The sequence below is a fragment of the Cannabis sativa genome, chromosome 9 (assembly GCF_029168945.1).
Source record: "Cannabis sativa cultivar Pink pepper isolate KNU-18-1 chromosome 9, ASM2916894v1, whole genome shotgun sequence".
NCBI classification, from domain to species: domain Eukaryota; kingdom Viridiplantae; phylum Streptophyta; class Magnoliopsida; order Rosales; family Cannabaceae; genus Cannabis; species Cannabis sativa.
In genome coordinates, this window is record NC_083609.1 from 11928430 (window position 1) to 12000518 (window position 72089).

Genomic DNA, 72089 nt, shown 5'->3' on the forward strand with positions numbered 1-72089 from the left:
TAGTTTCTAAAGTACCCTATAGGATGGCTCCAACATAACTTAAGGAACTAAAGTTACAATTTCAGGGAATGTTAGACATTGGGTTTACCTGATCCAGTGTATCGTCCTGGGAAGTTTCAGTACTATTTGTAAAGAAAAAGCAATGATGGAATGCTTTGAATGTGTATTGACTATCGAGAATTGAAAAATTCAACTATCAAGAATAAGTGTCACCCACCTAAAATGATGATTTATTTGATTAGCTCTAGGTGAAGACAATTTTCTCTAAGATTGATGTTTGCTTGGGTTATCATATGGTGAGGATCCGAGAGGACGACATTCCAAAGATTTCTTTTTGCACTAGATTTGGCCATTATGAATTCTTGGTTATGTTCTTCGGGTTAACCAATGCTCTTGTAGCTTTCATGGATCACATGAATCGAGTGTTCAATGATTTCCTTGAAAAATGTGTTATAGTGTTTATTGATGATATTCTTGTATACTTTCAATAAGAAGTAAAACATGAGCAATATTTATGAATGGTCTTACAAAGACTAAGGGGAGCATAAGAGTTATGCTTAATTCAAGAAGTGTGAGTTCCAATTATTGCAAGTGTATTTTCTAGGTGACATTGTCGGTCAAGATAGAATAATGGTTGCTTTGGAAAAATTAGAATCAGTTAGAGATTAGTCAAGACTGAAGACTGCTACAGAAGTCAAAATTTTTCCTAGTTTTGCTGGGTGTTATTGTCTTTTTGTAGAAGGGTTTTCCAAGATCTCCACACCTTTAACAAAGTTAACCAAGAAGAATCAACAGATTGTGTGGGCAGATAAGTGTGAAGCTAGTTTCCAAGAGTTGAAGCAGTGACTAATTACAACCTCAATTTTAGGTTTTCCATCAAATTGAGAAAATTTTGTTGTTTATTGTGATGACTCCAAATAGGGTCTGGAGTGTGTTCTGATGCAAGCTGGCAGGGTCATTGCTTATGCTTCTCATTAGTCAAAGGAGTATGAGCAACGTTACCCAACACATGACCTACAACTTGTCGCAATGGTGTTTGCAGTGAAGATATGGCGACATTACCTCTATGGATAGAAATGTGAAATCTAAACTGACCACAAGAGTCTCACATATTTATTTACTTAAAAATCCTTGAACATGAGACAAAGACAGTGGTTGGAGTTTTTCAAGTATTACAATATTGAGAATCTTTATCATCCCGAGAAAGCCAATGAAGTAGAGGATTCCATGAGTAGAAAAGGTCACATGCAAGTTTTTAGAACGAAGTTAATCCCTTTCTGCTAGCAGCCGAGATGGTTAGGACTAGAATTGAGTTTGTGGTTGGAAAACTAAGAAATTTTTAACACTTTAGTCTAATTTGTTAGAAAGGATTAGAAATGATCAAATGAAATACCTTGAGTTAGTTAAATCTCATGAAGAAGTTTTAGCTAGTTAGACTAAGGACTTCTCTATTTCAGCAGTGGAATACTACAGTACAAGAATTGGGTTTGTGTTCTAGATAGTATTGAGCTCAAGAATAAAAAGATACTAGGTGAAGCTCACGCCACTCATTATTTTTTACATCTAGGTACCACCAAGATGTACCAGGACATGAAGCACTACTATTGGTGGTACGATATGAAAAAGGATGTGTTCGATTATGTATCTAGATGTTTAACATGCTAGTAGATAAAGGCTGAACATTAGAGACCTACAGGTTTATTGCAGCCTATAGCCCTTCCCAAGTGAAGTGGGAGGACGTTAGCATGGATTTTGTGGTTGGGTTAGTTAGAACCAAAGTTTTGTATGATTTGTCTGAGAAATAGTAGATCGTTTCACTAAGTCAATGCCTTTTATACCAGTGAAAACAACCTATGTAGTGGATCAGTATGTAGAGTTATACGTGAAGTAGATAGTTCGTCTCCATGGGGCTCTGAAGTCCATTGTATCAGACAGAGATCCTAAATTTACTTCCATATTTTGGGAGAGTGTCTAGAAAGCCATGGGTATAAAGCTAAAGTTCAGTACAACTTTTCACCCCCAGACAGATCGTCAGTCCAAGAGGACAATTCAGATACTGGAGGATGTGTTACGAGTTTGTGTGATGGACTTTGAGGGTTCTTGGAATAAGTTTTTGCCAGTGATAGAATTCTCTTATAATAATAGTTATCAAGCTACAATAGGGATGGCTCCCTATGAGATGTTGTATGGTAGGAAGTGTCGTTCTCCGATTCACTGGGATGAAACCAGGGAAAGAAAGTATATAGGTCCAGAATCAAATTAGAGGACTAGCGATGCTATAGAAAAAATCAAGACTCAAATGCTTGCTTCCTAAAGTAGGCAGAAAAGTTATATAGATCCAAAGTGCAGAGATATAGAATTTTAGGTAGTAGATCATGTCTTCCTACGAGTCTCACCTATGAAAGGTGTGAAGCGCTTTGTTAAGGAGGGAAAGTTAAGACCTAGGTTTACAAGACTATTCGAAGTACTCAAAAAGGTTGGTCAAGTAGCATATCGTTTAGCCCTACCTCCAACATTATTAGTAGTTCACAATTTTTTCCATGTGTCAATGTTGAGGAAGTACGTATTAGATCCAACTCATGTCCTCAGTTATGAAAGAATAAAGTTCTCAAAAATAAGACCATAACTTTAGTTAAGATACTCTAGAAAAATAGCAAGGTGGAGGAAGCTACTTGAGAGTTAGAGTCTGATATGAGGGCTGAGTTGTTGGGATTTTATGCCCTAAATAAAACTTATTTCAATATAATCTTATTTTTTATCAATAGAAGATTAGGAGTCATTTAAGTTAACATATGGTTTTCATCATTATAGTTTAATATATAATTTCTGTTAAATCCAAAACATATTATTATTTACAATTACAGTGATGTCATCACAGTGGAAGGTAATTGTGATTATATGTTTCAAAGCTAATGTCCCATGATTCATCAGTGCATTGAATTTACACTGATGTGATAATCAGCGATAAAGTTTACTTACACCCTGGATAAGTGTTATGTCCTTTCCAGGGTATTGGTAAAGTATGCTAGTATCAGATGTATGGAGTATACATTAGAGTGGACCGATATTGAACTTGGTAAAGATATCATAAACTTACAGTTATATCTTTCTAAGTAAATATCACATAATTGATCTTAGATCAAAAGATCTTAATCATGATATGGTTAGGTTCAATCTCAACTATGTTATTTATGTTCTCAGAGTTGCTCGTTAAAGCTACCGATTAGTTCAGGTTAATACTTATATCTTGGGAACATGATAGTACAATTGAGTGGGAGCGATAATCATAAATATAGAATCTACAGCTTTTATCTAGACATAGAAGTGAAATGATGATTTTGTTTGAGCTTGGCTTAATAGAGATAAATGGAAGAGCTCTTATTTCAGTAATTATATTAGTTTATTGAAATATTATTTATAGGAAGCTAAGTGTTTTAAGGTTAAAATACATTGAGGGGTAGAACGGTAAATTTATCCTTACTCAATGTAAATCATCTATAGAGGTTCTTTGATTATTTCGGTTATAACGATGGATACTTAATAGCGTATCTATATCTTGGAACATATAGAGCGTTCTATATAGTTAAGAGTGTAATTTCGAATCTATAGTGGAGCAATGATGAATTAATAAGTTAGAGAATTTACCTAGAACTGCTTATTGGAAGCTTGATTATATAGGCTCATGGTCCCCACACTAGTTGACATAATACTGCTTGTAGACTCAGTTAATTGGTTTTAATTAATCAATTATAATTCTAAGATTAGACTATGTCTTATTTATGAATTTCCACTAAGCAAGGGCTTAATTATAAAGAAAAGAAGTTTTAGGATTTATTTGTTAATTAAGAGACTTTGTAAGGTCTAATTAATGAATAGGTTAAATGACAATTTTATTTGATAATTAGTTTTGATTATTAAATAAATAGTAATGACATTTAAAGGATTGAAATTAGAAAATATGGCATTAGTGAAAGAAAAGATAAATTATAGTATAAAATGACAAAATTGTAACTAGTATGGCCCATTGTATGGCCGACCACTTAAGTGTATTTTTAGCTTTTTTAACTCCACATAATTTAAATCTAACCCTAGGAGAAATCTCATATAAGGAATAAGATGACTCTCATTCTCATCCATCTTTGATAACCTAGTTTTCATTCTCTGTCAGACAACTAGAAATTGAGAGCCTCTTTCTATAGATTTCGAATTTTCTTTCTTTTTCTCTTCATAAATTTCGAACCCTTTAGTGATAGAGTACATGCCCACACATATCAAGTTAATTACTCAATCATAGTGTGGAAGATTATGAAGAATCCAACACCTGAAGGAGATTTAGGTTTAGATCTTGTTATTACTCTGCAACAGAATAGAACAAGGGTTAAAGATTCGAGTGAAAGGAGTCATATTATTCTCTTGCCACCGATGTAAGGTTTTATTAACTTTATATGTGTTTATTTTTATTATTTTAAGAATTCATATTTAGGGTGTTAGATTATAGAATATAATCAACAGCATGTTAGTAAATCTAGATCCTGGTACAACATCCAACATTAGTATCTAGAGTTGTTCAGGTTAGATTTTAAGGACAAAATCCTTTTAACAGGGAGATAATTGTAATGACCGCATTATTAGACATAGAAATTAATAGATTATTAGTATTATATTAATAATTAATTAGTAAATCATGATTATATGTGCATTTTTATGAAAATAAGTCTTATTTTTGAAAATATGCATTTGTAATATAATTTCTCAACTAAGGAGATTTTATTGAATTTTAGGTGTATGTTATTTGTGAAATTTGATAGTTTTTATTATTTTTACTCAACAATAGTAGAAACTCGACAGATTAACCAATAGTACATTTTAGTACTCTCGAAGTATTGCGGAGGACTATGGACAGTTGGAATTTTGATGATACACTCTTCATTATTTAACAAAAGCCAAGGAATAAACTAAAAATCAAAATTAGAAAATTACTCTCTCTCTCCCTTTGTAATTAAAGGGAAATTTGTATTCAAGCTCAAGGTAAGCTCTTAGACTCTTTTCCTCTTTGATTTTGATGAAGAACTTTAGTTTTTATGTGAATTTGGGAATTAGCAACTGTTTGGTTTTAATTGAGTTAGAGGTTGTTTAAATACTTGTTTTATGGTTTACAATAGTTAGATTTATGGTTAGTTAGCAGCTGTAGCTAATGGAGCCAAGCTTGAGTTTGAAAAGTCAAAGCTTGGTCTCTAATGGCGGGTTTCAATTTTGAGTAGTATTGTTATTTCTTAGCTGTGATATGTGTTTAGAATACCCTATTATGTTGTTCTGGAAAGTTTAATAGCAATTGGAGAAGTTTGAAGCAGGTTTTGGGGGTTTAAAACTTGCGGATTTTTGAGCAAAATCTACCCAAACAATCGAAATTCCTAATGGTACAAGGTTGTACCAACTAGAAGACCGGTTGGACAGTTTTGGGAAAAATGGATTTTTGTATTTTGGCCAAAACTGCTCACCTAGTTGTTCGTTTTAGACGTTCTATATATATCGTTAGAAAGCTCGTGAAAAACACTACAACATGGTACATAAATTAAAGCCAAAATATATGTTTTATTTTAGGTGTTTTCACCACGTAGTTCGGTAGAAAAACTCTAGATTTTATTTACAGGTATTAGAAAGTGTTTCAAAATAGACACTTACTAGTTTACTGCTAATGCGACTTAGATCCTTCTATCGTCGAGCAATTTTTCACTCAGGTTGATCGGCACATAAATAACATATCAGTAGTAGCAGTATTGGTGTACATAGAATTGTACCTGAATATCGATAATATATCTATTTGGCAATATAGAAAAGTACTAATTAACGCTACTAACACTAGTATGACTAGAGTACTGGGTACAATTTGATACTATGGTTAATTATACTAATAGTATGGACTGATGCTACCACATCAGTACGACTAGAGTGCTGAGTATAGACTGGTATTATGATCAGTTGTACTATAGTCAAAAATGTTCGAGACTCAATTATACGCGTTGGACGTAGGTAGTAGACTTATGGTAATTGGGTGCATGGGCGCCTAATTACAGGTCAAATATGTGTTGTATGTTTTATATTTTTTTTACTGAGTCTGTTGACTCACTGATACATTTCCATGTGTAGTAGATAAAGACAAAGTTAAAACAGAACGACAGTGAGTGATGACTTTATTGAAGAATGTACATATCCAAATAGTTAGATTTGAAGAGTTATGATCTTCGAGACATGACAAGCTTAATTATGTTTGTTGCTTGGCGACACTTTTGATAGTATAAACTTTATGTGTGTTTTGAAAAATAGATTTTGAATTGCTGAGTTTGTAAACACTTTGTAATTATAATATAGCCTTTCCCAAGTGAAGTGGAAGGACATTACCATGAGTTTTGTGGTTTGGTTATTTTGAACCATAAGTTTGTATGATTCGGTCTGTGTAATAGTAGATCGCTCCACTAAATCAGTGCATTTTCTACTAGTAAAAACAACTTATGCAATCTTTGTAAGTTATGATTTTCACCATCAAGTGCTTCATTGGAATCTGAAAATGAAGTTGTACATTTGGATCATTATACACATAAATATAAATTCTATTTTCTTATGTATATATAGAAGACATGCATAATAGCACTACTACTCCAATACTCAGCAGCCATAACCAAACCATTGATTGAGCTATTTTTCATAAATGAAACTCAACAGTTTCAAGTTCAACTGGAAGAGTCTCACTCTTGTTCTCTATAGCAACTAAACTGCTGCTATCACCTCCTAGATAAGCTTTCATGAAGGCAACCATAATTCCTCCAACAAACTTTCTCATGGGTTCTCTAGACTTGCCATTTTTACACAAACAGTGGGATAATTTGCCTCTAATTCCCTTAGTTTCATCATCCAACATATCAAGATGACCATAATCCTTAACCACAAAGTAACAAGCAGGTTCTTTGCATTCCTTAAAGAAGTCCACATGGTTAACACCCTTAGGAGCACAAGGAGGGAACAGAGGATTCCTTTTAACTTCACCTAAACCAGAACCAATGACCATTACAGGCATATCAAGATCAAAAGAATGAGGAACATAAGTAAGAACTGGTGGAGGGGTTTGTTTTCCTTTGTCCATTCCATCAACTGGGTCAACTCCTATTAGTGCAGAAAGCTTAAGGGTAGTGTTTATCTCCTTACTTAAAGCAAGTGCAAAAGAGGTTTTCCCACCACGACTATGGCCGGCTAATCCCACTTTGTTTAGATTTGCCTTAACATGTTGGGGAAGCAAGTTTTGTAGTCCTTCAGATAACCAATCTATTACTTGAGCTGTAGATTTGATTTCTTCGTTTGTGTCTGGTCCAGCCATAGTATATAACTGTTTGTTCGTCCATATTTAGCAAAAGAAAATGAGTATGTTTACATGACTTAGTAAGGAAACTACTAATAAATAAATACTTATTATGAATGCATGTCCTGAAAGCAGCCACGTTTGTTGAGGAAAAAGCCAAAGACCATTTACGGGGAAGAGACGACTTTTTCAGGAATAAAAACACAAAGTATTGAATTTTGGGTGAGAAGTGTTGCTGACAACTGACAAGGACGTCCACATGACCCATTTCAGTTCATACATTACTAATCAAATACATACCACTACCACACCAAAGTGTTCTCTTTAAAATAATTTGTCCTAGCTTAGGGAGTAAGGCAAGGCAAGCACGTAAAAATATTTGAAAAGAACTTTTTACAGATAATTTGTCCTCAAGAAAAGCGCAGTGACACTAGCTTAAAGCCAGAAAATTCAACTTTACTGAATCATTTTCTCAAAACCAAATAAATCAAATGTTACTAATTTTATTGTTTAGATAAAAAAAAATGTTACTAATTTCATTGGGTCATCACTAAGCGAGTACAACCATTTTAAGAGCTGCACACATGACAGCATAGAATGTTGAAAAATAGTACCTCAGAAAGTCAGAATCAACAGCAAAAATCACTATGGATTGTTTCAAAGCATAATTCTGACCAAATGAATCATATTCATAAACAAAACGAACCCAATAGATGAATTTCCACTGGCTAATCACCAAAACAAAAATATCTAGAGAAATTTATAGATAGATAGAAATACCTGAGGAGCAACAACTATGAAGCCATGAGAAGCAACATGTCGAAGGAGTTGAGAGTAGAAAGAGTTGTAGAGAAGGAAGCCATGGGAGAAAACTAGAAGTGGGAATTCTCCATCTTGAGATTGAGATGGCAAAGGCATAGGCATAGCAATCAAAAGTGGTTTGGGAGGTGGAATTGGAACCTCATGAAAGCTTGTTCCTGCTTCTACCATTTGGACCTTAGTTGCATAATCCCCACTCGAGAAAATGTTAGAGGTAGCAGTACTAGTAGTACATGAGGACATTTTCTTGAAGAATTTGTTAATTACCTTATCTTTATACAGCTCTAAGACTCACTGCAATTTGGCATTTGTTCTTGCTCTTATTGTATCATTTTCATCTATTAACTTTACTTCTCATATTCGATATTTATCTATGTTGAGATATGTTTGTTTGTGTGGTGCTATTTATAATCTTCCAACCAATGAAAGAAAGTTCTTGTTTTGTGTTTCAAATTGGGCCAATAGCCCAAAGGACCTTCCATTCCTATTATGATTTATACTATTATTATGTTCTTATTTGATTTATACCATTTTTATAATAAACCACACGATTATATCTTATGGTTATTTATTAAATAAGTTCACTGGGAGTCAAAAGTATACTGGTCTTGCTTAACAGTAAATATAAAATTATCAAAACCTTTATTTATAAATTAAGTTATATAGGTCATCACTATGAACTTAGAGTTGTCAAATTAAACATTCCTTTAGTATTATTTGGCCAACTTGTTGTAGTTGGGCCTATATGGAACACTAGAAAATTTACACGGTTTTAATTTTTTTTTTTGGAATAATTACATAAGGCACTATTTTTTTGTAAAATATTTACATTTTTACGTTCAAAGAATATTTTTTTAAATTTTTACGGTTTTCTAAAAAATAACACGAAAACAACATAAAATCAACAAGAAAATAACATAAAGGTAACATGAAAATAACATGAAAATAACAACAAAAAAATAACAAAAAATAACATACATATAACAAAAAATTTACAACAGATGAACAAAATTTCAACATAAAAAGAACGTATTTTATGTAAATAAAATCAAAAAAATCGTAAAAATATTTAAAATTCCGTGAAACCGTATTTTTGTTATTTTTTTGTTGTTTTTGTGCATTTGTAAAATTAACCCTTTTTTTTTATTTAAATATGATGAGCTACAAATTGGGCTATTTTTATGACAGAATATTTCTATTTTTTAGATTCCATGTATTATTTTTATTATGTACATAAAAGAAGAGTCGTATGAGATAAAAATCTCATGTACGATTCTAAAACGGAGATTCATTAAATCGAATAACGACCGTAACGAATGTTGGCTCAAGAGGAAATTATATATATATATTTATTTTTTATTTTCTATTTTATATTTTACCTTTATTTTATTACTTTTAACTCATACATAGTTATATAGGTCATATTTCGATTATGTGCGTTAGGAACTCTAATTTTAGTAAGTTATGTGAGATAATATTTGATACTCTGGTTATAAAAGAGGGTATTTATCAATTAAAATTATTTTACAATTGTATTTCGTTATTGTATAATAAAAAAAAAATAGTAGTTCTCAACTTATCTCTATTTTTTTTAAAACTATTTTATGATACTTGTTATGTCATATGTAAATTTAATTTTCAAAACACATCTAATTTTTATATAAATTGCTCACTAAAGATCCTTTATCAAGAAACTAGTTTTTTTTTTCTTTTTTTCCTAAGCCATTAAGGCTAGCTTAGTGGTGAGGGAGGGATGGGAAAAAAGGAGAGGTCATGGGTTCAAACCTAGGACCTTGAAGCTATTAAGCTATTAAATGATTGTAAAATACCATTACGCTAGGCTCAAAAAAAAGAAACAAAAAAAAACTAGTTTTTCTACAAAGAAACTAATTTTTTCACTAAGAAATTAGTTTCTTCATCAGAAAACTGGTTTTGATTATATTGTGAGGTTGCTCATCAAACCGCTTAAACCACCCGCACCGCAAAAAAAAAATGCGGTTTGAAATTCTATGCGGTGCGATCGCAATTTAAATTTTTTCTAAACTGCGTGGTGCGGTGCAATTTGCAGTTTTGAATTGTTAATATGCGGTTCAAACTGCAACGCACCGCATATTATAAAAACACTAATTTTTATATTTATTTAGGTCTAATATGTGAAGGCCCAGCCCAAAGCTCACTAATTATTGTATTATTGAAACTTGAAACTTTTTTTCATATTTATTTTCAAGCCTTACGGTATTTTTGACAGGCGTTGCTCAAGTTTTGTTGTATTTGTGATAGTTTAATTATTTGGTGATAGTCCAAACCGCAGAAACCGCACCGTACTATTTTTTGCGGTACGGTTTCTATAGTTTTAAGTTTCGCGGTGCGAGTGCAGTTTAGAAAATTGAAAAAATCGCATTTGCGAGTTGGTTTGAAAAATTGGTACGAAACCGCACCACCCACCGCGAACACCCCTATTTTATAGAAGTAAATATATGATTTTTAAAGTTTTTTATCCACCTAGCGACGATTGGTCACAGCAAAACTCAACAAAGATCCTTTATTAAGAAACTAGTTTTTTTTTTTATCAAAAAAATGATATTTTTTTTATTAAGAAACTAGTTTCTTCATTATGAAGTTAGTTTTGATTACATAAAAATAAAATTTATATACGAATTTTTAAGTTTTTTATAGTATTCCTTCTTATTTATGATAGTTTATAATTTTTAAGTTTCTCTTTTATAAAAATTATATTTAGTGTAATTAAATTTACATATTATATATATATATATCAAAAAAAAAATTTCTTCATATTTTTGTAAATGGTCTTTTTATCTACCAAATTGTACTTTTTTTAAAAAAAAAATTGTTATTTCTAGTACAAAATTATTTGTGTAAATAATTTTTTTTTTCTCCATTTTTTAAATGCTCATTATAGCTCTTATATGAACTTATATGAAAAAAAAAATCATAAATATAAAAATTGAGGGTTTAATTTACTTTTTAATGGCAGAAAAATTTAATTAAAAAAATATGAGAACATAAAATAATCAATGTTTAAAATGTGAGAAGCGCCCAAAAACTATATAAATAGACTTAACTTAAAAAAAAAAACCATACTTTTTCCAAACAATTAAACTCAGATTCTCTCTGATGAACAGAGCGCTTTCTTGCCGAATCGTCTTATTACTGATAATATCCTTGTGGCCTTTGAGCTGGTACACACCATCAAAAATAAAATGGCTGGTCGAAATGGTATTGCCACCTTCAAACTTGATATGAGCAAGGCGTTCGATCGGGTGGAGTGGTGTTTTATTGAAGCTGTTATGAGGAAAATGGGTTTTGCCGAGCGATGGATATCCTTAATCATGGGTTGCCTTACAACAAATACTTTCTCTTTTTTAATCAATGGAGAAGTCACTGGGACTCTAGCTCCTACTCAGGGGCTCAGACAAGGTTGCCCGCTATCGCCATATTTATTTTTGGTTTGTTCTGAGGGGCTTTCAAGATTACTTCATCATGAACAACTTACCGGTCATTTGAAAGGGTTCAAGTTAACAAGGAATGCTCCGCCAGTCTCTCATTTATTCTTTGCGGATGTCAGTTTGTTGTTTTGCCAAGCTGATGAAGGTTCTTGTTTAGCCATTAAACGAGTGTTGGATCTCTATCATAAAGCCTCAGGCCAATCCTTAAATTTGGATAAATCTGTGATGTCCTTTTCTCCCAACACAACCTTAGCTGCTCAGGTGTTCTTTCATCGTCATCTCTCCATGCCTATTTGCGAATGTCATGAAAAATATCATGGGTTGCCATCCTACTCTGGGCGGGATAAGAAGGAATTATTCAGTAATATCAAGGAGAAGATTTGGAAACTAATGAATTCATGGAATGAGAAAAAAATTTCAACTAGTGGTCGTGAAGTTCTCCTCAAAGCGGTAGTTCAGTAAATTCCGACATATGCTATGAGCTGCTTCCGCCTTCCTGTTTATTTTTGCAATCAAGTTGAGTCCATGATGGCCAATTTCTGGTGGGGTTCAAATGCAAATGGTTCAAAGATACATTGGCGTTCTTGGAATCTTCTATGTAAGTCCAAATCGGATGGTGGCATGTGTTTTCGGTCTTTTGTTCACTTCAACAAGCTTTATTGGCCAAACAAGCTTGGCGACTCCTTGAACAGCCTGACTCTCTTCTTGGTAGGCTACTCAAAAGTAGATATTTCTCTCAAAATGGTTCCCTTGATGCAACTTTGGGTCACTCACCTTCGTACACTTGGCAAGGGATCCATTGGGGTCGAGAGCTTCTTTTGAAGGGACTTCGTTGGAAGATTGGTGATGGTCGAACAGTACGCTCTGGCTTTGATCCATGGATACCAGGACATAACTCTTTCCTTCCTATTCACTACTCCGGTCCATTTAATGGTGTTGTTGCCAATCTAATAACTGATGAGAGGCAATGGAATGTCCCTGTTTTGCAGCAGTTTTTTTCTACTCTTGATGTGGATAGAATATTGACTATTCCCCTCAGCTTCTTCTCCAGCAGGGATCTCCTAATATGGCACCACCACCTTTCAGGCAACTACACCGTGAGTACAGGGTATCACCTAGCAGCTGCCATTGAAGATAAAGACCAAAGTTCCACTTCAACAAATGCTTCATCTTGGTGGAATTTTTTCTGGTCTATGCAACTCCCTCCAAAAGTTAAGATTTTTGCGTGGAAAGTGATACATGATGCACTCCCAGTTGCCACATCTTTGGTTAAAAGAAAGGTCATTACGGATGCAACCTGCTCGGTTTGCAAACAAGTGTGGGAATCGGTTGGACATGCTCTTTTCGGTTGTAGGTATGCTCGTGCAGTTTGGCGGCACTCTGGAATGTCATTTGATTGACGTCTCTCTTCTGCAATGTCCAAAGGTGATTACTTATGCCATCTTTCTACAATTTACTCTAAACATGAAATGGAACAGATTATGTGCACTCTTTGGGCTATTTGGACTGAGCGGAATCAAGTGGTTCATAATCACAAAGCCAAACCAGCACAGGTCACAGCTAGCTTCGCCATTACTTATTTGACCAACTTCAAATCTGCCCAGACTAAATATCACACGGCTGCAACTTCTGAAGCTTCAAACCAGCAGCCTCGCCTCCACCTGCTGCTCCACCGTGGCTGCCTCCTCTTGCTGGTGCCTTCAAACTCAATGTTGACGCAGCTGTCGACTGCTCAAATAACTTCACAGGTGTGGGGGCTGTCATTCGAACATCTACTGGTTCGGTTGTGGCTGCACTTTCCAAGCAATTAGTGGGCAATTTCAAGTCATATGAAATGGAAGCTTTGGCCATATTCCATAGTCTCAACTGGGCCATACAACAGCAACTACCATTGTCCAACGTTGAAACTGATGCTCTTATGGTGGCTAAAGCTTTGCAAGCTCCCTTCAATTCAAAGTCTGCTTTTAATGATATACTTGTAGACATCTCTTGTCTTTTATCCTTTTTCCCAAATGTAACTGTATCACATGTCAAACGCACTGCCAATCAGGCGGCTCATGGTTTGGCAAAATTTGCATTAGGAGTGGATGAGACTTGTTTTTGGTTTGAGGATATCCCTCAACCTATTTACTTTGTTATTGTAGATGAACTCTCTGTTTAATTTATAATAACAAGTATTTTCACTCAAACAAAAAAAAAAACTCAGATTCTCTCTCTAAAATTCTCTATGTTTTCCTCTCTTAGAATCGCGATCTTCTCCAGCGATTCACTATAGCAATTCAATCTCAAAACCAGCAAATTCATTTTTTTCTCAAGTGATTTCAATAATTGTCAACCTAGCAAAAATCACTATCGTCGATTGTCTTCTCTAGTTTCGGTGACTTTGTCAATTCCTTCTAATTGTTTTCTTCGGCAAAGGGAACCTGTAAATTGATGCATACATAATTGCTTAGCTAGAAAACACAAACTAGAATCAAAACAGATTATAAACCACAACAATCTCTCACAAGCATTCTCAAAAATTATCAAATCAAGTATATACACTCAACAATTAAAATTATATATAATAATAATGATTTATGAACTTAGGATATTTGAAAATATATATCATCTAAAGAAAAATGAAAATAAAAAATTTAAACTTCAATATAATAATGAACCTTGAAATTTTTTCTAAAAATATAAATAAAAAAAAAGTTAAATTAACAAATAGAATAAAAATAAAATATCTAAAGACATCCTTATATATAGACAAAAAAAACTTATGCATTCATATATAACACTATTAGAAAACCAGTTATAAATAATATAAATGAAATATGATATAAAAATTCATAAATATAATAAACAACTAGAAAAAAAAAAAAGATAACCATCTAACTAAAAAAGTGACAACCAAAACAACTAGTTCTAACGATAAAATAACAATGAGAATCAGATCAAAAACTGAAAAATAAAAAAAATTATACAGAAAATTTAAAAGAAACCAGTTCTAATTATCAACTTATACTCACATTCTAATATTACTCTTCCTTTTAAAATGCAAAAATAGAACAAATAATATTTGTGATCAAATATGGGGACTAACAAACTTTGTTAAGTTGATAAAAATCGAAATAAAATGCAACAATAATGACATAGACATATCATACCGAATTTCACTGGGAACAATGCCAATGAAACTACTGCGTGACAATTCATGTTCTACATTGAGCTTTGAAAGACACATGCTCGAGTAACTATGCAATGCCCTATTGCTTAGGAACACTACATTGATTTTCTACTTACTATGCAGTCCCTTATTAATCAAAGAGTTTCTGGAAAATCATGTCAAATTTAAACTTTTAAATTAAACTTTTATAAATATATATTCATACAAAAATTTGGGATCCGTCTTTAAAATTTATATTCATATTCAAAATACACTTATACACATGTCGCATTACGACTATAAAATATAGGCCCAAGTCATCCCGAGACTGAACTCTTCAAGTTTAACCATCTTTATATGTGCAATCATCACAATATCTTTGAGTTGAAAGACTCAACAAAAAAAGTATATAATATATAACATATTACCAACTTGTATTTAGGCGCCCATATACTTATTTATAACTTTTGGCCAACTATGATTGAAGATTCAAAGGCCTATGTAAAAAAGTGTGACAAGTGCCAAAGGTTCTCAAAGATTCTTCTTGCTCTGCCCAATGAGTTAATTCAGATGCAAAGTCCATGGCCATTTGCAATATGGAGAATTGACCTAATTGGACAACTTCCAAAAGGAAAAGTTAGTGTGCAGTATGTTGCTCACTATTTTACTAAGTGGACGGAAGCAAAACCACTAGTGATAATAACTTCTAAGAAAGTCTTAGATTTTTTGGTAAAAAGTACATTATATGTCATTACGACCTTCCTCATAATATTGTCTTAGATAATGAGAAATAGTTTGACATCCAGATGTTTACAGACTTCTATACGAAATATGGAATTGTAAAGAGCTTCTCAAAAGTGGTACACCCTCAAGCAAATGGGCAGGTCGAAATAGTGAAACTCAAGGACACTCTAAAAAAATGTCTTGTAGAAACTAAGGGTAATTGGCCTGAAGAACTACCTGAAGTACTCTGGTCTTATTGAACCACTGAATGGACAACTACTGGATAGACTCCTTTTGCATCAGCCTATGTCTATGAAATAATGCTACCGGTGGAGTTGGAACCTTTGTCCCATAGAAGACTATGCTATGATCAAGATGTCAACCATAACCTCCTAATAGCGTCATTAGATGAACTTGAAGAAAGAAGAGATCTAGCACGCTTAAAGCTTCAAGCCCATCCACAGAAAGTGGCTATATACTTCAACAAACAAGTAAAGGAAAGAAAGTTCTTTTTGGGAGATACGATACTCAGAAGATTTCTTTAATATGAAAGACAGCGTGGCTCTTGTGCTCGAACCAAATTAGGAGGGGACGTATAAAGTCACCGAAGTTACAAGTTTTGGAGTATACAAATTGGGGCGGATGATGAAAAATGGAACTCGTCTTAGTGCCTCAGTATTAGAGCGAAGAACATTTAAGAAAATTCTACCAATAAATGTAAAGGTCTGAAGACCACCTAATTGCATAGTGTTGTACAACACCATTCTTAAGTGGTTCCTTTTAGATGGACTGTTCATTCAGAAGTTTTTAAATTTTTAGTGCTAAGGTCTGAATGACCATATTTTTATAAAATATTACTTTTAAGTAATGTCCTCTGGATAGATTTCCCATTTAAAAGCTTTGAAGTTTATTTTTCTAAGATTTGTTTGATCGTGTAATAGTTTTTTATTTTTAATAAATGTAAGTTACAAAAACCACACATTCTTACTAATAAATAAAGGCTAATTAGGATTTTTGCTCCCTGAACTTTGACATGTACCAAATCATGCCCCCTAAACTTTTAAGGTCATTAAAAATGCCCCGTGAACTATTGAGATTGTTAGATTTAAGGACTTTTTTCTAATTTTAGTAAAAAAGTCTAATATGGATGAAAGTTCATGAGGGAGCATGGTTTAGTACATAAACAATCACTGAAATAGTAAAATTGAATGAAATTAGACAAAAGTCCTTAAATCCAACAATCTCAATAGTTTAGGGGGCATTTTTAACGACCTTAAAAGTTCAGGGGGCATAATTTGGTACATGTCAAACTTCAGGGGGCAAAAATCCTAATTAGCCATAAATGAATAAAGCGATTCATTATAATTCAAATTGTGTTAAGATTTGATATGATTCCTTGCAAAAATTAGTGATTTATTTTTAAAAGTCACTGAACTACCTAACATGTATACAAAAAGGTCCACCCAGTTATAAGGTCCGAACATGCTGCTATGGAATACTTTGGTTAATTTATAAGTGACGAAGAGTTTAAAGTCTGCTGAGTCACTTAGGGGACACCTACACCCTTACAACATAGGTAAGAAGCATGTGAAAATAATTAAGCAAAATCTAAGAATTAAATATATATATATATATATACAAAAATAAAAATGGCTTTATCAGATATAAAAAGGTTAAAGTCTAGGATTAAAAGTTGTCCGGCCAGCCATATGTCTGCATAAAAAGAAAAATAAAGCCATTAAAAACTGTTTAGTTGGCTAAATTTTCCAAAAAGTATGGCCTTTAGACCAAACAAAAAAGAAAGCCTTCAGAAGTCCATCAGGGTTGTAGGGTTGGGATAGTCATTCACCGAAGATCCGTCTTGTTGAGTAATCGAGAAGTTGGGATCAACCGCCTTAGTCTGCTCGGCGTTTCCACTAGCACCTCCGTTGGTATTCTCTCTGACCAATTTTTCTTCTTCAACTTCATTGGCATCCTCCTCGGCCTTTAGACTTTGGCACATCCCAATCAGAGCGTCGTGATCTTTTAGCTTGAGATACCCAAAGTTGCTTTCCCGATTGGCCTTCCCGAATTCATAGAAGATCTTTGCGCCAACTAATTCATAGGTCTCTTTATCCTTGGCACGGGCTTCCTTCTCTTCGGCCAGGTCCTTGGCTAGGGTCTTAATGTTCTCATCATGGCCTTTAAGTAGCTTCTGAAGACTTTCCCTCTCCTTAATTAGCTTATTCACCGTGCTCTATCATAACTGAAATTTTGTTCTTCCCATCAAAACACTTGATCTCAAATTTTATAGAACACACTATCTTTGACATTTTTCTGTGTTGATCTGAACCTTGGCTCTAATACCACTTGTTGAGAAAAATAATAACTTTAAGTGCAACGGAAAAATATAGAAGCAAAGCAAATAAATTTACTCGGTTTGGTAAATTACCAAACTCACAAAGAGAGATATATTTCACTTATAACTCAAAATTAAATACTCACTATCTCAATTTCTCCACCCAAATCCCAATACACCATTTACTTCTTCCTCACTCTCATCACACTACAAACTTATACTCACCTTTCTTTTTACAACTTACTTCCTCTCACACACACTCTCTCTCTCTCTCTCTCTCTCTCTCTCTCTCTCTCTCTCTCTCTCTCTCTCTCTCTCTCTCTCTCTCTCTCTCTCTCTCTCTCTCTCTCACACACACACACACATATAAAAGAGTCACGCGACAGAAAGTTTAAATTTTATTTTCGACATGTTTAATATTTCAATTTTTGTTAAAATTTTGCAGGATGTCTTAAATAACTTTAATGTACACGACCATGAAAAAAATAGACTAAAAAAGTCTCTCGAATGTTGAAACAGGTAGGAGTATATCAGTGCGCCACTTTTAAAAATGTGCATTGTTTTTCGGCGTATTAAATTTTTCTGAATTTTTCAAAATTTTGTAAATTAAATAACTATAATATACACGACTATATAAAAAAAAAGACTAAAAAAGTTTGTCGGGTGTCGAAATAAATAAGAGTACATTCGTACATCACTTTTAGAAATGTGCATTGTAGAATTTTTTAAAAATAAATTCTTAATTTTATAAATACAATATTTAGGGAAATTACCTCATATACTTATTTTTTAACTTTTGTTTTTTACATTTACGGTTTGAGTTTCTCCGGTAGTTTCTTATGTGGGTTGCTATGCGGATTTTTGTTGCAATTTAGATTGCTCCGTTAATTGCTATAAGGGTTTCTATGTAAAATTTCGTAAAAGTACAAAAAAAAAACTATTTTAAAGTGTGAAAATAAAACAATTCTTAATATAAATATTAATTAAATATATATAAAAAAAAATACCGTGACTACAGTACACAACATATATACCGTGCACTGTAAAAAAAAAAAAAACCTCAAAATAGTATATCGATTGGAGTCTCCTTAGAGCATTAACCACAGCATATATACATATATGCCGGTTGGAGATGCTCTAATAATTACCAAATATAGAAACAAAATTAATTTGAGTCAAAACTCTAACAAAAACTCTCATGAATACCAAAACTAATAAAAAAATCTACAAAAACAACTCTTTAAAGGGATCTACTACACAAATTTCCTACAATCTCACAATTTGAAAGTATAGCAAAACTGATTAAACTATATAATATACACACATATATAAAATATTAAAGACAAAAGCACTGCATATTTAGTTGGACTCATCCCTAGAAAAATCCCACTAATCAAGAAAACGCATAAAATGTTTTTGAGCTTTTGGGTGTCGTTTTTACATATTGAAACTTTATAATTTAACAAAATAGATTAGAACCCTAAACAGTTTCAAAAGAGTTCAGTTTATTCAGCTAAGCATATCAGAGTTTGTCTCATTCATGTTTACTAGAACTGTACCAAAGCATCTTAAGCAACAACAGCAGCACTTAGTTTCATAAGCACACTTTCTGACAATTAAGTAATTAAATAATTCTGAATAGGGACTTTATTATGTTAACCAAGCTGTCATTAGTAATAATAATCCACTGATACACTTTAATCCAAATGTATTCCATTCTATAAAGTGGAAAATAAAATTACATATAAAAAACAATCATCATATCTCTCTCTCCTTATCTCACCAAATCATCAAAAACCTTAAACTAAGTTCCAAAAACCAATTAAAGGACAAAAACTAAAACTCAACAAAAGAATAAACAAAACACAGAGAATCAGGGCCATGTCTTTATCTTAAATATATATGTATAGTTTTCTTTTCTTTAGTCTCAAATGGGGTATTCTCACTCTCTTTTGACTGCCTTCAGTCCAAGATACTTCTTTTCTTTCCACAAGGACAAGGACTTGGGATCACATGGTGTCACTAACTTTAGTAGCTCATCTATTTCACTTTATTATTCAAAAACAAAAAGCATAGTATATGTATTCCCACAAGATTAAAAGAGACCCAATTTGGATGAAGAAACTTATAAATATATATCCTTTTAATTTATCATCATCCTTCTTTACAAAAGGAAATCAAAAACCATCCCAAGAAAAACATTAAAAACACCTATGATGTTAAAGGGACTATTTATATTATATTATATAACAATAACAGTAATAATAACACAAAAGATCCTATTAGCCAAACTGCTATGCTTTGCTTTTCCTTCTAATTTTTGAAAAAGAACAATAGCAGTAGAATTGTGCTGTTGTTCAGTTCATGCTCTATGATGTCTATGGTTGTTCTTTTCTGCAGCAATGGAAAGCAGCCTTGAGACACCTTGAGTCCAAATATCATACTCTCTTTGGTTCCTACACTCAAAATCTACAACGCCACGCGTGATAGTTTTCAAACCGAAGTAACGCCGGTTCTCACCGCCTTCAAGCAAGTGGCGACCAGGCCAAGCCGGCATATCTTTAATCACTTCCACAACCACATCTGCAAAATTTTACAAAAGAAGAACCATGTTGAGTTTTTCTCTTTTTTGGTTTAAGCTTTAATGATCCACTTTAGAACTTTCACAAATCCCCAAATGGAACAAGACCCACCTCCATTTCTGCTTCATAAAAATTATTAGTGAAAGACAAAAGCAGTAAGAACTTACTCTTTTTCTTTTTTGTGATGGTCCCAGCAACGTGCCTACTCTTCATCTTCAACATAACCTGCACAAAAAGAAGTTCCAAAGTGTCTTAATGCTTTTGTTAAAGGGAAAAAGAAAAATCAAAATCAAAATTTAAAGACACAAAAACATCCAATTCCTTCAATCATACTCACACCCTCTTCTTTTCTTTTCTTTTTTATTTTCCTTTCTTTCTTGCATATGGAAACCTTTTCAAACAATCAAGTTCACACAAACCACTCAATCAACCCCAAAAGTCCCTACTGATGCTCAAATAATTTTGGCTAGAAATTTCAAATACAGTAAACCATGTGACTAGAAAAAAAAAATTACCTGGTTTGTTCTGTTGATGTAAACCGACACAACTTTCCAATGAAGACCACCTGTGTTCAGATTAAGATAATAAAAGACTGTCATTGAATGAATCAAAAAAACTTAAACATGCGAAATTCAAGATATGATTTGGGACACCAAAAAGACTTTAATTAATTAAGCTAAACCAAATTTACCTTTACGGGTTCGTTTGAGGAGTTCACAGCCTCTGGCTAGTAATTCTCTACTGCAAATACCAAGAAAGTTTTCCTCAGGAACAAGTTCACCGCTGAAACTACTGTTGGAATTACCGTTACTACCGTTACCACCGTTAACTCCTCCTCCTATCCCTTTCTCCACCGGAATAACAGCCGCTATATTCCACACTTCCTTTAATGCCCTCGCCTTTAAAGTAGCCGCGCCACGCAGAGCTGTATAAACCACAGGGCGATTTTAGTAAAATATAATTTTAAGAAAAGAATTTTCAATTCCAAAACTCAAAATATACGATCCTCACCAGTGGCCGCACCGGCGGTTAAAGTCATGATATCGCCGGCAGAACGTACGTTAACGGCTGAGCTAACGACCGAGGCAAGGTATTCCCGTTCGGCGCCCATGGCCTCGGCTGCCTCTACGCATTGAGCAGCGACTAAGGTAGCTGCAGAGGCCACGGCCATGTCTGTCTTAGCCCTCTGCTCATCTTTCCCGGACCCAGATGAGGCTGCGGTGGCTGCAGCTATGGCGGCCACTGCGGCGGCGACTCCAGCTACGGAAACGGCGGCATGGAGCTGGGCGTTCTGGGCTCTGGTTTCTTCTTTCTTTTTCTCCCTCCTGTCCTTGAGCCACCTACCGACTGTTTTCCCACCTCCGTTTGAAACTCCACCGCCAGCGGGACCGGTAGCCGGAGCTCTGTATTGGGTATTTAAATGATTGGTAGAACGATAAAACTGCATAAAGAACAAATAACTAATATAAATTGGACAAATAGAGAGAGGCCCAAGCTGGGCAAGCAGGATCGGGAAATGAGTTTCATGTAACAACCACACAAAAACAAAATATTGAAATATTAATATTATATTTGAACAATTTTAAAATGGAATGAAACGATGGGTTCTTTGCTATTTAATGATGAGCTATTAATAGAAGACTGAAGTAAGACCGAAGATGAGCATTCAGCGCAGGTAAGTTCTCGTGGCAGTGTCGTTTGGTAAAAAAAAATATAATTAAAAAAAAAAACACCAAAATGACAGAGAGGACAATATTTGGGGGTGGTCTACAGTCTACTGCGCGTTACTAAAACCAGCTCAGTTAGTGTTTATTGGTGTGGCCATGTGGTTGGAGGAGTGGAGGGGACCAATCTCATGATTCTACACACTACACGATTGGAAACTATGACTCTGGTTCTTCTCCTTCTTCTTCATAGTCTTCTGCCCATTAATAATTAAAATAAAACACATCCCAACAACAAATAAGACTAATTTATTACTTGTTAATGAAGGAACCCAGTTTGTTTTTATTGGTAAGGGAGTCTATGAAGATGTATTATTAATTAAAAAACTTAATCAAGTCATTAAGCCATTTGTACAGAGCTGTGAATTGGTTTTAATTAAAACCAATTATGTATGACGTTGTCCAGGTGTGTGCGTATTGGTTAGAGAGAAAGCTGTGATTTATGTTTCGACCGCTCTCTGAGCGCGTCAGAGACTTGGGTGTTTTATTTTCCTGCTTTTAAAGCTACACAGACTGAAACAACAAAAAAAAAAAAGAAGAAGAAAGAGACAATCATCATAGTCCGGCCACCGTTGAAAACCCAAAAAGAGAATGACACAACAAACCTTGGCATCGTCGATTTCGGAGGGTGAGACCGGTGGACTGTCTGTTAAGGAACCACAGCTTTGGGTTCCATTAAGAGGACCACTACTATGGGAGAGTCTGCCTGAAGTTCTAGGCGATACCTCTTGCTGCGAGAACAAAAAGGAAAAAGAGTGAACCGATTAAAATTATAAGAACGACCCAGAAATGGAAATTTGGAAAATGAACAAAAATTTGATGAAAATTTATTTTATTAGTATTATTATATAATTTGCAGAAAAAACCAAAACCCAGAAGAAAGCTAACAAAGACAAAAATAAACAACAACGATATAAATAGAGTTAAAAACAAAAACTAAAGATAAAATCCCACTTATTTGTCTTCTTATTCTTCATCACCATCTTCATCAATACTTACCGACTGTGACATTATACGGTCCAAAACCATCTGAGAAGTTTCCGAAGAAGCAAACGAAAACGGGTTCCCGGAAAAAGTAACACCACCTTCTTCTATCTCGCCGGCGATGTCCTCCGGTATTGCTCCGTTACCACCTCCTCCGCCGCCCATGGTCTTAGAAAGGACCATATGAGATGGAGCTATGGCTTTAGATACTTCCAGGGCGGAAACGCTCCAAGAGCGTGAGAGAAACTCCATAGGCTCTCGTGGAGTCTCCGGTGGCCGGAACAATGAGGATGTGTGAACCGGGTCAGGTCTCCAGGTTTCAGTACTGGCCTTTTCCATTTAAGTAGTACTTTGTTTAGGTAAAACTGGTTCCGGGTTTTAATGGTGGTGGTAGTGGGAGTGGTGGTGCGCAGGTTAAGTATGGTCTTGTAACTGTGAATGTTAAGGTCCGCGCTTTATAGAGGCGAGTGGGACTGTTGGAGAGAGAGAGAGAGAGAGGAGTGGAACTGACTCGAGTGACGGAATTAATGTCCCCAAAATGTCGTTTTATTTTATGTCCAACAAGAATAATTGTCGTTTTTATTTGATCTTGTAAAAGTTGCTTCGTTTTTGCTGGTAAATATTATTTTGGACCTTGTGTTTTGCAAAAGTGACTAATTGGACGCTCTATTTCATTAAATGATAAAATGATCTTGTATTTTCTAAAATAGTAAAAATAAGACCTTAAGCTTAATTTTCGACAATATTTTTTTTAATATGACTAACTTGAAGATAATTCTTAACACGAACAAATATAAAAAAATATAAGTACAGTTTTATTAAGGTTGAGCATCGGTCGGTTTGGTCGGTTTTATATAGATAAAAATCCAAAATTCAGTTTTCGGTCTGAATTGGTGCAATCCAAAAACCGATCAACCAATCCAGAACCTATTTTAAAACCGATCGTTTTGAACCTCGGTTTGGTCGGTTTAAATCGCCCAAACTGAACTTTTATTTTAAAAAAAATGATCCAAATTATTCTATAAATACATTATTCTACATTTTACAACTACAAACATACAAATTAATTGTTCAAAAACTAATTATCTTATTCTTTTAACTTTAATATTAATAAAAAAATTAGTATATTATTAGTAATTATAATGCATGCAAAAAAAAACTTAATAAATTAATATATATCTATATGTATAACGGTCAGTTTCAGTTTTTTCGGTCAGTTTATTACCAAAAAAAAAACCTACCGTTCAATGGCAGTTTTAACCGTTAGCGATTTTTCGGTTTTTAGTTTTGTCGATTTCGGTTCCAACGGTGTTCGGTAGGTCGGTTTGAACAGTTTTTTTAGTTCTCTGGATTTTATGCTCACCCCTAAGTTTTATCATGACACCTTTAGATCAGATTAATATTAAATTTTATTTTGACAAAAAAATCAGTTCAGGGTCCTATTTGTATAATTTTAGAAAATACTGGGTCTATTTTGTCATTTAACAAAACAGAAAGTCCAATTGGTAACTTTTACAAAATACAAGGTCCAAAATAGTATTTACCTTTGTTTTTTCTCTTTTATTTTTCATAATTAATGGTAAAAGTTTAAATTAAATTTACTTTAGTCTTTGCGACTTCTTTCAATCAATAGAGAATACTAGAAAATTGTAAAGACCGCTTAGCATTAATTTAAAAATTAGCAGATAATTAGGGTTTAATTATGAAAATTAATTATTAGTTTTAAATTACTAACTTATGATGATTTATTTGAATTTGGAATGCATTTTATATGTTATATATGGAATTTCATAATTTTGCATGTTTTGTGCCCGGCAATATTGGAACGTGGTGTTTGGCTACTAAAATCACATCCTAGTATTTTTAGTATAGCGGGGCATTGTAGTTAGACATTGGGAATGTCAGGATTAGTTGAGAATTTAGAATTGACCAAAATACCCCTAAGTGACCTTTTATGATTTATAGTGTGGGAAGGGCAAAATAGTCATTTTGCTTTTTGGTGTTTTATCCTTTAGTGGACATATGTTAAGTAAATAAATATGATTTTATATATGTTATCAATTAAATAAAACAATTTTTATAGTTATCTCATTTTACAAAAAAAAAAAAATCAAATATCATCAAAGATCACTTTTTCTCTCAAGCTCTCTCTCTCTCCTTCGAACCTCATAGAACCAGCTAGGGTTCTAATTTTTTCTTCAGCAATTCTAGTATTTTCAGCAAGCTTTGGGTGTTTCCAAACTCAAGGTAAATCTCTAGCAACTTCCTCCTTAGTTCTTGAGTTTTAAGTTTAGAGTTTTTGCATGATTTTGGTTTTTATGTTGCTGTAGTTGTTGTTATTGTTTATGGTTATTTTTTGGAGCTTGATTATGTTTACATATGTTGAATTAAGCTTGTTTTAGTGGCTGTTAGTAGGGTTAAGTAAGTTTGGAGTTTTAGAACTCAAACTTGAAGCTTTAATGGTGATTTCAGATTCTGAGCTTGGGTAGTTGTTTTATTGCTTGGAAATGGATTATTGGGGTATATTATGCAGGTATGGAAAGTTTGGTTAAGTTTGGAATCAATTTGGTTAGGGTTTGGAATTGTTTGGGTTTTCTGGGTAAAACCGGGTAACCGGTTTTTGCAGCAGAGTTCCCGAAAAATTCAGCTTGTTGATTTGCGTTAGTTTTTTCAGGTTTTTGGTTGGTTAATTCCCTGCTAGTTTATAGAGTATTGCCATATTGAGTTGCAGTAGATAGGTTTTTGGTTTAAAACCTAAGTCTCGGTTGTGATTTAGCGTATCACTTATCCTTCTGGATATTGATGTGATTTAGGAGCCTGTAATTCGCCGAGCAGTTGTTCCACTCAGGTTGGCCGGCACACCTGAATTTGGAATTGAGGTAAGATTAGTATAATGATATGCATATGTTTATACATGTTTAGCGTACATGTTAGTTGCCGTCAGAATAACACATCAGGGTATCGGTGAGGTGTAGATAGAGTTGCACCGAGATACCAACAGATATATGTTAGGCAAATCTATAGCCATCAGATTAGCATATCAGGGCAACGGTGACGAGTACATAGAGTTGGACCGAGATGCCAACAAATATATGCTAGGCTATCAAATAGTATGAGTTATCTGCTACCAGGGACGGAGCTACTTTAGCTCCAAAGGGGGCCATGGCCCCTCCTAAAATTTTGGACAAAAGAAATTTATAAAGCAATTTAATGTTAAAAATTTTATTTTTTCAAAAAATTATGTATTTGGCCCCTCTTAATTATTTATTTTATCTTTTGGCCCCCCTTATTCTTAACTTCTGCCTCTGTCCCTGTCTGCTACCACATCAGTACGACTAGAGTACTGAGTATAGGCTGGATTCGCAGGTGTATGAGCGCCAGATTATAACCGGGATATTAGTATGTTTTATGTTATATTTTTCTTACTGAGTCTGTCAACTTACAGTGCTATTTTAATGTGTAGGTAAGGGCAAAGCTAAAGTTGAGGAGCTGTGAGAACGAGCAGGTGAAGATTGTACATGTCGGGGCGGTTAGGCCTGGAGCGTACGATCTTTGGGACATCAAGGCTTTCGCTGTATAGTCGCTAGGCGACAAAACTTTTGTATATGAATAGCAAATTTTTGTAAATGTATTTTGTAACGGGATCTCGAAATTTTATATATGTATTACTTTATGTTTTTAATTAAATAAGCAAACTTTAATTAATCACGTTTTTCATTAATCTCGTTGATTAGCAACGAGCTGCACAGTACGTTCAAAATCTTATTTATTTTCATGCCTAATTTGAATGAGAATAAAAAAACCAATGCCACTGTTGGAATAAAAGTTAAGAGGGTTGAAGTGAAATGGTCGTTGCCTCCTTGAAGGTCGATTTAAGATCAATGTTGATGCTGGTTTCACGGGAGGTTCTAGGGCCGCTATTGTGAGTAATGTGGTGCATGATGCTACTAGTGTCATTGTCTTTGCCTCAAAAATTCTCTTCGTTGCATGTTAAACTTCATGCATGCTATATGTGATAGTTTCCAAGTGGGACTGCAATTGCATCTTTGAAGTTGAATCAAATTGTCGTTCATGGTAAAGAAGTTGGCTGCTGGGATGTAGATTGATTGGTAAGACAAATTAGAAGTTTACTTATGCATAGACTATTCGCCTTGACTTGTATTAGGATCCTTAGCTTGATTGTTATTTCAGTTAGGTTGTTAGTGTAATTAGGCACGTGTTCTTTTCCTTTGCATCAATTCTGTTATTCTGTTATACCAGAGTTTTGTTTCCTTTCCCTTTGTATCAGGAGCTTTGCTCTATATATATTTTGTATCTCTTATTCAATTCAATAAATGAGAATAAACGATTCACTATGTTCTTTAATTCTCACAGCTAATATGGTATCAGATTGATACATTCGCTTCCGCTTTCATCTTCTTCTCTGATCTTTCTCTAAGATCATCTTCTTCTTCACGCATCAATGGCCAAACACAACACAAGGAGCTCTGTCAACGATGAGAACGGCGACACTTCGTCTGATCCCATTCCCAATCCTGAGATTCACTCTACTCCTACTCCTCAAGCCAACACAGAAACCAGAGATCGACCTGCTCATGAGGATCCTTCCAGTCCTTATTTCTTGAGCACAGGAGATCATCCAGGTCTTCTGCTTGTATCTACTCTTCTCACAGGATCTAATTTTCAATCCTGGCGTAGAGCAATCACCATGGCTTTTGCTGCCAAAAACAAGACTGCCTTCCTTGATGGCAGTCTTCCCAAACCAGATCCCACAGATCTATCCTTTTGTGCCTGGACCAGATGCAACAACATGGTCATGTCATGGCTCCTTCACTCGGTTTCTCCACAAATCGCACAAAGCATCATGTTCTTTAACCTTGCATCTGATATGTGGAATGATCTTGTCGATCGATTCAATGAAGGAAATGGCCCACGCATTTTCCAGCTCAAGGCCGAACTTCATAGTCTGCAGCAAGGAGATTAGTCCATCAGTTCTTACTTCACAAAACTCAAGTCTCTATGGGATGAATTGAAGTAATTTTAACCATCTGCAAATTGCACTTGTGGTGCTCTTCAACGCCTCCAAGAATTCTAAAATATGGATCAGGTCCTTCAATTCCTCACTGGACTCAACGAATCCTACAACTCGGTAAGAGCTCAAATCCTTCTTCTTGAACCTATACCTTCTATTTCCAAAGTTTTTGCTATGGTTATTCAAGAAGAGCGCCAAAGAACCCTTGGTTCTACTTTGCCTCCTATGGCTACTGCTGCTACTCAGCCACCTAATCAACCAAGAAGCAAGAAACCCAGGCCTTCTTGCTCTCATTGTCACAAGGCTGGTCATCTTGTTGACAAATGTTACTTTCTCCATGGATTTCCCCCTGGCTATGGTGACAAGAACAAGTCAGACAAATCCAAACAACCTCCTCAGGCTAATCAGACCAGTACTGTCTCTGGTTCTACTACTCATCTTTCATGCAATGAAACTGGCCAAACTCTTACTAATCCTCCACCTGATCTCACTGCACATTACCAGCAACTAATCTCTTTTTTGAGTCAGCAGCTTCAACAACAGAACTCGAAATCAGACACTCACTCTGTTGTTGCAGCAACTAATCTTGCTGGTACTCATTCTTTTTCCTCTTCTTTTTGGATTATTGATAGTGGTGCTACTCACCACATTTGTTATGATTCAAAGCAATTTGTTTCTTTTAATAATCAGGTTCATCCAAAGCATGTCATATTACCAAATGGTAGCCTTATTCCCATTATTAAATCTGGCACTGTCATCATAAACCAGAAACTCAAACTTAACAATGTTCTATATGTTCCTTCCTTCAAGTACAATTTATTTTCTGTCCAATCATATCTTGAAGATTACAATAATTTCATTTTTTTCACTAATGCGCACTGTTTTATTCAGGCACCCCTAGTGACTTCGAAGGTTGGGATGGCTAACAAGATTGGAAAGCTCTACATTCTAAAGCAATCCCCAATCTCTACTGGTTCCACTCCTTTACCTTACAATAAATGTAATGCTTATACTGTAATTCAACACAATGACCTTTGGCACAATCGCCTCGGTCATCCATCTGTAAGCATATTGAAAGGAATGAATAAAGAGATCATTTTTTCTTTTCATAAACAACATCCCTCTCATTGTTCCATCTGTCATCAAGCAAAACAAAAGAAACTCCCTTTTATTTCTCACAATAATTTTTCTGCAAATTGCTTTGACTTGGTACATATGGATGTTTGGGGTCCCTTTCACTTGCCTAGCCTTGAAGGCTTCAGATATTTCCTCACCATTGTTGAGGATAAGTCTAGATATACATGGACTTACATGATGAAAACAAAAGGGGAAGTGCAAACCATTATCCTTGCCTTTTATTCTTTGGTTCTTACTCAGTTTTCAGCCAAAATCAAAGCAATACGATCTGACAATGCCAAAGAATTTAATATCAACAATTTCTATACCAAAATAGGTATTTTCCATTACAATTCATGTGTTGATACCCCACAGCAAAACTCAGTTGTGGAGAGAAAACATCAACACATTCTCAATGTGGCTAGATCCCTCGTTTTCCAATTTCAGATTGCTCTGGTTTACTGGCCTTATGCAATTCACACAACCACTTACCTGATCAATAGGACACCATCAAAGGTCCTCCATACCAAAACTCCCTTTGAATTATTGCATAACAAAAAGCCATCCTATGACAACCTTAGAACATTTGGATGCCTTGCATATGCCTCCACACTTGACAGAAATCGTCACAAATTTTCTCCAAGAGCTAATAGCTGTGTTTTTCTTGGCTACCCTTCTGGAATGAAGGCTTACACCCTCCTTGATTTGCAAACTAATTCTATCTTTCAATCAAGGAATGTTATCTTCCATGAAACAATTTTCCCTTTTCCCAAATATAATAACACACAATAATTGGATCAATTGTTTCACACCATTATTCTCCCTTCATCTCAACCTCCCACTACTGTTCCATATCCCACCAGCAGTGCACCAATCCCTACCAAAGTTCCAAACACTACAACTTCCAAAACTGGCAGAAAAATCACAAAACCCCAACATTTAGAAGACTACATCTGCTCTGTAGACACCACTACAGATCCCACCTCCCACCCCATACAGAGCTACATGTCTTACCATAAACTATCTCCTCAGTTTCTTCAAGCTATACTTTCTGCCTATACCATTACTGAGCATAAACATTACACTGCTGCTGCCAAAGATCCCAGATGGAACAATGCCATGAATGTTGAAACAAAGGCTTTAGAAGACAACCACACATGGATTGTGGTTTCTTTACCTCCTGGATACACTCCCATTGGATGTAAATGGGTATATAAAATAAAATATCTCTGCAATGGGGCAGTAGATAGGCTCAAGGCCAGATTAGTGGCCAAAGGTTACACTCAAAAATATGGCATTGACTATCTTGACACTTATGCACCTGTTGCTAAGTTCAACACTTTGAAAATCCTTCTTGCCCTTGCTGCAATACAAAATTGGGAACTCCATCAAATGGACATAAACAATGCGTTCCTTCATGGCAACTTACATGAAGAAATCTACATGAAACTTCCTTCAGGTTATAAACCTGCCACCAAACTTCCCCCCAATGCAGTTTGCGAACTCCAAAAGAGCATTTATGGTCTTAAACAGGCTTCGAGACAATGGTATGCTAAAATAAGCACTACCTTAATCTCTAATGGTTTTGCTCAATCCCAATCTGATCATTCCTTGTTCCGTAAATCCACTCCCAAACTCTTCATGGCTGTTCTCATCTATGTAGATGACATTGTCATTGCTAGTAGCAATGCCTCAGCAACAGTTGAGTTCAAAAAATTTCTGAATGCTAAATACAAATTAAAAGACCTTGGCCAACTTAGATTTTTTCTTGGCATAGAGGTGAGTCGATCACCTACTGGAATTTACATCTCTCAAAGGCCTTTTACTCTCCAATTATTGAATGAAACCGGTTATCTTGGTTCCAAACCCGTTTCTACCCCAATGGAGCCTAATCTCAAATTGAGCTCCACTGATGGACAACCTTTATCCAATCCTACTACTTATCGTAGTCTCATAGGCAAGCTTTTATATCTTACCATCACGCGACCTGATCTCTCATACACAGTTAATAGGCTAAGTCAATACTTAGCATCTCCACGGAAACCTCACTTGCTTGCTGCTCAACGAATTCTGCAATATCTTAAAACCACCCCTGGTCAGGGATTATTTTTTTCCAACAAATCCGAGTCTCATGTCTCTGCTTACGCAGAAACAAGTCTCAATATCAAAGTCTTCTCTGATGCAGATTGGGGCAGCTGCATTGACACTAGGAGGTCAATTTCTGGCTATTGCGTGTTCATTGGCAACTCATTAGTATCCTGGAAATCCAAGAAACAGGCCACTGTTTCTCGATCTTCAGCTGAAGCTGAATATCGAGCAATGGCTCATGCTACTTGTGAAATAACTTGGATACTTGCTATCTTAAAAGACTTTCACATTGCCCACAACACACTTGCCACCCTCTATTGTGATAATGATGCTGCAATACACATATCAAAAAATCCAGTCTTCCATGAGCGCACCAAGCATGTAGATATCGATTGCCATATCGTAAGGGAAAAGGTTCAACAAGGGACAATCAAAATGTTGCACGTTTCCTCCAACAACAACCTAGCATACATCTTCACCAAAGCTTTATTTCCAGCTCCTTTCAAAAACATGGTCAGCAAGATGGGTGTCAAAGATTTATACACTCCACCTTGAGAGGGGCTATTAGGATCCTTAGCTTGATTGTTATTTCAGTTAGGTTGTTAGTGTAATTAGGCACGTGTTCTTTTTCTTTGCATCAATTCTGTTATTCTGTTATACCAGAATTTTGTTTCCTGTCCCTTTGTATCAAGAGCTTTGCTCTATATATATTCTGTATCTCTTATTCAATTCAATAAATGAGAATAAACCATTCACTCTGTTCTTTAATTCTCACAGCTAATAACTTGCCAATTCCTTTATAATTATTTAATGTTTCGTTAAAGAAAAAAGAAAAATAAAAAATAAATTTAATATTTGTTTAATCTCTTCCAGTACGTGACACTATACATGTGATTTATTTGTAGAATTTCTTTTTTGAATAGTATTTGTAGCATTACTATTGATAATATTCTTCAAATTTTATAGTTAACTTTTCTTATTTATATTCAACAATATCTATATTTTCTAACTTATTGTTTTGTCATTTTTTTTTTGGAATATTTATGTACTAGTAAATAACCTGCGCTTCACGGCGGATGTTAATTTTTTTTTAATTATATATATAAAATTAATTATGTATTTTATTTGATGATAACTAAATAATAAAATTAAATTAAATTTCAAATTTATTCATTTTCCATATAAATTTTTAAAAAATATGAGAAATTAGATGTAAATTCAGGCCAACTCGATCCAACGATTAGAATTTGGGTGTTATATATATCCTATTTAAGATAATAACGGATTCTATGTACTAAAAAAATTGAAAAAAAATTACAGTTTTATAAAATTTAGTACTTATACTGCTAAAAATATTATTAGATTTATGCTACTTATAAATTTAAAATATTAGGTACTTATACCTTTATTTATTCAAAAATCTTGTTGTGATTCTCTCTCATGAAATAAGCCATTATTTGTTGTGTTATCTCTATATCTAAAAATAATATTGTTACCAAACTTGATGTAATAAATAATTAAAATAATTATTTAACGATACCAATAAAAAAATTGATCATTATTTTTAATTTGTGATCATTACTATTTTTTAATGTACTATTATTTGAATAATATAATATATTTTCTTAAGGTAACATTATTAAATTTTAATGTAATTTTTATCTTTTCCTAAAAGTATTCCAGAAAAAGAGAGAGAGAAAACACATAAGTAGGTTTAGACAGTGATTAGAGTTAGTAGGTGATAGAAAAAAATGTGTGAGTTGATATTTTTAAATTTGAAAAAAAAAATAGAATAAAAAAGTAAGTAATAATATTTAGTTTTACTTAAAAAAATGTAAAAAAAAAAAACAACAAAAAGAATAGAGTAGAATAAAACCATTTTAGAGCGTTATATTACCGCATCATATCTATTATTTATATATAGAGAGAAGATTCGTAACCATGATCAAGTACCCAAAATATATATATACTTCAATTTTTCTTATTTCTTTGAATTTGTTAGGGAAAGATGAGATCATATACGGTTTAAGTTTAGAATTTTCCAAAAATTAATATATTTCTCTTTCTCTGTCATAAATAAATATATTTCTCTTTCTCTTCCAAAATTATTATTGTTGTTGCTTGACTCTATAGTATCATCATCAACTTCCTCATCACTGTAATTATTGTAATGTTATATGCTTTCTTACGATATTTTTCACTCCAAACAATATAGCAAGAAAAAAAAAATATCAAATTAAAGCTTGAAAAAATTCTTTAAAGCTCTAAATTCTCAAAAATAACACTAATAAAGAATAAAAATAAAAAACAAAAATTAATTAAAAGAGAGAAAAATAAAAATCACAATATTTATAGATTTAATGCTTTTGTTGTTTAACATAGAAACAATTGATTTAAAAGTATATTTTATACATATATTTTTTATGGATACATATAAAAATTCACAAATATAATTTTTAGATTGCAATAGAAAGAATTTTTTTCTTCTTTCTCTTAATAATTTTATGTTATAAATATATATAATATTTTATATAAAAAAAAGCATCCATGTTTTATTAAAAAAAGCTTAAACAAAATTATTAATTAATATAATTAATAATAATAAAATGATAAAAAAATATGAGAAAATAAATAAATATATATAAATCTAATAAAAAATTAAAAAAAGAGAGAATTAAAGAGAGAAGATATAAAGTTATGTGAAGTGATTTTAAAACGCCATGTCACCCTCTCATATCTCTTATTTATTTATAAATAAATATTAATAATTTTTTTATTTATTTTTTTAAAAAGAAAAATATACATAAAATATCTAGAAAAGATAATATAAAAGAAGATTGATTGTGTTGGCTTAGAGATTTTTGGGCTTGGGCTTAAAAAAATAATAAAAAAAAAAAGATGAAATGGCTGTAATTAGTATTTACCTTATATGTTTGTGCTTATTTTTAGTTTTATTTTTAATTTTACCACCAAGAGGAGAAGGTTAAAAAATATTAGAATATGAAAATATTATTGGTACTTATTAGTAATTTGCAAAGAATGTGAATGTCTATAAATATATAGTTGTGTAGCTATTATTAGATATGAAATGAGATAATAGAACTTTTTTCAATTAGAAGATTAATGTACATTTTACTATTAATAATATACATTATTATAACACAACTATGTTTTACTTACTAAATATACTGACACATATTTTATTTTTATAAAACAAATCGTTCAAATAATTATACTATTTTAATTATTAATTAAAATAAAAAACTAAAATATTAAATAAAACTAACACTACGTGGCTTGGCACGTAACAATCACCTAGTATATATATATATATTTATATGGATAGATATTTAAAAAAAGATAATAAATTTATAAAGAAACTCATCATATATATAATTTCAAAATAACTATTATTATTGTATTTCACTTATAGTCACTTTAAAATCGATGTCATTACCGGAGCTCACTTATATATGTATAGTCATTATTATTATTATTTAATTATTATAGATATATTTCGTAAATTATTTGAATTTGGAAATTAAATTTGAGTTTCAATTAATTGTTAATGTCATATATAGATTGGGAAACAGCTCCATAGTCATATATAGAGTAAATTTACATACCGTACGTATACCTCCATTAGTTAGAAACAGCTTAATAGTTTTGATCTCTTTTAGCAACAATAATAATATGAATAATACAACTCAATTAGAGTATATAATACGGTTTAGGATTATAATTATAAATGTATATGAATTAAAGAATATAGTATGATTTGATACGAAAAATTAATATGAATAATATGTTAAACAACTAAATTAGTTTTATAATTTTACTTAAATTAAAATTAAACAACTAATTAATTTTATTACAATAACAACTAACTTTAAAATAACATTAAATTTAGACAATAACAAAATAAATATATATAATAAATAAAAAGTATATAAATAAATAAGGAATATTTACATCAAAAATATAAAAACTCAACAATATTACATCAATACCTTCACACGGCCCCTACTACTTTTTTACTTTTTATAGTGTTTTATTTACACAAATACCACTCACACACTCCATTAGCATGCATGAGGAACCGGAGACGACATCAGAGGCGGCGGAGGTTGCGACGCCTTTGTAGTGTTGGTAGAATCCGACGAAGTAGCAGATCGAGCAGAGGATGATTGCGCTGGTCAAGAAGTATAGACTTGGAAATCTTTTGGCTCTGATCAAGGCCAATCGGCCGAGTCGATTGGATTCGGCCATTAACGCCAAAACCAAAGCTCTCTAACCGATTCTGGTCGATTCTTTACAGTCAACTGAGAAAAAAATATATATAGAGAAAAAAACAGTGATTGAAGACGATTTGTGTGTATGTATATATATAGTGTGCGTGAGGTGACAAATTAATTTTCCAATTTATTATTTATTAGTAAATATTATTTTAATTCTGTGGGTTTGAAAAAGACGAGTGAGGTTCTAATCTCAACGTTGATGATAACATGAAATTACATAATTTCTTTATTCAAAAAGGTAATTACTTAATTTCTGACCAAAATAACAATTAATTTTACACCTTCTATATGTATTTTTTAATATGTTTTTTATCTAGTTGTTTCCTGTCCATTTTTATATCATCAATGGGTAACAATGAGATTTATCATGGATGTTGATGTTCAAAGAGTTTTTCCTGTATTTTAGTTTGTATACAGTTGTTTTGTAGTTTTATTATAGTTTTGCTACTTGCATATGTTATTTCACTATAAAAATAATATGCAACTATTTGCACAAAACTTACTATGTATAACTACTATTTTTTAGTCCCCATCAAATTAAATTCTTGCATAATATATAAACTATCATAAAACGATAATGCAACTATAAGGCAACTATTTGCACTTGCATACAGTTGTTTTGTAGTTTTATTATAGTTTTGCTACTGGCATATGTTATTTCACTATAAAATTAATATGCAACTATTTGCACAAAACTTACTATGTATAACTACTATTTCTTAGTCCCCATCAAATTAAATTCTTGCATAATATATAAACTATCATAAAACGATAATGCAACTATAAGGCAACCAAAACAAAAAATAAATCAAAATGTAACTGTATATAACGTAGATGTATTATTCATGAGGTTTTTTTAAAAATTTTCACATCATACATTGTTTTGAATTTGGTGGGAGGTCCGGATACGTTTTGTTACAGATCTACATTTCATGAATTTGGATTTCGATATTAGGGGGAGTTGTTTTGATCGAATAAAACAGAAAACAAATGTGTAATTTCAGTTTCTTCACAGTTTTTCTGATTTTTTTTTTCGTCATTTTCAGTTTAGATCATTGCAGGTATTTTTTTCCAGTTGTTTTTGCCAGAATTAATAGTTGTATTTTTCTCGTTTTGGTTTCATTTTAGTTGTTTTGCGGTTTTGAAACGAGCGCGTATTTTCATCTTCATGGTTCGCTCTGTACAGCTGAAGGCTTAGTGCATGTGGTATTTTTGTAAATATTTGTATATGGACTGTATAAATGTTTAATGGGCCGGCCCAAAGTATTTTTGTAATTTTTTTTCCTTTTTTGTATTTTTTTGTTTTTTTCCCAATAAATAAATGTATTTATACCGAGCTCGGAGAGAGAGAAAGAGAGCGAGAAGGAGACGGACGGGAGGTGGTGGTGGTGCGACGTATGAGACGAAGATGAGAGGGATACCGATGAGAGGTGGTGGTGGTCCGACGTATGCGACGGAGAGTAGAGGGAGACCGACGGGAGGAGGGGTGGGTGGAGATCGATGGACGAGAGAGATGAGAAGAAAGAGAGATCGAGAGAGGGAGGAAGACGGCAAGAGAGGAGGGCGATGGTGCAGATTCGTGGGTGGGGTTTTGGAGAGCTAAGATTTTTATTTTAGGGTGTGGGAAATGGAGAATAAATAGGTGGGCATGTGGAAAATAGAAAAAAAGTAGGTGGGCAGTGGGAAATGTGGCGAGAAGTAGGTGACGATTTTTTTAATGGACCCTTATAAGCCACAGTTTAAAACCGTCGCCTATACTATAGGCGACAGTTTAAAAGTGTCGCCTATAGTATAGGCGACGGACTATAGGCGACGGTTTAAAATGCCTATAAGGGTCCATTAAAAAATCGTATTTTATTAAAAAACGTCGCCTATTTTATTTACTACGATTTTAAACCGTCGGGAATACTAAATTTTTCCCGACGTTTTTAAATAGTTACATAATTTTTTCAGCGACGGTCCCCAAAAAAAATTGTTTTTAGGACCGTCGCGAATTCTTATATTTGTAGTAGTGATATATATAAATTATTATGGATAGATATTTTAACTTTTTTTTTAAATAAAAAAATTAAAATAATGAGAGAATTGAGGAGAGAACAAATAGATATATTTAGAGCGTCATGTCACCGGCTTATACTTCTCCATTATAAATATATATAGATATATAGATACTTGTTTTGTTTGATTGGGACGCTGCACTTACTAATATTTTGCTAAATAATTGGAATTCACTAGTATTGTATTGTATTTTTTGTTTCTATTAGTAAAACATTGTGAATAAGAAAAAAAAAATAAAACATAATTCTATATAAATCGAAATTCATATTTTAGCGGATTAAAATATGGGTCCTTTAAATATCTACGGGGAGATTAAAAAAGTCTTGTTTATTGACATGTTGGTAAAGTTCTCTAAAGTTTTTTGAGGTTGTCTTCAAGATCTTGTCTTTTGGTTATCATGGCATCGAGCAGTCACGTGGATTTCGATTTGAATGAGCAGTACGCTCAGATTAGTTTGGAGGATGAGGAAGCGGGTGTTCTAATTGGGGGAGATGATGAGGGTGATGAGACGACTTTTGACGATCGGTGGTGTTTGGTGGGGAAGTTTCTGACGGGTCGACCGGTGGACTTTGATGCAATGCGCCACTTAATGGCTTCACTTTGGCAGCCGGGTAAGGGTGTTTTTATCAAGGAGTTGGGTACGAATCGTTATCTTTTTCAGTTTTTCCATGAGTTGGATGTCCAAACCGTTATAGATGGTAGCCCTTGGACGTTCAATCGAAGCCCTCTTGTTTTTCATCGTCTGAATAAGGGAGAAGACCCTAAGGAAGTGGCGCTTCACAAGCTTGATTTCTGGGTTCAGATTCATGACTTGAAATCTGGATACATGTTGGAAAAGGTGGTTCGGAGTGCGGGAGCTTACATAGGTACGTATGTTAAATCGGACCCTAAGAATTTTAATGGTATTTGGAGAGAATACTTGCGTGTTCGTACTACGGTGGATATCGAAAAACCCTTAAAGAGGAGGATGAAACTTTGCAAGGAGAATGGGGATTGGATTTGGGCGAATTTTAAGTATGAACATCTTCCTACCTTTTGCTTTGTTTGTGGAATCATTGGGCATGCGGATAGATTTTGTCCTAAACGCTTTGATCAACCTATTGATCAATTGGTCAAACCGTATGGTGCGGCGCTACGGGCGGATCTGAAGAAGAAAAACTACCTAGTTGGTGCTAAGTGGCTTCGGAGTGGGGCCGAGGAGGGTGGTGGGCGGCTGGCCGTGGTGGTGGGGGGCGTGTGACTGAAGATCTTCATGGAGTTAAGGCTATCCCAAAGATCATGGATGTTGATTGTGTTGACCATGTTGGTGATCATGATCCCATGACTTTAGGGAAGAGTAAAAAGAAAGAAATAATTAAGGAAAGTGGGAGGGAGATTATGCAATCGGCTATAGATGAGAATTCTGAATTTATGGAAAGTGATGATGATGCAAATATTGAGGAAGATTTGGTTGTGTTAATGGAAAGTAAGAGGAGACGTACTGGGCGTGTGGGCCTTGAAGCTCACGTGGAGGGGGGGTCGACTAAAGCTATTAGTGGGGATGTTGGTGTTAATGGGTCAAAAAACGATTCACAGGTGGGCCATGGTGTACAGGCCCACCCATCATCATGAGTATTATTTCCTGGAATTGCCATGGGCTTGGGAACCCGTGGGCTCAACAATTCTTGAAGGATCTTGTGGTCCAAAAGAAGCCCAGTTACTTGTTTTTGTGTGAAACTCTTGCTAAAAAAGATATTGTTGAAAGAATTCGTGTGGCGATTGGTTTTGAAGGAGCTTTGGCGGTGGACTGTCAAGGGAAGAGTGGGGGTGTTGCGTTGTTGTGGAGAGAAGAGGAGGATGTTCAGGTGCTAGAGTATGGGTTGTCCTATATTGATGTAGTTGTTTGTGGTAGTGACCAAGGGCATTGGCGGTTGACGGGAATATATGGTGAGCCGAATAGATCATTACGAAAAAGAACATGGGACCTTATAAGGGAGCTAAAAAACAAGTCAAGTTTGCCTTGGTGTATCATAGGCGACCTTAATAATGTTACTTCTCAAGAGGACAAAAAAGGTGGTCATCCTTATCCACGGTGGTTAGTTGACGGGTTCAATGATACATTGATGGATTGTGGCTTACATGATCTTGAGCTTTATGGTTATCCGTACACTTGGGAGCGAAGTAGAGGTACTCAGGATTGGGTGGAGGTGCGCATTGATCGGGCGATGGTGACTCAATCATGGTTAGATTTTTTCCCTTTGGCTAAGCTCTTTAATTTAGAGGTGTCTACTTCGGATCACACTCCTTTACACTTAGTTTTGATTAATGAAGTGGTGGTTGCTAAGAGACATGTTTTTCGATTTGAAAATTCATGGTTGAAAGAGCCTTTGTTTTATGAGATTGTTAAAAGTTGTTGGGATAATGGTGAGCCGAGGGGTGTTATGGAGAAGATCAAGTGTTGTGGTGATGTTTTATGGCATTGGGGAAAAGATTATTCGGGGAATTTTCCTAAGAGAATAAAAGAGTGTAAGCTTGAGGTTCAAAAGTGGAAGCGGGGCCGTGATGGGGTGTCGGTTGAGAACTACAAGAATGCTTCAGCCAACTTGAATAGTGTGTTGTTGCAACGTGAGATTTTTTGGAAGCAGTGAAGCAAGCAACTTTGGTTGCGTGAAGGGGATAGTAACTCTAAGTATTTCCATGCCTCAGCTACTTCTAGAAGACGTCGCAATTCCATTCAAAAGCTTAAAGACTCAGATGGTGTTTGGGTGGATTGGAAAGGGCGTCTCCCTTCGGTCATGGTGGACTACTTCTCCACGTTGTTTACTGCCTCAGCTGTCTCGGGCCACGAGGTGCTTCAGTGTGTACCTTCGGCGGTTACTAATGACCATAACAACCGGTTGTTAGAACCGGTTTCTGATGAGGAGATTCGTCGAGCTCTCTTTCAAATGCATCCAGATAAATCTCCGGGTCCTGATGGCATGACGCCGGGTTTTTACCAAAAATGTTGGAGCACTGTAAGTAATGATATTATCACTCTTGTTAAGAATTTCTTTGTTGTTGGTTCTTTTCCAAGAGAGTTAAATCATACTAATATTGTGCTTATTCCTAAGAAAAAACATCCGGAGTCTATGACTGATTTGCGCCCTATATCTCTTTGTAATGTGCTTTATAAAATTATTTCGAAAGTGTTAGCCAACCGATTTAAAGAAGTTTTGCCTGTGGTGATCTCAAGTCATCAAAGTGCTTTTCTTCCGGGTCGCTTGATTTCTGATAATATTATGGTTGCTTTTGAGATTATGCACTATTTGAAGAGGAAGAGAGTAGGGAAGGAGGGATTCATGGCTATTAAACTTGATATGAGTAAGGCATACGATCGAGTTGAGTGGAGTTTTATTGAGAACATGTTGCTTCGTATGGGTTTTGCTCAACATTGGGTTCAGTTGATCATGTTTTGTGTGACTACGGTTTCGTATGATGTTACTCATGGTGGTCATTCTATGGGGCCGATTACTCCGTCAAGAGGGTTGCGTCAAGGTGATCCATTGTCTCCTTACTTGTTTTTGATCTGTGCCGAGGGTCTTTCTTTGTTGTTGAAGCACTATGAGAGGCATCATTGGTTAACTGGTTGTCGTGTTGCTCGGGGTGCACCTATGGTTTCTCACATGCTTATTGCAGATGACAGCTATGTTTTTATCAAGGCCAATGATAATGAAGCTCAAAGTGTGTTGCGGCTTTTACATAGCTATGAGCTTGCTTCAGGTCAACAGGTAAATTTTGCTAAATCCTCTGTTATCTTTAGCAAGAATGTTACCTCGCCTGTGCGTGATCACTTGTGTGGTTTGATGCGTTTAAATGCCGCCTCTGATGATAGCTTCTATTTGGGTCTTCCTTGTATTATGGGGAGAAACAAAAATGCTATTCTTGGCTTCTTGAAGGAAAAAATGAAAAAGAAGATTTTTGGTTGGGAGACTATGTTCTTGTCTAAAGCTGGCAAAGAAGTGTTGATAAAGTCTGTGGCTCAAGCGCTTCCTAATTATGCAATGAGTGTTTTTCTCCTAACTCAAGAAATTTGCACAAGCCTTGAGGGGATGATGGCGAAGTTTTGGTGGAAATCCCAATCTAATTCAACTAGTAGAGGCGTGAGTTGGGCTAGTTGGAAGAAGCTTTCTCAACATAAACACTATGGTGGTCTTGGTTTTCGTGATCTTCGGGACTACAATCTCTCTTTTTTGGGAAAGCAAGGTTGGCGCCTGCTTACTATGGAGGACACTCTCGTGGCGAGAATCTACAAGGCTCGATATTACCCACAAGGTTCGTTTCTTAATGCTGAATTGGGATCTAATCCAAGCTTTATTTGGAGAAGTATTTGGGCCGCTCAAGAGCTTGTAAGGGCCGGTGCAAGAAGGGCTATTGCAAGTGGTTCTTCGGTTAGTATCTTACTTGATCCTTGGCTTCCAAATGTTTCTAATCCCTATGTCTTGACAAGTAATCCTGGTTTAGTTGATCAAAATGTTTCGAGTCTGATGGTTGTTGGGGAAAGAACTTGGGATATTGATCTTCTTAATGATATGTTTGAGGAGAGAGATATTCATTTGATTCGAAGCATCCAATTATCTACTTCTCGGACTATAGATGGGTGGTTTTGGAGCATGGAGTCCTCGGGCTTCTATTCAGTTAAAAGTGCTTACAAGTTCCTTCAATCTTCAAGTGGGAATTGGTTATTTTTGCAAGATGAGAATTGTTGGAAGCATCTATGGCAGCTGCCCATTCCTCCCAAAGTTCATCACTTTCTTTGGCGTGCTTGCTCTGGTTGCCTCCCAACTAAGGTACAACTTCACTCTAAACATGTAAATGTAGATCTCTTGTGTCCTTTTTGCAATATACATATAGAGACTATTGTACATGTGTTGTTGGATTGCCCATTCTCTCAATCTTGTTGGGCTCTTTCGGCGGTGAACCAGTCGGCTCCGGGTTCTAGTGCCGAGTTTAGCAGCTGGTTTTTTGAGCTGCTAGCTGATGGCCGTGAGGAGGTTAGTGTAGAGGCTGCAATGGTGTGTTGGAGTATTTGGCATGCTCGCAACGAAGTGCAATGGAACCATAAATCTCGGTCTGCTTTGGAAGTAGTGAAGTCGGCAAAACATGTCCTTGGCCAATGGAAAATTACTAAATTTGAATCACCTAATGCTTTATTTGCTATGGGGGATATCTCAAAAAGTAATTGTTGGCGTAAACCTGATGAGTATACGGTCAAGGTGAATGTCGATGGTGCGACTTTTGAAGCTCACCAAAAGTTTGGTTTCGGTTGTGTTGCTCGTGATCACCATGGTAAGCTTATTGAAGCTATTTCTGAGAGTCGTTGGGGTTATGTTTCTGCAGAAATAGCTGAAGGTCATTGGCATCAAGGAGGCGCTTAGTTGGATAAAGCGTAAGGGCTGGGATAGGGTGGTTGTTGAGTCTGACGCTTTAGTTGTTGTTCAAGCAATTAATAGCTCAGTGCATATGCCATCCCAGTTTGGTTTGTTGGTTGAGGACTGTCGTACTATTGTTGCTAGTTTGAATAATGTCCTTATTTCTTATGTTAATCGATCTGCAAATAGGGCTGCCCATTGTGTTGCTAGGGCGTCTTATTTATCGTCAGGTTGTATTTTTAATGAGCTAAATGCTCCGCTTTCTTTGTGTGACATTGTTAAGGCTGATGCCTGTTAATTTTTAATGAAACTCCTTTATTAAAAAAAAAAAAATATATGGGTCCTTTAGCATTTATAGTAGTCACTTAAATATGATGTAATAAAAGTAACAACAATAAGTATGGACAATATGCTGAATTCAAAGATGAATTTAGACCACAAATATGCGATGTAGAATTAAACCACAACTAGTTTGATGTTAATTTTGGCCAAATCGACAAAAACATAACAAAGAGAATGACATTTTTTAAACAATTCTAGATTTCCAGCCAAAAATATAATTTTTTGGGGTTAAATATAGATATTAAATTATAATTTATAATGAATGAATTGAATACCCATCAAAACAAGTCATGCCAATGAAGTCAGTCACTTTCTTGTAAACAAATAACATTAATTGATGTCCAAAAGTTTGAAGATACGAAAAGCTAGATTTATCCTTATCCTTTTATTTTTATTTTTGCTCATTATGAATTAAACTTAACAATTTCGTACTCCTCTTATAATCATATAAGAGACCTAGTTGTCTCAAATTAACTAGGTTCTTAAAAAAGATACTTTTTATTAGCTCAATTATGATGGAAGTGAAACATCAAAATTTTTAAAACAAATGAAGTACACAACCGTACAGAGCCATGTGAGAGGGGTAAGGTGTTCAAGCTTCCCCATATTTTAATTATTTAAAGGCTAATTAAGATTTTTCCTCTCAAATTTTGATATGTACCAAATCATGTTTTCTGAACTTTTAAGTTTATTAAAAATACCCCTAAACTATTGAGATTGTTGAATTTAAGGACTTTTGTCCAATTTTAGTAAAAAAATTCTAACATGAATGAGAGTTCAGGGGGCATAATTTAATACGTGTCAAAGTTCGAGGACATGATTTCGTAGATATGAAAGTCTGAGGAGCATGATTTAGTACATAAACAATCACTGAAATATTAAAATTGAATGAAATTAGACAAAAGTTCTTAAATCAAACAATCTCAATAGATTATGGGAAATTTTTAATAGTCAAAAAAAGTTCAGGAAACATGATTTAGAACATGTCAACGTTTAGGAGGTAAAAATTCTAATTAGCCTTATTTAAAATACACATATAAATTAATTTTTATATATCAATATATATTTTGAAACATAATATTTTTTAATTTGAAATTATTACATAAAAAATATAAATTAATATTTTATTTACAAAAATACATTCATAAGGTGTGAGCAACAATTTTATCTTTGATGAGCTTTTATTTACCAAAATACTACTTACACGTATCCATTTATGTTAGCTCAAATATCAACTTTTTTTTTCTCGTTTTTTTTTTGTTTTTTATTTTTAAATTTAGCATTCAGTTTCTTTTTTCTTTTCTTTCTTAGTTTTTTATTTCAAAACCATCTTCTAGTCATTACCCTTTCGAAATCCACGTTCAAAGCCCACAAAAACCACCTCCCACCCATAAATTTCACAATCTTCTTCTTCCAACTGCTTCTTTTATCAGTTTTTTTTTTTTATAATTTTTATTTTGTATATATAATGGCTATTACATGTGGCTCTGCTTCTCCGTCTCCATTGCCAAAAAGCTTCAAAAATGGATCATAAATTAATTACTGACAAGGCTAAAGGAAAACACCCAGTCATCGACGATGATGACTTCGATTTTGCTCCCCCCGTGGCTAAAGGTGGTCGCCATCTAGTGAAGAAGAAGTTGAAGGTGTCTTTGCTTAAAAAAAAATTCCAACTCCAAAACCAGAAGGAAAGAAGAAGTCAACTTCAAGACAACTGTGATAAAATTGTAATGCAACAGTTATATCTATTGCGAGCCAACTCACACAAAACCACAAAATAACTAATAATTCCACATATTTAATACAAACAAATATTACAACAATCGTGTTTTATCTGTTCAGGTCGCGTATTTGACAATTACGAGCCCTATTTTTTTTTTTGACGCGGTGATTAAAATCACACATGATAAACAACAACAATCCACAATCGGCGACGGCACCTCCTCAAACCAGGATAGCTCATTGTCTAACCGAAGGGCATGCTTTGCCAAACCATGCGCTGCAGAATTCTTATCCCGAGCCACATGGGACAAAACTGCCCCCGGAAATTTAGAAAATAAAGCTAATAACACAATCAAACAACACCGCCATCACATTGAAAAGGTACCTTCCAGTTAGCAAAACTGAAAAACATCACAACACCAAACCAAAAAATACAGTTATATTAGAATGACATTCTTCAAAATAAAATTAAAAATAAACTTAGAATTTAACACACAACCCATATCACAAGCTCAACAATACTAAAAAACTAAAAAACCAACCAAAATTTCTAAGAAAAACTAGCCAAAGGTATTACCCTTTGGCTAGTAACAACAAAATAGCACCCTAATAAGAAACTGCAGAAAATTAATAACCAACATAATATATTTAAAATTAAACTTATCGATACATTCTCCGTAAGTGTAGGCTCTCCATGAAACAACCTGCAAAATTACCAAACATAAAACTGTATTACCACACAATATAATGAAAAAGATAAAGCGAAAGAGAGATGGTAAACTAATCCATCTTAAATTTAAGGACTTAAAAGAATTGAAATACTTATCTGTCAAAAGAGAAAAGTCGTTGAAATAGAAATCATGAGCACAAAATAGATTACTTCTCTTCCCAAGTGACCATAGCACAAAATTACCCTAAACTAAAAGGGACAAGCCACAAAAATGGCACAAGCGCCATAAAAGGCACATAAACTGAAAAAAGCATCAAAATTATTAAAAAATGCAACAACAAGTGTTGACTCATATATACTCAAACATTTAATAAAATTATTTGAAGAGCTAGTAAAAGGTAACAAATCAAAAATAATAACAAATAAGTATATATAAATATATAACAATAAATTAAAAAGTAATAAATATATATAAATACGAATGATAAAAATAAAACTTACAAATTCATATTAAGAAAATAATAATAATAATAAAGTTAGAAAATAAAATACAACGTACCAAAATATAAATATAACTAAATTAATATAAAAATGACTAAAACTTTTAAAAACGAAAGTAGTCAAACTTGTCTCAAACAAAATAAACCAATAAACACAAATAAAAACTAAAAGAATAAACAAATTACACCTATAGAAGAGTAATAAAAACTAATGAAATAGTATATACAAATTAAAATAAAATACAAAATAAAACTAAACAAAATGTTGTTAACACTAATAAATTAAACAAAACTAAATTATTAATTAATATCATATAAAACAAAATCAAATAAGATTGAAAAAATTAATACGGATATCAACCAAAACCAAAGAGGCTAAATCAAATCAAGAGAAATACAAAGAATTAGGAAAAATAAACAAAGCCTTGAGTTCAAAACTTTGATCATTAATAGCAAGTTGAGTTTCTTTGGTTTGTTCTGTGAAATACTGGTTGGAAAATGTTGGTTAAATGTTGTACAGGTATACTGGAAAATTTTGCAAAGTTTGGTTTGATTTTGAGGTCATGGGGGAATTTTTCGGGTTCCCAGTACAGAACCAGAATTCCGATTCTGGGGGACCTGTAGCAACAGATCGACCGGTTGGTCCCAGGAACTGGACTTCCGGTTGGTAACCGGTCTGCTGGTTGGGGCAGTTTTTCGAACCCTAGTTTTTCCCATTTTTGAGATATTTAGGGTATTGCCATGCTATTTATCGATAGGGAAACTCTTAGTTTCAAAGTTTAAGTCCCCGAAAAGTGGTTTAGCGTGTCACTCACCTATGTTGTGATTAATGTGATTAGGGCATCCATCTAGCACGAGACTTTCCGTTCAGGTCGGCCAGCACACTTGAATTCGGAAAGAAGGTAAGAACTGTATATAATGTGTGATATGGATATCTAAGTGTATGTATATGTTATGTGTATATGCATGCTTAAAATGTTATTTGCACTACCAACACTTATACAGTTATGGTATAGAGTGCATTAGTATAGTGAATGTTATCTGAGAGTACCGTGATACCAGCATAAGTACGGAGAGGTACTGGGAGTGCGTGGTATGTCACTCAATGGTACTCAGGGTATGAAACAAAGCCTACCAACACTCGTACATCGAGGTACGTAGTGTATGTGGTATAGTGGCTATACCCTAGTATGGAACGTTCGTACTCATCTGTTAAGCCTTGTAAATAGGTGTATGGGTACCTAAATACAAGTCAGAAATTATATGATATGTTATATGCTTTTCTTACTTAGTCTGTTGACTCACAGTTCTACTTTCATGTGTAGGTAAAGGAAAGGCGAAAGCTGAACTGGAGTGAACCTGAGCTCAGATGAAGTTGTACATGTCGAAGCAGCGTGACCTGGAGTGTTCGGTCTCGGGACATCTGGAGATTGTATTTTGTAGTCGTTGTGCGACCTGGATTATGTGTATTTTGAAATATTAAGTTTAAAAGTTTGAAAACGGGATCCCGGCACTTGTAAATATTTTAATATAATATAAAGTTTAATATTTATTATAAAAGTTTTAATTTAACACGTTTTTTCAAGAATATTCTTTTATTAGCAAAGATTGTACCGTAATTGAAAAAACACTGTAGTGTGCCTTAGCATTAGGGCGTTACAATTTTTGTATCAGAGCTGCCAGTTTTGTCTACTGAAGCTTGCCAAGACATGTAGAATCTTCATCAGAGAAAGCTCGGTTTACGGTTCAGTAAGCCCGTACTTGTTTAGTATTTTAAATGATTATTAAAGCATGTTAGGAAGCATATTAGATAATAATTATTTATGTTAAGTGTGTTGCCTTTAAGTCCTTAAGAGCGGTATTAAGTTTTGATTGCTGTCTAACCTGCCTGGCTTATGGGTTCGCAGGCTAAGTCCTATAAAATGGACGCCCCGCGAAATACAAGAAGTCAGGGTAACATGGTTGAGACCGCAGGCAGTCAGGGAAATTACCAGAATCCCCGTGGTCGCGGCCGTGGCCGTAGCAGAGCTCAGGGTGGTCGCCCTGTAAATCCACCACAAGCTCCTCCGGATTGGGAGCAGAGATTTGCGGAAATGCAAGACCGAATCCGCCAACAGGATGAAGAGATTCAGAGGTTGAGGCAGTAGGGTCCTCCTGTCGTGCCTCCTCAGCAAGTTGCTCAGGCCGTTGCAGTTCCAGCGGTGCCAGGAGAACAACCTGTTGTTGGCAACCGTATGGAGCCGTTGTACGAAAGGTTCCGTAAGCAGGCACCTCCAGTGTTTCTGGGAGGTCCTGATGTGATGAAGGCCGAGCAGTGGCTCACAGTGATTGAGCGTATTCTCAACTTTATGGGAGTGGTTGGTAATGATCGGGTGACCTGCGCCACTTTTCAGTTCCAGGAGGACGCTCTCGTGTGGTGGGAGTCGATAACCCTCACTCGGGACGTCACAGTTATGACCTGGGAAGAATTCAAGGAGTTGTTTAACTCTAAATATTATAATGAAGCTGTCTGCAGTGCTAAGCGGAAAGAGTTTACTGAATTTGTGCAAACCGAGGGGATGTCGGTTACTGAATATACTACTAAGTTTGACAGTCTTTCCAAGCTCACCGTGGGAATCGTGCCAACTGACTTTAGTAAGAAAGAAAAGTATTTGGCCAGTTTAAGTGCTAAGATTAGGCATGATCTGGTGATCACTACCACTGAAGCGACCTCATATGTTGAAATGGTTGAAAAGGCTTTGAGAGCCGAGGGTGCTGTGAAATTCCTTCAGGAACCCCGAGGGATTCCGAGTGTTGGTGGAACCCCCACTCTTCCTACTCCTGTCTATGGTAGGGATGGTGGTGATTCCACCATTGAGCAGAAAAGGAAAGTCACCTCAGCATCTGGTGGTTCAGGGCAAAGCAAGCGGTTTCGTGGAAACCAAGGCAGAGGTGGACGCCAGGGTTACTCTTACCCTGAGTGTCCTCATTACAAGAAATATCAACCGGGAGAGTGCAACCGGAGGACATGCTTTCTGTGTGGCATTTCAAGAATGACTGCCCTCAGGCAAAGAAAGAGGAGCCGAAAGCTGAGGTAAAACCGGTTCCTGCTCGAGTGTTTGCTATTACCCAAGCCGATGCTGCAGCCAGTCCTTCTGTTGTGACAGATCAGCTTCCCATCAACAACTCCTTGTTTACAGTATTATTTGATTCGGGATCCCAGCACTTGTAAATATTTTAATATAATATAAAGTTTAATATTTATTATAAAAGTTTCAATTTAACATGTTTTTCAAGAAATTTTTTTGATTAGCAAAGATTGCACCGTAATTGAAAAAGCACTTTAGCGTGCCTTAGCATTAGGGCGTTACAATTAGTGTATTCGATCCCTGTCATTCACTATCTTCGATCAATGCCTGAACCCAATCGTCATCCAAACTGTTGAAAAACACAGAAGCAAAAGCGACTGAACGCTGACTGACTGGACTTCGGGACTCGACACGCCTGTACGCCGACCGACTGAACCGAACGGAAGACGTCGGCGACGCTCCTAAACTCGGCTGTGTTATCGCAGAAACTTCTGGACTCTACGTGATATTCCCAAAAGAACTCGACTGGGTAATCCCAAAAGAACGCGATATTCCTATATTTATTAAAATCGAAATGTTACGTATGTTTTTACTTTAAACATCTTAGCTAAATAAACAAAATATTCTTTAATTATGATCATCAGTAATATTATTCAATATTCTTTTATACTTATATTTATTAGTTATTGAAAAATGTGTTTAAAAAGATAAACGAAATTATAATTAAATGTGGCCTTATGTATAAACACTATGTTTATATTATTATTGATAATGTTCATTAGTTATTAATCTAATATATTTGTTATGATAATATTTGTGATGATATGTTTTTTTTGACCAAGTGTGTGATTATATGTTAATCTAATATGTTTATTAAAATTAAAATTTAAATATAAATTTATAAATAAAATATGTATATTTATTATTTATTTTTACCATATATAGTTTATATATAAAAAATTAAGAATATGTTTCTCATAGTTAATAAAATGTATAAATTATAAATAATTTGTTATGCACATATAATATAATTAAGTACTATAATATACATAAAATTATAAATTTTCAATAAAAAAAGGACTAAACAGATGGTTGCTGCGTTCTAGATGACCTTACTCATTAGACATATCACATAGTACTTACCTTTTGTCTGCACTTTTAAATTGCGTTAGATTAGAGCAAATCAACAAATTATTATTTTTTTTAAAAAAAATAATAAAATCGAAACATTTGCTATAATTTTTTTTTTATGGTGAGATGATTTTATTTTATTATTTTATTAAAAATAATACTTCAAAGATCAAAACTAAAAAAAATATAATTTATCAAAAACAAAATATATTTTATAAAATTTTTTGTGCTTGGGTTTCTCTCTAATGTTTTTTTAGAAGTTCATAGTCTCTGCTTGATTTTTTTGCCTGGCCAAGGTTCGTTGGCCTTAGAGGGTGGTTCTAGTTAAGTCTTATTGATTTCCACACTATTTTTATTTTCACTGGAATTGTTGCTATCTTTTTGTCTGAGTGTTCTTTTTTGTCTCCATCTTCTTTCTTTTTGTCTGAGTGTTCTTTTTCGTCTCCATCTTCTTTCTTTAGAGGTGTGTCTAAAAGATTTGAGTTGCTCATTAGCTTGGGATCAGATCTTAATTTACTGGTATTAATCCTCTTGGTGTGTTATTTTTATTTGCTATGTTTTGTTTTTTATGTTTATTTTTATTTTTAATAATGGTATTGATACACCACCATGCTATTGTTATGGTAGTAAGACTTTATTCATTCATGGCAAGGGATTTAATATTCTTTCTTTTTGGGACATTAAGGATATCAATTGGCTCAAATTATGTTTGTGTTCAAGCCTGTTTGGTACAGCTTTTGAAAAAGTTAAAAGTTATTTTTTTTTTAAAAAAAAATTGTGATAAAAAAGTGTTTAGTAAACAGTTAAAAAACATCTTATTGAAAAATTTATGAAAAAATTATAGCTAAAAGACCTCATAATAAATTATTTCTTACTAAATATATTTAATTATTTATTATATATTAAAAAATTATTTAACAAAAATAATATTTAAATTTCTTATTTTTATTTTGTTTGGCAAAATATTTTATATTTATATTATTAACAAACAATATTAACCTAAGTTTTATGTAAAAGAAAATATTAACCTAAATTTCTTTCAAACTACAATTTTTTAAGAAGTAAATATAATTTAAAAATATTTTAAATAATTATAATCAAATGCATATAAATTTATATTACGAAAAAATATAATTAAAAATATATAAAAAATAATATTTTTATATAATATATTTATACATATATTTATGATTATAATAAATTAAATTATAATAATATTATTATAAAAAATCTTAATAATTGGCGGCATTTTAAAATTTATAATTTAACAAACATTTAGGTGGCGTTTGGTTGGAGATAATGAAATAGAATAGAATGGAAATAAAATAATCTTCATTCCATTCCTTTGTTTGGTTGCATATAATAGTATTTGAATGTCATTCCAATGGAATAGCCTTTACACCATTTTGGTAGAATGACTATTCCATTTTGAAATGGAAGGAAAGATCATTCCAATGCATAATGAGAAAAAAATTAATAATTTTTTATCAATTTTTTTTTTTATACATTTTAAATTTTATTCAATTTCATTCCTATTCCTATTCTCATTCCTACTCCTATATTTTTATTTTTCCCAACCAAACGCCCGTTTAACTCTTTTCTACAATTTTATTATAATTGTTTTTTCTCACAGCACAACTCTCTTTCCTACAACATAGTTATGTCAAATTGACCATTAGTAGCATGACTATTATTATTCTCTTATTTGATTTGTCTATTAATAGAGTTTTTTTGTCTAAAAAATAAAATCTATTAATAAGGAAATAGTTCAAAATTAAATTTTGGATAGACATACCATAAATAAGTCAAAGTTTATTAAAAAAATTAAAAAGAGTCAAAGTTTGGACCAATTCTTTAATAAGCAAGCTGGAATGATTTATTTGAAATTTATTTTTTATAAAATAACTTAAATAAAGAATATTGAGAACGATTTATGGAGTCCATGGATTTCAAAATTTATTTATTTTTTATTTTTTTGGCTATAAGAATTTATAAAACTGCTCAAAGAACAAGATCTTTTAGTGAAAACCAGAGGTTCTTCACTAGAAAAAATAAATAAACAAATAAACCAAATCAAAAAGCATATCAACCAAAGAGTAAAATTTGTCTTACCAGCAATGAACATGATTAGAGGAAGTACCATCCACCATCACAAATCACTCTCTGCCAACCTCGTAAAAACATTTTACAATCCCAGAATCTATAGATTATTAATAATTATTAAATTTAAGTATTTATATACAACAAAATTATTCTATATGTTATATTATTTTAATAATATGTGTTAATTCAGTAAGTTTATAATTAATATTATATATATTTTTAAAAATTATTATATATTACTTTTCAAAAATTACTTATTTGAATCTAACTATTTATACTAATGTTCTATTCCTTGACCTTATTTAATGACATATTCTATTTGAATTTTATAATAGAGATATAAGTTTTGTTAGTATATATATATATATTACAATTTAGATTTATTAATTTATAATATATATTTTATTTTGTTGAACGCTTATTTTTTCTATACTATATTTTTAGGGACTCTTACAATTATTCAAGTAGATTTTATAGATGCGAATTTGGAGTAGCTGCTTGTTGTTTAGTCTACATTTATACTTTAAGATTGATTGTAATGCATTGAATTTTGTTTTTTTAATGCTTTACACTAATGTACGATCATTATATGATTTTACACGTTTACTTATTAATTTTCTTGAAGTATCTTTATTCTTTGATATCTCATAAATTAGTTGTGCATACATTCATGATAGCTAAAAAACTCGATATGATAAGTTTTTTTTATCACCTTTGTACTGTCGAATTATTATTTAAATGATAAGGTCACTATTTAAAAAAATTACTGATAAAAGGGAAAAGCCCACAAGAATAGAAAAAGAGTAATGAGATAATACACACACGTAATTATAAATTCATCATCACTTAAAGTTTTAAAAACGAACATGATTATTTTGTAATTAATTAAATTATTATTTTTTTTTTGAAAAAAATATTAATTTATATTAATAGAAAAATCAACAAGATATATCACTCATATAATTAACAAAATAGTAAAATTATGTGGTTTATAAAAATATGAATGAAAACCCTAATAACATGCCTTCAACTTAATACCAATAATCCACCAATATTGAAGCATCAAAGAAGCACGAAAAACATTTGATCTCAAATTGAAATAAACAGGTGATAAATCAAACATACTAATGACTATTAGCCAAAAAATTTCCAATAAAAACTTGATAATAACAATTTTATTATTCAATGAATAAAAGTAATTAACAAAATGACCAACCATAACTATAACAACCATAACAAACAATTGCAATATAAACTATGGGGCCAATAAAAATTTGAGAACCTCCTAGATCTAAACATGGACAAGGATAGTCATGCAACTAACACAAACATACTTTGAGCCAATTTAGATTTTTTCAATGTCCCAAAAAGAAAGAAGACTAAACTCCCCTACCATTAGGACTGACAATATTCTATATTATCGTGTCATGTTCATGTCAACACGTTTATGGCATGACACAATTAAGGTAAACACGAACATGATACGTTTATTAAACGTGTCAAAACCTTAAACACGAACACGACACATTTATTAAACGTGTCAAAACCTTGAACACGAACACGACATGTTTATTAAAAGTGTCAAAACATCAAACACGAACACGACACAATTAATTAGTAGGTCACACAACACGAACACGACACAATAACACGATTATGACACGATTGTCATTATAAATATGAAAATTTTGAATTTCTTTTATAAAATATATGGAATTTAATTCGTGTTATCGTGTTAACACGATTATGACACGATACGATTGTTAAATGTGTGGACACGACTATAACACGAAACGGTTATGGTAAACATGACACGACTAGTAAATGTGTCAGAAACTCAAATACAAACACGACACAATTATTAAACGTGTCAAAAAATTAAACACAAACGATACGATTATTAAACGTCTCACTCAAACCTATTTATTTTGTGTCATTTTTGAGTTATGTTGTCTTGTCGTGGTCCATATTGTCAGCCCTACATGCCATGAATGAACAAAGTCCTACTACCATAATAATAGTATTGTGGTGTAGCAACACCATTATTGAAAATAAAAATGAACATAAAAAAAAACAAAACATAACAAATAAAAATAACACACTAAGAGAATTAACACCCGTAAAGATCCAATCTAATAGGCAACTCAAAACTTCGAGACATGCTTATGAAGAAAGAAGATGAAGAAGAAAAGAACACTCAGGCAGAAGGATAAGAACAACCTCATCAAAATAAAAAATAGTGTGGGAATCAACAAGACCCGATCAAAGTCATGCCGTAAAGCCAAAAAATGGCCGGCGAGCCCTAGTGAGGCAAAAAAATTATGGCAGCTAAGAACTTCTAGAGAGAAAACTTAAAAAGAATAGACAGAAACTATTCCCTTGGATTAAATTATTATTTTTAACTCTTTATAATTTAAATAAAGACAAGACATGACACAACTGTCTCAATTATTTCGAGAGTCTTAGGCGAAAAATTATAAATTTGACCATTTGTTTTTGAAAAAATAAATTTTATTTTTTTTAAAATAATGATAAAAGTATGTATATTGCCTCCCAAATCTCTTCAACTCATGACTGTTCAATTTTAATTTTGCCATTGGATGCACTATAGAGAACCTCTGAACCAAAATAATCGACAAAGAGAACATATTTAACATTTACATGTATTCATATACAATAAGGTCGATGCTCGTTGTTGACAACTTACAATGATGATTTTGGTATTTTTGTATTTTTTGAGATTCTATTGCATGAAAATGGTTCATTATGGCATGTATAGGTGTTCTGGAGTTTATTGGAAGTTTTGGGGTAGTTTTGGTTTGATTTGGGGGTCTTTTGTTTTTTTTTTTATTTGTAGTGAAAAACGACAAACTATTTCTGTAGAAGCAGCCTACTGTTTTTCCTAGTGCAGGACCTAGAAAAATGGCCTGCCATTTCTCAGGTAGGTTCCCCATTTCATAGTTTTTCTTGTGTTTTCTCGATGCTTAGGACTTTGCCTTGCTAGTTATTGATAGGGAAATATTTAGTTTTGAGTTTAAAGTCCCCAAAAAGTGATTTAGCGTGTCACTTATAAGTTTTACGAATATTGTGACTTAGGGGCTTGTAAAGCGTCGAGCAATAGCTCCACTCAGGTTGACCGACACACCTCAATTAAAAATCAAGGTAAGACTAGTATAATGATATGCATATGTAAATACATGTTCAGTATGCATATTTATGATTTCGTGTTAGATTATATTTAAATAGCAAATCAGTATATATAGAGATAATGGATACCGATAAATGTATGTTTGGCTTAAGTACTGATTGACACTATCACATCAGTACGAGTAAAGTACTGAGTATAGGCTGATATTATAGTTAATAATACTATCGTACGAACGTTCTAGACTCAGTATCGCGTGGGACGCGAGGATAGGGTTATGATTGGGTGTATGGGCGCCTAATTTTAATTCGGGTTATATTTATGTTATGATTATGCTTTTCTTACAGAGTCTGTCGACATACAGTTTTCGTTTGCAAATGTAGGTAAGGGCAAAGCTAAGGCTGAACAGTAGTGAGTGCGAGCGGATGAAGATTGTATATATGGAGGCAGTTAGGCCTGGAGCATACAATCTCTGGGACAACAAGCTATAGTTTGAATGGTCACTAGGCGACAACTTTTGTATCATATATTTTTTATTATGATTATAAATATTTTAAATACGGGATCCCGGTTTATGTAAAAAGTTATTTACTTTCAATTTAAGGGTAATTAAGTAAAGTTTTAATAAATCACAATTTTTAACAAACCTGTTGATTAGCATCGTAAAAGAATTATTCTCTATGCTTTTCTCATCTTGAGACTTGATGAAAGCTCTCATTCTAACCTTCCAATAAGGATAATTAGAATCATTAAGAAGCAGTGGACAAGAAATGGAACCCCATTCTGCAAAAAATGAATGTTCCATAGAAAACATAATAAAATATTAAAGGATCACACGAAGAGTTTAGTGTCCCGCTTTGATACCAATTAAAAACTGTATTTTGCAAATGCCAATATATTTTATAAATTCCAGTAATTAAAAACACAATTGTTACGATCTGCAGTAATATAATGAAATCTTGTTACAGTAGAACATAAATTTGTAGAAGAAAAATAAAAACAAAAGTAAATAGTGTAGAATTTAAAAACATGACACAAGAAAACTATACGTGGTATCAGTGTTCTTTCAAACAATCCTAATCCACGGGGCCACGCCCAAAGAAAGAAATCAATTAAAAGTCTCAAATAAATACAAATACAATTGACTAAAATAAATTTAGACTCCCTCTAAAGCTTTGCCGCAATCTTTTGTAATTTACTTTGCCAATTTGATTTCTGAACACCACCAAATAGTGAAATCCCTTTGTCTTTTGATGTGTGAGTGCTTACTTCCTCCCGAAGTAAGACTTTGACAAGTCTTCTCTCAAAGACCCTTCTCTTGTTCAATGGAGTTCTTCAACTTATTCTAAGGATAGTATAAGAAAAAAAATCAAAGACTGAAACCTAATTGAACACTCTAGGTTTTCACAAAAGAAATTCTCTCCTTACAATATGAAAAATCAAGTTGGAAGAGATGAAAAATGTTTGGCTGCTCTCTAGGTTCTATTTATAGAACATAAAAACCCTAAAGATAGGGACAAACATGATTATCTAGCTATACAAAGCTTTCTTAAAAAATTCTCTTATTTGCAGCATTAGAATCTGACCTTGCTACATCAAATCAGACCAGAAAGAAAACTTTCCAAAATAGACTAAGATCATGACTTTGTTGGATTATGTTTTACCAAGATCTTGATTTACTACCATGTATGTTGTTTAACATCCTAAATATGAATTTCTAAAACAATGTAATTTAAACACATATAAAGTTTGAGAAACCTTACATTGGGTGCAGCGGAATTAAATTACTCCTTCCACTCAGATCTCTAACCCTTGTATCCTTTCTGTAGCAGAGTATCACCAAGATCTGAGCCCGATTCTCCTTCTCTTGATTTGGATTCTTCACAGCCTTACACACTATGATTGAGTACCACTTGATGTGTGTGGGCACTTACTCTATCACTATAGGGTTCGAAATATTGAAGAGAGAAAGGGTTCGAATAAGGTAGAGAAGATGGCTCAAAATTTTGACGGAAGGCAAGTGTATTCATCATTTTTCAATTTAAGGCCATCACTATCTATTTATAGGAATCCAAGTAGGTTTAGGTTTGAATTATTTGACATAAAATAAATGGTAAAATAGGGGTTAAGTGGCCGGCCGTGGATGTGAGCTCCCATTTTACAATTTTGCTATTTTTTCAACTATTTATCTTATTTTCTCAAAAATTCCATATTTTCCAATTCAACCATTTAAATGCCAAAACTATTTATTTAATAATTAAAATTAATTCTCAAATAAAATTTCCATTTAACATATTTATTAATTAGACTTAATAAAGTCTCTTAATTAACAAATAAACCCTAGAATCTCTTTTCTTCACAATTAAGCACTAGCTTAGTGAAAATTCATAAACTAGACATAGTCTAATTTTAGAATTATAATTGATTAATTAAAATCAATTAGCTGAGTCTTACAAGCAGTATTGTCTCAACTAGTATGGGGACCATGGGCCTATACAACCAAGCTTCCAATAAGCAAAACTAGAATTTACCAAGTAAATTCCCTAACTTATTAATTCCTCATTGCATCCACCATAGAACTTGGAATTTCACTCTCATATAGAACGCTCTATATGTTCCACGATATAGATACGCTATAAACATTTAACCATCGTTCTAATCTCAATAATCAAAGATCCTCTATAGATGATTTACATCGAGTAGGGATAATTTACCGTTTCACCCCTCAATGTATTTTATCCTTAAAACACTTAGCTTCCTATAATTGATATTTCAGTAAACTAATATAATCACTAAAATAAGAGCTCTTCCATTTATGTCTATTAAGCCAAGCTCGAAGGAAATCATCATTTCACTTCTATGTCCAGATAGAAGCTATAGATTCCATATCTATGTTTAGCACTCCCACTCAATTGTACTATCATGTTCCCAAAATGTACGTATCATCCAGACCAAAATGTAGGCTTAACTAACAAATCAAAGAACACAAATAACACTTTTGAGATCGAACTTAAGCATTTCAGGATTAAGATCTTTTGATCTAAGATCAATCAGTGATATTGACTTAGAAAGATACAACGGTAAGATTATAATATCTTTACCAAGATCAATATCGGTCCCAGTCCAATGTATACTCTATACATCTGAAACTAGCATACTTTGCTAATGTTCTGGAAGGAACATAACACTTATCCAAGGTGTAAGTATACTTTATTGGTGATTATCACATCAGTGTAAATCCAGTGCACTGATGAATCAACGGACATTATATTTTGAAGTATATAATCACAATTACCTTCCACTGTGTTGACATCACTGTAATTGTGAATAACTATATGTTCTGGACTTAACAGATTTTGTACACATTAAACCATACATGAAAAGTACATATAAGCATAAATGACTTCTAATCTTCTATTGATGACAAATCAGATTATATTGAAATGGGTTTTATTTAGGGCATAAAATCCCAACAGATTTGACATTCGATACCTACTAAATAAAGTTTATTTGATTTGGTATAATCACGGCAAAGCTGAATTCAACCATTAGAAAAATAGAAAGTCAAGCTTCCTAAAAATAGCCAACTTTCCATAAAGATAATTTCTTCTCTTGTAAGACAAGATTCTTAAACATTAAAGCCAACTGAGAATACAACTTTCCTTAAATGAAAAGAGAAATTAAAGATGATGGAGCGGAGCAATGGAGATTACCACCGTCAAATAGTGTCAAGATCAATGTAGATGGAGCTATTTTTCCAGATACAAATGAGTTCGGCCTTGGCTTTGTTGTTCGAGACGACAAGGGGTTCTTTATTGAAGGGAAGACAAGGCTTTTCCATGGGAAAGTAGCTGCAGAAGTGGCTGAAGCTTTGAGCTTCAGAGAAGCGCTCAGTTGGATAAAATAAAATTCCAATTGGCCACATGTTATTGTGGAAACCGACTGTTTGCTTGTGGTACAATCATTAAGGAGGTCCTTTAGAATGATTTCTGTGTTTGGTGATTTGATTAATGATTGTAAGATGATGCTTAATGATTTATCTTTTATTTCGTTTTCTTTTGTTAAACGATCTGCGAATGTGGTTGCTCATAGTTTTGCTAGAGCGTCCCGTTCATATCCTGATCGTACTTTCAGTTTGGGGAATGTCCCAACTGAGTTGTTATCGTGCTTGGTAACAGAGTTTGATGCTTAATAAAGCTTGAATTTTCATTCAAAAAGAAAAGAGAAATTAAAGATACAAAATCAACACAATAAAAACAATTTAATTGCATAATAAAAATACACATTAATTGAAAAATATTTTGACAACGAATTTGCCAAAAAGGACTTTACAATACTTAAGTCAAACTCAACTTTTTTTGTTACCTATTTTTTGCCAAAACTATTTTTTTTCAACTTGTTATCCATGTTTCAGAGCATGTGACACATGGATTATTATGGAAGGGATTATCCTAATAATACCCTATTTAAAGTCTTACACTACAATCTTATCTCGGAGATGCCTCTTGGAATCGAGAAAAGGTCGAGATTGAAGAGTACAGGGAAGTCTACCTAGCTTTCCCTTGGCTTCCCAGATGCCAAAGGTGCATTGCCTCTTTCAGATCCAGAGGGGTCTAAAACATGGAAGGTTGCCCAGCTGATATCCGGACGGGTACTCAAAGGGCCTAATCTAGATGTCGACCACCTTGGAGTGTTGTAGATGTCTACCTTTTATGCACGCCAAATCACCAAGTGATGGTTATGCTTTTTCTTATAAAGATCAATTTTTGTCTCCTACATCCAAGCGCGATAGTGCGCACACCTCCACCACCTTTTACCAGACGAATATTACAAATCTCTATTTTTGAAGGAGAAACCTTTAGGTGACACATGGCCTCTACTTTTAAAGGTTAAACCTTTGAAAGGCAACTGTCCATATAGTACAAAATGGTCCACATTGTCTAGCTGCAGCACACACAGGCACAATGGTTTCCATGGGATCCAACAGTCAGCTCTGATTATTGCATGTAATTTACGCCATTAGTGGAATTTTAACAGAAATCCTAGGCGGGTCATGGGCATATCCATAGCCGCCCCTTAGCCTATAAATACCCTCCTATTTCCATACAGAGGGGTTTCATGTCCAACATAGCGAAAACTCTACCAAGTTTACTCTTCGTCTCTTCCACAAGAAACTTAGAGTACAGAGTTAGGGTTTCCTACAAAAAAGTTGTAACAACATCAAAAATACCCTAAGAGGCTAATAGATTGACTCATTGACTAAGGTTCATTAGCACCCAAACCACATAAAAAATCTCCACCCCTTCAATTCTAGATTTTATTATTTCTTTAGTTCTCAAATATTTAGTTTCTAAAAATCTCGATAAACATTTTGGTGCTTTCATTGAGAGCTGAAGAAAGACGTTAACCACTATTTTTGCCATGGTTTTCACACGAAAGATGGTTCCTAACAAGACTCTTCAGTGTGGCCTCAAGATGGTCATGGAGGAAGTAAACCCCCTCTTTCTAGAGCACACCCAACTAAGCGATGCGAGAGCCAATGATATATCCAATGTGAATGATCAAGAGGATGACCCAAACAACCAGCATGACCATGTCGATGATGACAGAGATTCTGAGATTAATGAAGAAGAGGAAGATGACAGAGAGTACATCAAAGATGGGTACTACAAAGATTGGCTACCATTACGAACAAGACCCCGAAGTGGTTCGAGTGCCTACTGAGTTGCTCAAGACCAAACAAAAGCTAGCCCATCAAGAGAAGTTTTCTCAAAGGATTGAGAAAATGATGGCTCACCCTCGAGCCAAGTTCAGAGATCTAGATGAGGGGGATTCTGATGATGATCCCTAAGTGGAATGCGTTGAAGGAAACACTAGGGAAAACCCAACCAATGCTGGAACCTATGCTCCTACGCAGGACAAGGGGAAGGCGAAGGTAGGTGATCCTAATAACCTTAATGCTCCCATACCTCCTCACAAAAATATGAATCTAGCTAACATGCCTTCTCAAGCGCAGAAGGAGACCGGCGCCTTCGGTCTCAGATGCCATTCGACCCAGAAAGGCCCTGTAGCACCAAAAAAGATTGGTACAAAAGTACCAAAGCCTAAGGGAAAGAAAAACTACCCTAGTGATTCAGTAAACCAGGATGGTGGGATAGGGGGACAGTAATCCGAAGACATTTGGTCCATGGTGGATCTTAGAAGGCCTTTAGATGCTAAGTACAAGAAACCAAAAAGCAACAAGGTGAGGCCATGTGGTGATGATCTCAGGAACCACTTGAATGACAAAGTACGTGGAAGAGATCTCTCGAACATTGACATAAAGAGGTTGGAAGAAAAAATTGGTGCACTAACAAAATTTGTCTAGAAACTTAGTGGGGCCCTAACCGAATTTGAGGATGAGGGCCTAGAACCTTGCGTAAGAAAGATCACAGAAGCTTCACTCTCGCAGAACTTTAAGATGCCCCAAATTGAGTTGTACGATGGGTGTAATGATCCTAGAACTCATTTAGCGAAGTACCACAAGATGATGCAAGTGGCAAGAGTCTGTGAGGATGCCAAATGTTTGTGCTTCTCCCTAACCATTACCAAATCTAGTGAGGATTGGTGAAAGAGATTGGCTCTCGGATCGATTCATTTCTTGAAGGAGTTACAGTTTGTCTTTAGGAAACAGTTTACTGCCTGTAATTATGACATGGAAATGGACTCCATCACTAACGTCAAGCAACAGGCGGGAGAGATCCTGAAGAACTTTATCCAGCATTTGATGGAGGGAGCAACAAAGACTAAAGTAATCGATGATATGAAACTTGTGGCGTTACAATCGGAACTTTTGGTTGGTACCATGCTATGGGGAGAAATGCAAAGAAAAGGGGCCGAGACGTTCTCTGAATTTATGGCCAGGGCCTAAGGCTTCATAAGCCTAGAAGATGTTTACCAATAGAAAATTGGAGTCTCTCTAGTACCAACTCCAACCGCTTCTGCTTTCAGATTTGTCTCACAAGTTCCTGTTCCTAGAACTTAGTATACCCCAACAGTATACAGACCATTTGCATACATACAAAAGCACCTACACGAACCTAATTTTTCGTGTATGGAGAGACATAAGTCAGATGCAGTATCGCTCTCAAACAATCGAAAGAAAAAGTTCTAGAGCAGAACGTAAGTCAGTCTTTAAACAAGAGTGGAGGAAAGGGTCTGGGACAAAGTGAGACTTCAAATAGAGCAAAGAAGGAATATGAGCCAAGATACATCAATTATTCCAGTTTGGTGGATACTCGAGAAAATGTATATATAGCAACTTGTAACATGGTCCACTATAGAAAGCCCCCATGGACACCATAAGGGGGAATATTGAAAAGAGATCCAAGTAAAAGGTGCGACCATCACAGAGGGGTGGGACACTCCACCAATGATTGTAACCACCTAAAAGATGAAATTGAGATGTTGGTCAGAGCAAGAAAGTTTAGGCAATGGGTCCATATTCCCATCATATATCCCGAATAAGGGGTCACTCATAGACAATTGATTATTTCAGGATAGTAGGGTACCGTAAATCCTCCACAAAAGGTAGGTCACCCTCGAGTCCTTGGAATGCAACTTCCAGCACATCTTGCTCCACTAGCTATGACTACACTGACCATAGTGGCTTCGATACCGGGGAACCCATATCCCCTAGGCTTAGCTCCACCACTGGTAGATGAACATGTGGCCACAATCTTTAGGGGCCATACCTTCCAGGAAGCACTAGAAACTCCCAAAAAAGTATTTAAGGGAGTTAGACGGGGAAGGGGAAATGCGTGTCATATTGCAATCACCAGCTCAGCATCCTCGAACAATGAATCTGCCTATCACTTTCACAAAGGAGGACACCTGACATGTGCACTTTCCCCATAATGACCCCTTGGTCATTGAAGCCCAAATAGCTTACAAAAGAGTTTCTAGAGTCATGGTGGGTAATGGAGGCTTCGTGAACATTTTGTTCAAATTTGCTTTTCAGGCAATTAGGCTCATAAAGGCAGACTTGCCACCTTATCCCATCCAACTACAAGGCTTTAATGAGGATACTCTGATGCCAATGGGGAAGATCCAACTCCCTATCACCCTCAAAGGAGAAAATAATGTTTGTGCTTTCAAGCATTATACTTTTAAGGTGGTAGATTTCCCCATGACATACAACGAAATACTAGGACATCTAGTCTTAATTGATTTTGGAGCAGCAACTTCCACAAGGCATCTATGTATGAAGTTTCCCTGTGATAATGGATGTGTAGGAGTAGTCAGGGGTGACCAGAAGAGTGCAAGAAGTTGTTACAATGTCTCTGCGTGTTCATGGTCCGGGAAGAGATACCTATTGCTCCTGAAATAGAGATTCAAGTAGAAGTTGAAGTCGTTTGGCAGGACTTTGAAGATGAGTTAGACCCCCGTGTGGGGTTTAAAAGAATGGTCGAACTAATTGAGGATGTGGAGGAGGTCAAAATTTGTAATGTAGACCCCACCAAAACCATCAAAGTGGGAAGAAACCTACCTTTAATGGCAAAAGAAAATATTATAAGTACTATCAAAAGGAATCAAGATGTGCTAGCATGAAGCCATTCTGATATGAATAGGATCAATTGTTATATCATCTACCATGCTTTGAACATCAATGAAGATGCAACACAAGTTCACCAGAAGTAGAGACCCTTAAACCCAGTTGGGCAAAAGCGATGAAAGCAGAAGTGGATAAGCTGATCACGAACGAGATCCTCTAGGAAGCTTTGTATCCCATATGGAGGATGTGCATTGACTTCACAAACCTCAACAAAGCCTATACTAAAGTCTGCTTCCCTCTTTTGCAGATAGATTAGATGGTGGACGCCACCTCTGGGTACCAGTTGCTCAGCTTCATGGATGCTTACTCCGGATACAATCAGATTAAAATGCATATAGCTAGTGAAGAACACACCAGCTTCCAAATAAATAAAGGTGTGTATTTCTACAAAGTAATGTCAGAGCAACATATCAGTGGTTGGTTAACAAGATGTTCAAAAATTAGTTGGGAATAAATATGGAGGTCTATGTCGATGACATGCTGATGAAGTCTAAGACATCTAAAGATCACAATGTAGACCTTGAGGAAGCCTTCTTGGTTCTCCAAAGGTACGAGATGAAGCTCAGTCCCAATAAATGTACATTTGGTGTCTCCTTTAGGAAGTTCCTAGGTTTCATCATCAGCTCTCAAGGAATTGTAGCAAACCCAGAGAAGATTAAAGCCTTTATTGACATGCCATCCCCCAAAAAGCATAAGGACATGCAAATTGTTATTGGAAGGATTACAACCCTCAGTAGTTTCATCTTAAAGTCCATAGATAATTGCATCTCGTTCTTCAATGTGTTGCGAGGAAACAAGAAGTTTTAATGGACTGAGAAATGCAAAGAGGCCTTCTAGAAACTAAAGGAACATTTGACCAAAGCTGCTATCTTATCAAAGCTAGTTGAAGGTGAAAATTTGTACCCTTATTTGGAAGTGTCTTATCACGCCATAAGTGTAGCCTTAGTGCAAGATTAAGGAAGGGTCCAACTACCGGTTTACTACATTAGCAAAAGATTACTGGGTATAGAATTGAGGTACCCCTTGATTGAAAAGCTGACCTTTTCCTTACTAGTCTTCTCTAGAAAGCTCAGACCCTACTTTTAGGCCTATGACATTAAGGTACTAATGAATCATCCCTTCTGCCAAGTGCTTCAGAAGCAAGAAGCATCCAACAAGCTGATAAAATAGGCAATGGAACTTAGCCAATTTGACATCCAATATTAGCCACTGGTATCCATCAAAGGTCAAGCCTTAGCTGACTTCGTGGTGGAGTGTTCCGAATTGAGTGACCTCCTAGATGAGCCAGTCCTAGAGCTACCTACCTAGAAAGTCTACATTGACGGAGAATCGAATGAAAAGGGAGCAAGAGTAGGAATCATATTGATCTATCCATAAGGGCATCAGCTCCAAAGTGCTCTCCATTTTAAATTCCCTACCTACAACAACAAAGTTGAAAATGAAGCCATGCTAGCGGGACTACAACATGCTAAGGAAGTTGAAGCCCAACATATTGAAGTACATAATGACTTCTATGTTGGAAATTTATTTTACCAGGATCTTAGAGCTACTCACAAGTATGTTTATTAACACCCTAAATATGAACTTTCTAAAACGATGAAATAAACACATATAAAGTTTAGGAAACCTTACATTGGGTGCAGCGGAATAATATGACTCCTTCCGTTCAGATATCTAGCCCTTGATTCCTTTCTGTAGCAGAGCATTATCAATATCTGAACCTGGATCTCTTTCTCTGAATCTTTAATGCTGAAACTCCTTTTGCTGAATGTCTTTCTTCACGATCTTCCTCACTATGATTGAGGTATCACTTGCTGTGTGTGGGCACTACTCATACACTAAGAATTTTCGAAATTTAAGAAAGAAGAAAGAGAGAGTGGGTTCGGCCAAAAATTCACAAATAAACATAGTCTAATTTGAGAATTATAATTGATTAATCAAAACCAATTACATGAGTCTTACAAGCAATATTATCTCAACTAGTGCGGGGACCATGGGTCTATATAACCGAGCTTCCAATAAGTAGATCAAGAATTTAGCACTAAAATTCACTAACTTATTAATTCTTCGTTGAATCCACGCATAGAACTTAGAATTGCACTCTCAGTATATAGAATGCTCTATATGTTCCACCATATAGACGCATCATTAGTTATCCATTGTTATAATCCTAATGTGATCAATGATCCTCTATATGAATGATCTACACTGTAAAGGGATTAGATTACCGTTACACCCTACAATGTATTTATTCCTTAAAACACTTGACCCCGTATAAATGATATTTCAGCTTATGTGAAATGAGTACTCCACCATTTATGTTCGTTTGGTCAAGCTCGAAGGAGATCATCCTTTGCTTACTATTCGCCAGATAAAAGCTATAGATTCCATGTTTATGATAGCACTCCCACTCAATTGCACTACCGTGTTCCCAAAATGTACGTATCACCCTGACCTAAAAGTAGGCTTAACTAACAAATCAAAGAACATGAATAGCCTTTCAAGATTGAGCCTAATCATAACAGGATTAAGAACATTTGATCTAGGATCAACTAGGCGATATTGACTTGAATAGATATTACGGTAAGTTTAATAAATCTAAGTCAAAGTTCAATATCGGTCCCTTCCGATGCATACTCCATGCATCCAACCTGAGCTTTTCTTTAACCAATGTTCTGGAAAGAACATAGCATTTCTCCAAATGCAAGTAAACTCTTGTTGTAGATTATCATATCAGTAAAACCCTGTGTCTGATAAATCTAGGAAACTTTATTCACATAGTCATGTTTACTTTCCAATGTGTTGATGGCACAATAAACATGATCAAGTATGTGAAAAGGGTTTCAGATGAATTTATACATTATGTACATATAATCATGAAATAAATCATGTGAACCATGCAACATTAAATGTTATTTCTGATCTATATTAATAAGTAAATCTGATTATATTGAAATGAGTTTTATTAAGGGCATAAAACCCAACAAACTCCCACTTGCACTAATATAAAACAAAAAAGTGCGTTTCAAATAATCTCAACACCTTGATATACAAATCAAGTGTAGTAGTAGCAAACTCCTCGGAATAGGATATGAAAGGTTGAATTAAACACAACCTTTTCTCCACCATTACTCTTCCTTTAATCACAAAATCATTGATAATGTGAAATTCCTCTCTATATGTCTACTCTCTTGGGATACTGGATTCTATACCTTTGGCAACTACTTTTGGTTAATCAGGAAATTAACACTAGTAGTTTAAGGCAATTTGAAATGGTGCCAAAGATGTACAGAACTTTCCTTAGACTGAATAAGTACCTTTCCTGCAACTTTAACATTCAGTCCGTTTCTGGTAGACCTAGAGACTTCAGATAGGTTTTTACACTTCTCCAAAATCACTATTCCACCCCCAGAGTAACCACCATCTTATCAGAAAGATTTTCTAGCACAAAGGCAAATTTCGAAATCTGATATGGTGTAGTCTAAGAGTTTTAAACACACCCTTATAGACTAACATATAGTTCCTCTTCTTAAGATTTACTTGATTGTCTTCCAATGTTCTTCTCCTGGATTAATCTGATACCTACTCATTACTCCCACTCAACAGCAGGTGTCTGGTCTAAGGCATGCTAAAGCATATCTGAGACCTCTCACTGTTGATATAAGAATTTCTTTCATGGCTTTATCTTTTCTGGAATAGTTGAGACTTTTCCTTAGATAAGTAAAATCTATGCCTTGGAAGTTGTGAAGCTTCTATAGATTGCCATTAGAAAGAAAATGCTTCAGCATCTTACTAAAGGAAGTTGCTTGCATTAGAGTAAGTAATTTCCAGGTATACCACAAGCCATAGGTTTAGATAAACTCAAACCTAGGAACAAGAAGTTTTGTTAAGTCCATTGAATAGACTTATAAACGAAAATTTTCTTTTATGTCCTTGTATTAGAAAACTTTAGGTTATTCCATGTGAATGGATTAAACCATAGTTCTATTGGCTTTACTTCTTAGTTTCTTATCTTGACAATCCATTACTTGTTTAAACTCACAATGGATTTTAATCACTAGTGTCTCCCAAGTCATAAGAAGTGAAGTTCCTAGAAACTCTCCCACTACGACAAGGTACCGTGAATTATGTCTAAGAAAACTAAATGGTATTAATCTCTTCGGTTGTGACAAGACAACAGAGGCAGTGGGATCATCATATGATAAATAAGATGATAGAACACTTTTGGAATCAAGAAAAATATCTCCTTTATTTGCTACTTGTTTTCAGACTTAGTCAATATCTTAGTAAAGTAGTATTTGTTTGAACAAACACTTTCTTATCTATTGACAATGGGATGGTCCACGCTTAATCACTTAGTAGCTAACAAACCATGGTTAACAGTTCTAGCTTTTCTTAAAATTTTGATTAGGTCATCCATGAATCTAGTAATGATTTACATTAAGTATACAACCATTACATCATTCTGAAATTGTATTACCATAGAAGGAATTAGGCAACGACTAGTAACTAATCATCAACATGCAACTCGGAATTTCTGGGGAGGTAAGTTTGGATATAATTCAAAAATCAATTTAATGATCTTTGAACTGCATATCAACTAACTATTTCTCCACCCCTATCAGTTTGCAAGATCTTTAACCACTTACCTTAATGGTTTTAACAATTGCTAGAAATTAATGAAATTTTAAACATTTCAAATTTCTTTGCTTAAGGTATAATCTAGAGTTATTGTTTTAAGAATACAACGAAAAACTCATACCCACCCCTGAATGTGCATCCATCTACGAATGAGATGAACTTACTTTCACTGGATATAGGCATATTAACTCTTTGCAGAGATTGATCTTGTCAAATCCACTATGAACAAGATACAAATGCCATAGATTAAAAAAATGGTAGTGTCTTTTGATGACATAGGTTTAGTTACATCAAAGAGTTCTTAGAATACTGCACGTGGATCCTGGTCACAGAATACCTAACTCATATTCCATACAGTTTTAATCCATTAATAGAAGATGGATATTAAACACTTGAGAAAGTGTAACTGTATTGTATTCTGGAATTAGAGATATAAGAAAATTTCTATTTGGAATCTAAAATTAAAGTCAAAGACTTAAATTTATACCAAATATAATGAGTAATTCTATCTTGGACCAGCATTACTAATACAAACTCTAAGTCAGATTTGCCCATACGAGTAGGAGATTTCTAAGATTGAGGATTTATATCAATTGGGAATAGAATTTCGGGATTATAATCATATGCGTCATTTAATTTCTTAAGAGAAAATATAATGACATGAAATGATTTATAGACCATTCATCCAATGATATATTATTGAGCTAATTCGAAATGAATAAGCTAAGAGGAATTAGGATAATTTCGTTTATAAATAAGAATCCAACGATGCTTCGATTAGCGAAAGACAAAGTAATCTTATTTATGTAATCTTCTTGTTTCATATTGTAAAAATACTAGTCTAAGGTGTCATCAATTGATGAACAGCTAGATGTTGCATATACAATATTTATCTTTCGAGATCTTACACTATTATGTATGTCTAATGGTGAAAATCCATTAGGGATTTATCTCATTAGAAAAACAAACATGTTAGACCAACAATGAAGATTCGAAATTAAACTACAACTTAATAACAGAAAATAACATGGTTCAATATAAATTCATACACAATTCAGAAATTATAAGCATATAGCAAGTAGGAATGATAAGTGAAAATACTAAAACATACAATCCTAAATAATTTCCAAGGTTTTTCAACAAACTGATACAGTGTCCCGATTAGGCGAGAGTCAAAGCATCATCCATTGAATAGAGTTGTCAGCTCATCTAAAATGATAACCATTCTAGCAACCTTTTATTCGATCAAGATTGGAATTCAGCGTTGTCCCGTTTAGGCGAGAGGCAAGGCAATTCTATCTTATGAGCTTCCACCATTGTTTCATAATTTGCAAGTCAAGTATGGTCGCCACCATTAGGGTGATCCATACCATACAAAACACTTACAAACTACTTATCATGCGAGGTTAAACGGTGCGAAATTGCTAATGAACGTTCCTCCATTAGGGAGGATTACTCACTAAAACAAACGCGGTGTAAAACCCACAATGGAGATCGAATGTCTTTTGATTAAAAGCTCATTATTTAAAAAAAGTTGTATTTTCTTTGATTCTCTTTATTTATTCTGTTTATTTTAAATATATATTTATTTAATTAAAATTACCAATTTAGAATGAAAAAATTCTAAATATAAATTTTAATTTAATATTTATAAATTTTACTTAGATGGATATGAAAATAACATGAATTATTTCCATCTTAGTAATAATTTCCAATAAATATTTAGAAAAAATATTTAAGTTGTTACAAAATTAATTTAAATTAATTTACAACTCAAATTTAATTTTCTATAAATATATATTGCATTTCAAAAAATTAAAGTATTCAAGGATACAATTTTCGAAAATGCATGTTAAAATAAAAAATAAATCCTGGAAAAATTATTCTAATTTAATGTTGGCCCAAAATTAATTAATAAAATTAATTTACAACAAAAAATATAATTTTCCTATTTAATTAAATTTATAAGAAAAATTTCAAATATTTGAGTATGATGATGAAAATCAACTTAAATATTAATTTTCTATTTAATTAAATACACTAGAAAAATACTTCAAGCAAAAATATCACCTATCTAGATTTTCCTTTGACTAATTAATTCAATTTCTAATAATATACTTTAATTCAATTTATTTTAAATTAATGAATAAATGAAAAAATTATTGATTTAAGTTGGTCCAAAAATTAATTAAAATAAATAATTAATTAATTTACAACTTAATCTATTTTTCAAGATAAAATTCGAAATTCCAGCATTTAAGAAATGCAATTTCGAAAATTGATTAATAAAATAAAGAAAAAATATATTTTGAAAATTATTTAAATTTAGTTGAAAAAATAAATTTCAACTAAAAATAATTTTCTATTTAATTAAGTGTCATGAAAAAGAAATATTTAAGTATCATGATGAAAATCAACTTAGATATTTAATTTTTAAATTAATTAAATGTATTAAATTCAAGAAATAAATAATTAAGTGCAGAGAAGGCTTAATTATTAATCTCTAGTTTAATACTAGGAAAAATATACTTAAAATTAATTGTACCAAAATTAATTATTTAAATAATTAATTTCACAATGTATAATATTTTCCTATTTAATATTAGAAATAATAAGTAGTCTAGAAATAACTATCTAGAATCTTATTTGACTAAGTATCTTTTCCACAAAATTTGAAAAAATATCTAATTTAGGTTGTATTAGAAAAAATCTAGAACCTAAATATTTTTCAAATTTAAATTTAATTAAATATCAAAAATTAAGTTGTAACCACTTAATTTGAAAAATATTCCATTTTAAGTTAATATTCGAAAAGATATTAACTTAAAAAATATCTAAAATATTCCATTTTAAGTTAATATTCGAAAAGATATTAACTTAAAAAATATCTAAAGAATCTTAATAACCAATGCCTAAAATTCCTCAACTTAATTTTGAAATTTTAAATCTAAAAGATATTCAGATTTAAGTTGGTTAGTTGTAGATAACTAAATAACAACTTAAATAGGAATATTTAATGAAAAATTTAAATTAAGCTTCAGAAAGAATCTAAATGG

At 33.8% G+C, this 72089-nt stretch overlaps 4 protein-coding genes across 4 annotated transcripts; 2 read left to right on the forward strand and 2 right to left on the reverse strand.

Moving 5' to 3' along the window:
- Window positions 1–6517: 6517 nt before the first annotated feature.
- LOC115721858 (chlorophyllase-2) lies at window positions 6518–8552 on the reverse strand. Its single transcript, XM_030650946.2, has 2 exons — window positions 8132–8552; window positions 6518–7378 (listed from the first exon to the last, which is right to left on the reverse strand). The coding sequence occupies exons 1-2, from the start codon at window positions 8411–8413 to the stop codon at window positions 6701–6703; spliced, it is 960 nt and encodes a 319-aa protein (XP_030506806.2). The 5' UTR covers window positions 8414–8552; the 3' UTR covers window positions 6518–6700.
- Window positions 8553–19959: 11407 nt separating this feature from the next.
- LOC115722520 (VAN3-binding protein) lies at window positions 19960–23652 on the reverse strand. Its single transcript, XM_030651749.2, has 7 exons — window positions 23155–23652; window positions 22761–22886; window positions 21443–21872; window positions 21123–21356; window positions 20947–20996; window positions 20599–20656; window positions 19960–20432 (listed from the first exon to the last, which is right to left on the reverse strand). Exons 1-7 carry the CDS (start codon window positions 23476–23478, stop codon window positions 20212–20214), a joined length of 1443 nt encoding a protein of 480 aa, XP_030507609.2. The 5' UTR covers window positions 23479–23652; the 3' UTR covers window positions 19960–20211.
- A 3949-nt stretch (window positions 23653–27601) lies between these two features.
- On the forward strand, window positions 27602–28123 carry LOC133031234 (uncharacterized). The gene has a single exon (XM_061104688.1). It carries the CDS (start codon window positions 27602–27604, stop codon window positions 28121–28123), a length of 522 nt encoding a protein of 173 aa, XP_060960671.1.
- A 10005-nt stretch (window positions 28124–38128) lies between these two features.
- Window positions 38129–38971, forward strand: LOC133031235 (uncharacterized). Its single transcript, XM_061104689.1, has one exon. The coding sequence runs from the start codon at window positions 38129–38131 to the stop codon at window positions 38969–38971; it is 843 nt and encodes a 280-aa protein (XP_060960672.1).
- The last annotated feature ends 33118 nt before the right edge of the window (window positions 38972–72089 follow it).

Coding starts and splice junctions, on each gene's coding strand:
- LOC115721858 (XM_030650946.2), bottom strand. CDS start 8,413: ATGTCCTCATGTACTACTAGTACTGCTACCTCTAACATTTTCTCGAGT. Junction 7,379..8,131: donor TCATAGTTGTTGCTCCTCAG/GTATTTCTATCT, acceptor ACGAACAAACAG/TTATATACTATGGCTGGACC.
- LOC115722520 (XM_030651749.2), bottom strand. CDS start 23,478: ATGGAAAAGGCCAGTACTGAAACCTGGAGACCTGACCCGGTTCACACA. Junction 22,887..23,154: donor ACCGTATAATGTCACAGTCG/GTAAGTATTGAT, acceptor TTGTTCTCGCAG/CAAGAGGTATCGCCTAGAAC. Junction 20,997..21,122: donor CCTCAAACGAACCCGTAAAG/GTAAATTTGGTT, acceptor ATCTGAACACAG/GTGGTCTTCATTGGAAAGTT.
- LOC133031234 (XM_061104688.1), top strand. CDS start 27,602: ATGGCCAAACACAACACAAGGAGCTCTGTCAACGATGAGAACGGCGAC.
- LOC133031235 (XM_061104689.1), top strand. CDS start 38,129: ATGGCATCGAGCAGTCACGTGGATTTCGATTTGAATGAGCAGTACGCT.